Below are 72,089 nucleotides of genomic sequence, written 5' to 3' on the forward strand. Positions count from 1 at the left end.
CACTTTTGGGCGAGCTATCTTATATCTTGTGGGCAGGCGATCTAAAAAAGTGTTACTTTCCACAAAGTGAGTGGTCTGGTAAGTCAGAGACAGAATGAACATATAAGCCTTGGTCCACCTAAAACAGGACGACCTCTCCTGGAGGAGGCTGCTCCCATGACGGGTAAGGCCCAAGCCTTGTCATTCTAGAAGGCTCAGACCCCGTTTGTGCCCCATGTTTGCATTGATGACTGGTGGTTGCGGACTTGGGCCCTCAAAGCAGGACCTGAGTGCTAGCCCCCAAGTCGTCACTTCTGGGGGACGCAATCTGCCTTGCCCGCAGGTCTCTAACATTCAGTCCTCTGACCTCACTACCACAGTTTCTATCCCCTACCATAAAATTAAAAATTTCATTTGGCAAATTAAAAACAATTGACCCCGATTTACAAAGTTCCCCACCTTACGAGCTGCAGCAAATCATCCCTTTCCTCCATTTTATTTAGACTAGAGAGGGGGAGATGTCAGGGAACACCTGTCAGGGACCACCAGTGGGAACTCGTTAACTTCAGGGACCACCTGTGGGAACTCACCAACTTGCCCCAAATTGCCCGTTCCCTTACCTGTGGTAAACATTGGCAGCAGCAAAGATGTGCTCATAGAACCGCAGCTTACCACAAGATCTTTCCAGGCCCCAGGCCAAGAAGAATCTGTAACTTTCTACCCACCCTACTTCCTCATTCTGTACTTCCTCATCTTGAACCCTTTTTAAAAGCTGATTTTGCTCAGTAAAGTTAGTCCTTGACAAGCACCTGTTTGCTTGGACTCGTTCTTTCTCTCGCCCATCTTTTCGCAGGATCAGATCCTCCTCGGCCCCCTGAATAACTTAGCCCTGCGGGCTAGGGCACATTATACAGAGTGAAAGTATGCTGTCATTAAAGGGAATTTTCTTTATTAATCTTTTAATTGTGGGTGTAATGATTTCTTTTTGGAAAGACATATTAATTCTAGAGCTGCATCTTCAGCCTCATAGAAAAATGTTTCTGAGACAAACTATGCTGTCTCAGGTCACCTTGATCCCAGTTTGTCTTTCCTCAAGGCATTGAACATGTTTCTTCTTCATGAAACTTCCTAAATTCTTTAGTTAAAGGGCTGTACCACAACACAGTTTTAAAATTACTCATATGGATCATTTAATGAAGTCTCCATTTCATAACAGGAAAAGGATTTCCATGTGGAGCATCTATGTTCAGACCAGAATAGGAGGAACAGTTATTATGTACACTTCAAGGGGAAACAGGACAGGCAATAGCTAGATCACAGACTAAAGTGTTTTGTTGTTGGTGTTGTTTTATGGTTTTTTGTTGTATTTGTTTTTGACACTGGGTCTCTCTATGTAGTCCTGGCTATCCTGTACTCACGTTGTAGACCAGGGTGGCTTGGACCTCATGGAGTCCACCTACTTCTGCCTCCAAATTGCTGGGACTAAAGTATACACCCCCACTCCCTCCTTGATCAGACTAAAGTTTAAGGCAGTCAGCTGGAAGGGGTAGCATTATGAAGAAGGACCGAATTGAGGAAGGGGAATGTTTTTTTTTTATTTGTAATTTCCTAATACTTATTTATTAATTCATTAATGTGAATGAAAACAGATCACATTGGTGGATGTACAATTTGGGTCAGGTAGCTTAATCCAGTGAATATTGAATTTCAAATTAAGGGACTGTCTTATGCCCATATGTACAATCCTCATTGACACTGTTATGTTATGTCAGTTCAAATTTGAGACAAAGGATATTAACTAAAACTGTGTCTGTCAAGTTGTAGGTCTAAGCAGCTAACATTGTACATAGGGACAAGGTCTAATACTATCTTATTAATGGATTTGCCTCTACCACAGAATGGCCTATTCTCTTTCAAAGTAAGTATGTTTATGTGTTTTTTCAACTCTGAGTTTAAGAACACTGGCTGCTTTTCCAGAGGTCATGAGTTCAATTCCCAGAAACCACATGGTGGGGCACAACCATCTATAATGAGATCTGGTGCCCTCTTTTGGCATGCAGGTGTACATGCACACAGAACTTTGAATATATAATAAAGAAAAATTTTTTTTAAAAGTCAGTTGTTGGTATTGTTAAATTTTATTGTGTTGATGCATCACTGCTCTAGTATCTTATTAGTTAATATTTTCTGATAATACCCAGTCATTAAGAATTTCATTCATTCTTCTCTAGTGCTTTGATATTTGTTTTTGTGTAAAGCAAAACAAAACAATATTTGTTGTCTCCTGTAGATCAACCTTTCACATGTTATGTAACTGAGACTTTCTTTGCAGACTAAATGCTGCCCTTACTGCCCAGTGCCTAGAACATAGTCCTGCAGATCTTTTTATGTGGAGCCTGACTGGTGAATGTGAAGTAAAAGAGACCAGTGAATGAATGTCCACTGAGCACTCTGATACTTTTTGGAGGTGGGCAATTACAAATAAAGAGTGACCTGTGTAAGAATTGAGTTCACTGACCTACATTGAAGCTGATGTAGTCACAACACAGAAAGGGAGGGGGAGGAGGGAAGATGGCAATGAGTCAGGTAATCAATTTTAGATGGTCAATAAAAGTGAAAAATGTACATTTGGGAGGAGTTATACACAAAGGGAGTCAAGAATATGGATTAGTTGCTGAACTTGTTTCTGGAAAGCAAATATCTATAGTTGCACGAGTTCAAACAACACAGAAGTTCTGGATAAACTGCTGTGGTAGTGACTAACAGGAACGTTTCTCCTTCCCCCATTTGAAAATGTACAACCTGAGAGAAAAGTTGTAATACTTGGTGTGCTCTAATACATATTATAAGTCCCTGAATAATATTCGACTGTAAAACCATTTTCAACTTTTAAAAATAATTTTTGAGATTATAGTGAAATTGTTTTAACCTTTTCATTCCTCTCTACTCTTACATCTCAAATGCTGGGATGAATGGTTAAGGTGGCTACTTAACAATCAAAGAAGATAGGGTTGTCAGGTTCTCCCAGAATTTCTCAGTCCTTACCTGTTACAAGTTATGGGTGTCATACCCAGATTTCTAGCCCAGGAGTTGAACTGCCCTCCTCAAAGCTGTCTTTTCTTATGTATTCCAACCATTTTGGTTACCTGGTATTTTTCATTTATCATTTACCCTCCTGGCCTTTTGTTCTGGCCCTCCATTTTTCTCTTTCCTCTCTTCTCACATGGCTCAAGGTCATGTCATATCTAGACTGTCCCAGATGTTCCTGTATCTGACTCTGTTCTCCCTTCTATCTGTAATAAACTTTCAATTCCAACATATCAAGGAACAGCCACATCCTTTTTGTTTTATTTATCATTTTCATTGAGCCCCTATTAACTATTCCTTGCTTTCAAAGTCATGGCCATTTGTTTCTTTAATGGTTGTTACTGTTTGGCTTTGACTGAAGTTTGGCTGAAGGACTTCCCAACTATGAGGTAGAGATGACTGCACTGGACACTGATTCTGTAATTCAATGTGCAGCATAAATGACCTGTATCTTGGAAGATGAGCTGGTGCCATGGGAAAGTGGAAGACTGTATTTTAAAACATTTCTAAGATGAGGGTGTTGCAGGATATTTGATCCCAGTGTGATCCCTTAGATTGTGAACGGTAAAAACCTGAGCTTTGTTTAGTGTGGTTGAGCCCTAACACAAACCTTAATTCCAAGAACTTTCTGTTTATTGTAAACAGGTGATTCTGGTGGTGTTCCGTCAGCCCTAGAACATACCTTTAATTCAAAAGCTCCCTGTGCACAGGATTTAATAATGTTAACCCTAGGTCAGGAAGCAAAGCAAGAAACCTGCTGACAGGGATTAAAGAGTAAGAGGAACTTTCAGCTGAAATGTATTTAAGACAGAGTGTAAAAGTGAAAGGAGGTTTAGTTTGGTAGCTTTTGGGCTTTTGGAGCTTTGAGGTAGAAAGCCTTTGGCCTTGGCTTCCTTTGGCCTATCCACCCTGAGCTGTCATCTGAACTGGTGAGATTTTGGGGCTCTTTCCTCTTGGAGGTGAGGTGAGTACCAGGGTCAAATGGCGCTTTCTCTGTCTCCCTGCGCTAGCAGGTTTTAAAATCGAATAATTGGGGTTTTCATTCTTTTATAACAACACTAAGCTATTAGCTAGTGTTTCCCTAACTGTGCCCAGAGGGGTTAGGGCAAAGTTAGAATGCCTCTGCTATCTGCATCATTTGATCTTTGATCCACTGGTAGAGGAGCTACTACTCTCCTGAGATTCAGCTGTATTGTTCAAGCTAATTGGAAACCCTGGGTAGGCCTAGCAGTCAGGAGCAACAATGGGAGGTAGTTTATGAGTTTTTTTCTGGGATTTTCCTTTGATGTAGCTCTAAAGAGCTGTGAGTGTGACCAGAGGCCATGTCATGCTGAGTATGGGGTCATTGTCCCCAGGCCAGGAAGAGCAGGCTGCAGAGCTATTACAGCCTGATCTGCTTCGAACGATATGGACTGTGGTTCAGATTGTGTTTCAGGCTGTGGTTCTGTTGGTCTCCATGTGGTGATCTCAGCAGAGATACTTGGCCTCCAACCTGTCATGAGTGTTGATTGTACAGAGAAATGAGGACTTTGCAGCCTGGGCAGTAGAAAGTTGTGGTGCTTATAATATCACTATCTAGTGTGCATACTCAGGCATTGGTTTTGCAGTGGACAGATTGGAAAACTGAAGGTCTCATTTCTAGAAATAATGAATGTTGTATTCCACACATGGTTTTGTGTAACAAATTTTACAAGTAGTTTTGAAACTGGAAGAAAAAAGTTGGTGATGATCATCCTTCAGCAATAATTATTTGTTTTTGATTTTTTTTTTACCTTGCATCTACCACCAGGCACAATGGCATGCTTTAGAGAAATTCAATTCCAGGGTACAAAATGAATTTCTGAGATGCAGAATTTTGTCAGGTGTGCCTGGTTGTAGGTAAGTGGATAGGGCAGATTCTACAACTTGTGGCATAATCCATGCATCAGGAAAAATATTAAAATATTCTCCAACATTGTTTTGTGTGTGAGTGTTGGCAAGAGCTGGGCTATGCCTGAACCCACAAGGGAACATGAGGGACTGCAAGCCATAGCCCAGGTTTATGATCACCTCCATTTTCCAAGAGACTTCCAGAGCAAAAGGACTCTCTGTAAAGGAGGTTAGTAGTAGCTGGAGGGTCAGAAATATAACAGCTTAGGTATCCCTTTGTGTTTGTCTTGTAGCAGTTGTGAAATCCGTGTTTATTTAATTTGTATTAATTAGAAATCAAAGGAATCTCTGGTCTAGTGCACATTTTTTATGCTAGATTTTCTTTCTCTATTCATGTAAACTTGACTATATTTTAGGCTTATGTTTTTGGCTTTTTCTCCCACCCCCTCATTCTTTCACAAACATTGCACACATTCTTGATTAGTGAAATTTGTGGTAAGTACAGAAGTCACATCATGCCAGAAGATTATGAGATTCATGACAATAGAATCATCCCTTATTTTTCTACTTTTCTCTGTTTCTTACCAGGTAGCTTTTCTGACATGAAATAGAGATTTTTGGATTGTTCTTTAGCAATCACATAAAGACATTTTGCACTTATGTCTGTAGAAGACAGAAGAGATAACCTGAAGGTGAGTGATACCAGTTGGACAGTTTACTCCTTCTCTTTCGACATTTTCTTTTGGTGATCTGTTATTTTCTTCATAAGTTTCGTGTGTCCAGTGGGCTACATATTATTAGTTGGATGATTTTATTCTCCTGAAATGATTAAATCAAAACCCAGCCCCATCCCTAAATCAGGGATGAGGGTTGTACTGTTTTAGGCATGTTATATCTTTTATAGGGCAAAATGTTTTTTTGGAAATAGAAAAAGTATAGTATCTCAATTAAAGTTAAAAAATCTTTGAAAGTTTACAAATATACCTTAAAGTGTATTTATTTCTAGATAATAAAGGGCATTCACTTTCATTTTCAGCCTGCCTTTTACAATCAGCTTTTAAATAAAATCACTGTAAATCCTATGTGCCTGTTTCTGCCTCCCAGGCAGTATGTAAAAGGCATGTGCCTCCCAAATGCTGGGATTAAGGCTATGAACCACCAACACCCTGTCACTGTAACTCCTGAATTTAGAAAACAACAAATTAATAGAGAACGCTTGTCTCTGCTGGGATTAAATGCATGGTCTATCACCACACTGCTCAAATATGTTATATTCACTCCAAATTATTCCAACTCAAACAAGTTTATACCTTTGAATTTACTTAAAACATTTTAAACCTCTTAACTCTTTTTAATATGAAACAACAAAATTATCCTTTTTTATTTAAGAAGAAAACTTTAGTCTTTATTAAGTTAGTTTGGACTGAATGACCACACTGTCTGATGAACAGTTACCTCTGCTTCTTCAGGAGATTTCTACTATTCAAATCTAATCATTATCAATTTTGATAAAATCCACCTTTGTTTTCCTGTGGTAACATTCGGTTTTACCAGTGAAGACATAGTTCAGTAATTTCTCACTGTCTACTCCTTTTAGATTTGTTTACTTCTTTTTTTTTCTAGAGTATTTAGGTGTGCTGTTAAGTTGCTACTAAGAGATCTTTCTGATTATTTTTTCTGAATGTACTTAGTGGTATGAACTGTCTTCTGGTCAACAATTCCGTTGTGTACTAAGACCTTTGATATCTTGTGTATTCATTTCATCGACTTTTAGAAAGTCTTTAATTTCTTTATTTCAGTTTTGATCCATTTTTTATTCAATAGAGTGTTGTTCAATTTTTATGAGTTTGTAAGCTTTCTATTGATTTTGTTATTGGTGATGTGATGCTTTAAACCTTAGTGGTCCGATAGGATGCAGGAGGTTATTGAAAGTTTCTTATATCTTTTGAGACTTCCACAGTTCAAGTATACCATCAATTTTGGAGAACAATATATGTGTTGCTGAGAAGAGAGAACAATCTTTTTGCTTGGGTGGATGTTCTGTAAACATCATTTGGGTAGTGTTTTGATGTTAGTTATCTGGACCATTTCTCTGTTCAGTTTGGTCAGGAGGACCTGTCCATTGGTGAGAGTGATTATATTGAAGTCTTCCCCTATCGGTTTATGAGGGCCAGGATGTGATGCAAGCTGCAGAAGTGTTTCTTTTATAACTTGGGTGCTCTTAGGTTGGGGGCATAGATGTTAAGTATTGAAATGTTATATTGCTGGATATTTTTTTTTTAATATGTCATGTCTTTTGCCATCTTTTGATTAGTTGTTTTTGAAGTCTGTTTTGTTAGATATTAAAATTGCTTTACAAGCTTGATACTCTAATTCATTTATTTGGAATATCTTTTCCAACCCTTTACCTTGAGATTATGTCTATCTTGATGTGAAGTTATGTTTGATGTATTTAGAAGAAGGGTGGATTTTGTTTTATCATCCATTTTTGTGAGCCCGTGTCTTTTTATTGGTGAATTTGGGTCAATGGTATTAAGAGATATCAACAAACAGTGATTGTAAATCCTGGTATTTTGGTGGTGGTGGTGGTGGTGGTGGTTTTAGCACCCTGTGTTGGGCTATATTTATAGATACATATTGTTTAAATTTGACCTTATCATGAAACATCTTATTTTTATTCATTTGCTGATTGAAACTTTCTGGGCATGGTTAGTAATTTGTCTTGGCTTCTGTAGTTTTTTAGAGTCAGAAGCACTCTGTCTAAGCCTTTCAACTTCTAGCATTTTTACTGAGAATACAGGATTAATTCCAATATATCTGCCTTTTTTGTTTTTTTGGTTGGTTTTTGTGTTTTTGTTTTTTGTTTTTGTTTTTTCTTTTTTGGTTTGTCTGGTTGGTTAGTTTGGTTTTTTGTTTGTTTGTTTGTTTGTTTGTTTTCAGTTGCAGCTTTTCATATTCTTTCTTTGTTCTGCATGTTTTGTATTTTGATTATTCTGTGTTAAGAGGACTTTGTTTTCTGGTCCAGTCTCTTTGGTGTTTTGTATGCTTCTTGTGCCTTCATAGACATCTTCTTCTTTAGGTTAAGAAATTTTTCTTGTATGATTTTGTTGAAAATATCTTCTGGAACTTTGATCTCATCCTCTTCTTCTAATCTGATTATCAGCATGTTGTGTGTTATCATAATGTCCCAGAGTTCCTGGATGTTTCCTGAAAGTTTGTATGTAGACCAGGCTGGTTTTGAACTTAACAGCTCTAACTCCAGTCAAGTGTTGGGCTTAAATCTAGGCCAACATACCTGGCATCAACATCACCATCATTGGCTGCTGAGCATGGAATATAGAGTTTTAGGTATTTATTTTCTTTTGTTTTGTATATGTAAGCATAGGTTATTGTGTTGATATTCATCAACATCTTGCATTTGAAATTTGGCAGGGAGTATATTTAATTTCTTAGGATGCCATTTATTCATGACACTAACACTATCTGAGCTTTCTAAGTCATTGAAATGTAGGTGTGTGAAGCTCTTCTTACCAGTTGTATTTGTTTTTTTTTAATTTTGTTTGTTTTATTCACATTTAATTTATTTTTAATTTAAATTTATTTTATTTATTCTCTGACATGAACTTGAGTCTTTGATCACCTCCTCCTGGGTGGTGCAACCTTGCAAGGCCACAGAGGAAGATGATGCAGCCATCCTTGATGAGACCTGATAAGCTAGAAGGGAAGGAATCCCTCCCCAATTAGGAGACTAGAGAAAGGGCATAGGGGCAGGAGAAGGAGGGTGGGTGGGACTGGGAGGAGATGAGGGAGGGGGCTATGGTAAGGATACAAAGTGAACACATTGTAATAAATAAATAAATTAAATTAAAAATAATTTACCCACTTAACATCCCAATTGTAATCATCTCCCTTGTCACTTCCAAGTCTCACCCTCCATTCTTCTTTCGCCCTTATCCCATTTCCTATATCTCAGATACAGGGAGCCCTCCTCTCCTACCATCTGAACCCAGCCTATCAAGTCTCATTAGGACTGCCTGCATCCTCTTCCTCTGTGGCATATAAATGCCCCTCCACCAAGGGGAAGTGATCAAATAGCAGACAACAGAGTCCATGTCAGAGCCAGCACCTTCTCCCCTTACTATGGATCCCACATGGAGACTGAGCTGTCTATCAGCTACATTTGAGCAGCAGTCTGGGTCCTCTTCATGAATGGTCTTTGGTGGGTACATCAGTCTCTCCAAGTCCCATGGGCCCAGATTTTTTGTTCTTGTTGGTGTTCTTATGGAGGTCCTGCCAGCTCTGGGTCTTTCTACATTCTATCTCCCCACTCTTTCCTATGATTTCCTGTGCTCTACCCAAAGTTTGACTGTGAGTCTTAGCATCTGCTTTGAACCCCTGCTGGGTAGAGTCTTTCAGAGAATATATATATATGTTAGGCTCTCATGCTATTCCCTCTCCTCTATCACTTCTGGTGTCAATTCTATTTGCCCTTTTGAATAAGAATTGACCATCCTCCATAGGGTCCTCCTTTTTATTTAACTCCTTTAGGTCTGTAGATTGTAGTATGTTTATCCTATATTATGGCCATTATCCATTTATAAATGAGTATATACCGTGCATGTCTTTCTGGTTTTGGAATAACTCACTTAGGATGATCATTTCTAGTTCCATCACTTGCCTGAAAATTTCATGGTTTCCTTTTTTCTTTTTTAAATACCCGAGTAGCATTGCACTGTGTAAATGTACCACAATTTCTGTAAAACAATGGTTCATTTGAGAGACATGTAGTTTGTTTCCCTATTCTGGCTATTATGAATATAGATGCTATGAACATAGTTGAGCAAATATCTTTGTTGAATGGTGGAGCATCTTTTTGATATATGCCCAGGAATGGTAGAGCTGGGTCTTGAAGTAACACTATTTCCAATTGTCTGAGAAAGCATCAGATGGATTCCTAAAGTGGTTGTATAAATTTGCACTCCCACCAGCAATTGAGGAGTATTCCTCTTTCTCCACATTCTCACTAGCTTGCTGTCACTTCAGGTTTTGATCTTAGCCATGATGGGTTTAAGATGGAATGCCATTTGCATTTCCATGATGACTACAGATATTGAGCATTTAATGTCCACCATTTGATATTCCTCTGTGGAGAATTCTCTGTTTAGTTCTGTACCCCAGTTTTAAAGTAGATTATTTGGATTGCTGGAGTTTAATTTCTTGAACTCTTTCTATATCTTGTTTATTAGCCCTCTCTGTTGTATGAAGGGTTGTTGAAGATCTTTTGTCAGGCTGTAGGCTGTCATTTTGTTCTATTGACAGAGTTCTTTGCTTCATAGAAGCTTTTTGTTTCATGAGATCCTGTTTATTAATTCTTGATCTTAGAGCAAGTGTTCTTGGTGTTCTGTTGAGGAAGTTACCTTCTATGCCAATGAGATCGAGGATCTTTCCCACTTTTTTTTCTAACAGATTTAGTGTATCTGGTTTTATGTTGAGGTCTTTGAACAACTTGGACTGCAGTTTAGTGCAGGGTGATAAATATGGATCTATTTTCATTTTTCCACATGTAAACTTCAGGTTAGACAAGCACCATTTGTTGAAGATGCTGTCCTTTTTCCATTGCATGGTTTTGGCTTCTTTGTCAAAAATCAAGTGGCCATAGGTGTGTGGGTTTATTTATGGGTCTTCTCTTCAATTCCATTGATCTACTGATAGTTTTTATTACAGTACCATGCAGTTTTTATTACTATTTATTTATAATAGAGCTTGAGATGAAGAATGGTGATACCTACTGAAGATCTGCTATTGTACAGGATTGTTTTAGTTATTCTGGCTTTTTTTTATTTTTCCATATGAAGCTGAGAATTGTTTTTTTCAAGTTCCTTAAGGAATTGTGTTGATATTTTGATGGGAATATCATTGAATCTGTAGATTGTTTTTGGTACGATGGCAATTTTTCCTATGTTGATCCTACTGATCCATGAGCATGAGAGATATTTCTATCTTCTGGTATCTTTTTCAATTTATTTCTTCAGAGACTTGATTTTTTTTTCTTTTCATATAGGTTTTTCACTGGCTTGTTGAGGATAACATCAAGATATATATTATTTTTTTCCTGGCTATTGTGAAGGGTGTTATTTTCCTAATTCTTTCTCAGTCTATTTGTCTTTTGCATACAGGAGTGCTACTGATTTTTTTAAGTTAACTTTATATCCAGCCATTTTGCTGAAGTGTTTTTCAACTGTAGGAGTTCCCTACAGTAATATTTTTGGGATCATTTTTGTATAATGTCATATCTTCTGTGAATAGTGATATTTGACTACTTCCTTATCAAGTTGTGTCCCCTTGATTTCCTTTAGTTGTCTTATTGCCCTAGATAAAACTTTGAGTACTGTATTGAAGAGATTGGTAGAGAGTGTGTAGCCTTGTCTTGTCCCCAAGTTCCATGGAATTGATTTAACTTTCTTTTCATTTAGTTTGATGTTAGCTATGAAGTTTCTTTACATTGTCTTTACTATTTTTAGATATGTGACTTTGTTCCCAGTCTCTCCAAGACTTTAAACAAGAATAACTGTTGCATATTGTCAAATGCTTTTTCAGCATCTAAAAAAAATGATCCTATGTTTTTTTTTTCGATTTGTTTATATGGTGGATTACATTGATGGATTCCATATACTTAACCACCCCTGCATGCCTGGGATGAAGCCTACTTGGTCATGGTGGATGATATCTTTGATATGTTCTTGGATTTAGTTTGTGAGTATTTATTGAGTATTTCTGCATCATTGTTCATAAGAGAATGGTCTGAAGTTCTCTTTCTCTTGGAGGATCTTTGAGGATTTATCAAGGTGACTGTGGTCTTATGAAAGGAGTTTGGTCATGTTGCAGCCATTTCTCTTTTGTATTATAATTTGAAGAATATCAGTATTCGCTCTTCTTTGAAGGTCTTGTAGAATTCTGCTCTGAAATCATCTGGCCCTTGGCTTTTTTTGGTTGGGAGTATTTTGATGGCTCCTTCTATTCCCTTAGGCAGTTTAAGACTATTTAATAGCTTTACCTGATGTTGATTCAACTTTGCTGAGTGGAATCTAAAGATAATTGTATATTTCATTTAGATTTTCATATTTTGTGGCATATAGGCTTTTGACATAAGAGTTAGTGGTTCTTTGGATTTTCTAAGTATCTGTTATATTTCCTTCTTTCAGATTTTGTTGATTTGGGTAGTGTCTTTCTGCCATTTACTTAGTTTGGCTAAGAGTTTGTCTATTTTTTTTTATTTTCTCAAAGAACTAGTTCTTGGTTTCATCAATTCTTTGAATTATTCTCTTTGTTTCTAATTTATTGATTTCAGCCCTGAGTTTGGTTATTCCTAGTGGTCTATTCCTGCTGGGTGTGTCTGATTATTTTTTCCTGGGGCTTTCAGGTGTGCCAATAAGTTGCTTGTATGGGATGTATCCAATAGCGTATGAAGGCCTTTAGTGCTATTAAAACTCCTCTTAGGACTGCTTTCATTGCATCCCATATGAAGTTCAGAATTTTTCTTTAAAGGTTTGTAGTTGTTTCAAGGTTTGAAGTTGTTTTTTTTTAAATATATATATATATATATATATATATATATATATATGTTTTTCACTGGCTTGTTGAGGATAACATCAGGATACATTATGTTTTTTTCTGTTGTATTTTAATGGAAATTGCATTGAATCTGTAGATTGCTTTTGGTAAGATGTACATTTTTATTATGTTAATCCTGCTAAGCCATGAGCATGGGAGATAGTTCCATCTTCTCATATCTTCTTCTAATTCTTTCTTTAGAGACTTGAAATTTTTTTCATACAAGTCTTTGACTTGCTTGGTTATGGTCACAGCAAGGTACTTTGTGTCTTTTTTGTTATTGTGAAGGGTGTTGTTTCCCTAATTTCTTTCTCAGTCCTTTTATCTTTTGTATACAGAAGGACTACTGATTTTTTTGAGTTAATTTTGTATCCAGCCACTTTGATGAAGGTGTTTATCAGCTGTATAAGTTTCATGGTAGAAATTTTGGAGTTACTCAGGTATACTTTCATATCATTTGCAAATAGTGATACTTTGACTTCCTCCTTTCCAATTTGTATCCTTTTGATCTCCTTTAATTGTCTTATTGCTCTAGCAAGGACTTCAAGAACTATGTTGAAGAGATATGGAGAGAGTGGCCAGCCTTGCCTTGTCCCTGAATTCAGTGGGATTGCTTTAAGTTTCTCTCCGTTTAGCTTGATGTTGGCTATAGGCTTGCTGTGTATTGCCTTTACTATGTTTAGGTATGTGCCTTGTATCCCTGATCTCTCCAATACTTTAAACATGAATGGATGCTGGATTTTTTTCAAATGCTTTTTCAGCATCTATTATCATGTGTTCTTTTTCTTTCAATTTGTTAATATGGTGGATTATAGCGATGGATTTTTATATATTGAACCACCCCTGCATACCTAGCATGAAGCCTACTTGGTCATAGTGGATGATATATTTGATATGTTCTTGTATTGGGTTTGCAAAGTATTTTGTTGAGTATTTTTGCATCAATGTTCATAAGGGAGATTGGCCTGAAATTACCTTTCTTTGTTGGGTCTTTCTTGGTTTAGGTTACAAGGTAACTGTGGCTTCAATGATTGAGTTTCGTAGTGTTATTTCTGTTTCTATTTTGTGGAATAGATTGAAGAGAGCTGGAGTTACTTCTTCTTTGAAGGTCTAGTAAAATTCTGCACTGAAACCATCTGGCCCTGAGCTTTTGGTGGATTAGAGACTTTTGATGAATGCTTCTATTTCCTTAGTGGATACAGGACTATTTTATTGATTTACCTGGTCTTGATTAAGCTTTGGTAAGTGGAATAGATCAAGAAAATTGTCCATTTTATTTAGACTTTTCAATTTTTTTGGCATATAGACTGTTGAAGTAAGTCCTAAGATTGTTTGAAGTTCTTCAGTGTCTATTGTTTTCTCCTCCTTTTCATTTCTGATTTTGTTAATTTGGATAGTGTGTCTGCCTTTTAGTTATTTTGGCTAATGGTTTGTCTATCTTGATTTTCTCAGAGAACTAGCTCTTGGTTTCATTAATTCTTTGAATTGTTTTATTTGTTTCTAATTTATTGATTTTAGCCCTGAGTTTGATTATTCTACTCCTTTTTGGTGTGTCTGCTTCTTTTTTCTAGCGATTTTAGGTGAGCAATTAAGTTGATTTTATGAGATGTAATAAATTTCTTCTTGAAGGCACTTAGTGCTATGAACTTTCGTTTGGCACTGCTTTCATTGTGTCCCATAAGTTTGATTATGTTGTGTCTTCATTTCCATTGAATTCCAGGAAGACTTTAATTTCTTTCTTTATTTCTTCCCTGAATCAGCTGTCATTTAGTAGTAAGTTGTTCAGTTTCCATGTGTGTGTAGGATTTTTGCTATTTCTGTTGTTGTTGAGGTCCAGCTTTAGTCCATGGTGATTAGATAGGATACAATGGATTATTTCACTCTTCTTATATCTGTTGAGACTCACTTTGTGACCAACAATATGGTCTATTTTGGAGAAGGTTCAATGAGGTGCTGAGAAGAAGGTAAATTCTTTTGTGTTTGAATGTAAGATTCCGTAGATATGTTAGGTCCATTTGATTCATGACCTTAGATATATTGTTTCTTTTTTTTAAATTTCTGTTTTGTTACCTGTCCTTTGTTGAGAGTGGGGTGTTGAAGTTTCCCAGTCATAATGTATGGGGATTTGTGTGCGGTTTAGGTTTTATTAATGTTTCTTTTACAAACGTGGGTACCTTTGTATTTGGGGCATAGATGTTCAGAATTTTTATTTCTTCTTGGCAGAATTTTCCTTTGATGAGTATGAAATGACCTCCCTCATGTCTTTTGATTAATTTTGGTTGAAAACCTACTTTATTAGATATTAAAATGGCTACTATTACATGTTTCTTGGGTCCATTTGCTTAGAACCTTCCAGCTTTTTACTCTCAGGTAATGTCTATCTTTGTGACTTAGATGTGTTTCTTGTATGCAACAGATTGTTGGATCTTGTTTACATATCCATTCTGTTAGTCTGTGTCTTTATTGGAGGGTTAAGTCCATTGATGTTGAGGGAAACTAATGACCAATGGCTGTTAGTTCCTTTTATTTTGATGTTGCTTGTGGTAGTGTGTTTGTGTGCTTGGTTACTTTTAGTTTTGCTGTAATGACATTATTTCTTTCCTGTGTTTTCCTGAATGTAGTTAGCTTTCCTGGGTTGTAAGTTTCTTTCTAGGAGCTTCTGTACCTTTGGATTTGTGGGTAGGTATTGTTTAAATTTGTTTTTGTCATTAAATATCTTGTTTGCTCCATCTATGATGACTGAGACTTTTGCTGGGTATAGTAGCCTGGGTGGTCATCTGTGTTTTCTTAGGGTCTGCATGATATCTGTTCAGGCCCTTCTGGCTTTCATAGTCTCTGATGGAAAGTCAGGTGTGATTCTGTTTGGTTTGCCATTATATGTTACTTGGCCTTTTTCCTTTGCAGCTTTTAGTATTTTTTTCTTTGTTCTGTATACTTACTGTTTATTATGTGGCGGTAGGATTTTCTATTCTGTTCTAATTTATTGGGTGTTCTGTAGGCCTCTTATATTCTTATAGACCTCTCTTTTAAGTTGGGGAAATTTTCTTCTATGATTTTGTTGAAAATATTTTCTGGGCCTTGGAGGAGGGAATCTTCTTTTTCCTCTATTCCTATTATTTTTAGGTTTTGCTTTTCATGTTGTCTTGGATTTCTGGATGGTCTGTGTCAGGAATTTTTTAGATTTAACATTTTCTTTGATAGCTACATCTATTTCTTCTATTGTGTCTTCCACACCTAAGATTCTTTCTTCCATCTCTCGTAGTCTATTGCTTATGCTTACCTCTGTAGTTCCTCTTTTCCTCCCTAAGTTCTTTCTCTCAACAGTTTCCTCCACTTGTGTTTTCTTTAATTTTTTTTTCAATTCTCTTTTCAGATCTTGAGCCATTTTATTGATTTCCTTCACTTCTCTGACTGTATTTCCCTTCAATTCCTTCAGCTGTTTGTTCAAACAATCCTCTGTTTCTTTAATATCTTTCAGTGATTTAAGTATTTCCTCTCTAAAGGCCACAAATTGTTTGGTTGCAACTTCCTGTATGTCTTTAACAATGGCAATAATCTGTTTGACTTTATCTTCCTCCATTTCTTTGCAAATGGCAATGATCTGTTTGACTTTATCTTCATCTAGGTCTTTACGCAGTTTATTTTTTCCTCTATTATCCTGTTCATAAGCACAGATGTAAGGTCATCTTCTTGAATTTCATTTACCCTGGTGTGTCCAGGGCTGCTTGCCCCTGAATAACTGGGTTCTGGAGATGCCATATTGCTCTGTCTTTTGTTGGTTGAGCTTTTACACCTGCCTCTACCCATTTGGCTATCTTAGGTGTTGGGTGTTAGTTTCTGGTGCTTCCTGGAATCCTGTGGTGGGGAGAATCCCGTTGGCAGGAAGATGATTTTCCCGGAGGAGGCCTCCCTAGCTTTTGGTGTATGGTCACTGAATAGCAGGTATTTTTCAGGAATTTTCAAAACTCACCTCAGGCATACAGACCTGAGAGGTTATTGTGGTCTTTGTTAGTCAAGGGGGCTATCCTCTCACCCAGAGAAGTCCTGGAGACAGGTGTCCTGCTTCTGGGCTTCTTGCTGTAAATTTAGTGAGCTGCAGCTCCAACCTGGGTACCCCATGGTTTGGTCAGTTTAGTTAGGGATAACTGGTTGTCCTTTGGAGCAGTATCTGGGGGTTCATCTTGGGGATCCCAGGCTTCTGTAGGTCTGAGGTTGGAGCTCTGTGCCCCAGTAGCCAAGCGGTAATCCATGGCAGGTAAGCACCGCTCTCACATATGCAGCAGGAGGCTAGAGTCTGGAGCCTGTGAATAAGCAGAAACTTTTCCAAAGCTAGGTGTCCTGAGGTAGGGCCAGATGTTTTCCCCACCTTTGGGTTTTCTCCCAACAGGAAGACCCAGTCTGTGGTGTTTGAGGTGATGTGTAGAGTGTGTAGGCACTTGCCAATGATGGCTCCAAGCTGGGGACTGAGAAAGAAGCTGGGAACTTTTCCAAGAATGTTTCTGTGTGTGGTGGTGGTAGTGTGTGTGTGGGGAGTTGGCTGAGTGCTCTAAGATGGGACCTTCTATTTCTCTGCCTGTGGAGTTTTCTCCAGACACGGAAACCCAGCCTCTGTGTCCTGGGGCACACAGTTCTGTCTGTGATGGAGAGCAGGGAATGCAGGACTAGCGGCTGGAGGCCCACTTAGGCTTGGTGGCTGTGCATCCACCAGTCTGTAGGACCTTTCCAGTGATAGACTGGGTGACTTGAGGTCAGTCCTGCTTTCTTCGTCCTTGTGTTTTTTTTTTTTTGTTTGGTTGTTTGTTTGTTTGACTGGGGATCCCAGTCTCTGGTGCCCTGGAGCACACAGTTTGGCCTGGGAAGGTGATCAGGACACACAGGTGTATCCTGTACCTGGGATATTTTCCGGGTTCTCACTGAGTGACCTGAGAGTGGAATTGAGTGATCCCCATACCACAGAGTTTCCTCTCACCTTGGAAACACGATTGCTGTTGTTTTAGGGCCAGAGTTCAGTCTTTAGTTGCTGTACCAACATTGCTGTCCTGTTCCTGTCCTGGTCCTCCTGGCAATGCCATCTTGGATTCCCCCTTCCTCATCCCTTTCAATTAATTTTGGTTGAAAGTCTGTTTTATTAGATATTAGAATAGCTACTCTTGCTTGCTTCTTGGGTCCATTTGCTTGAAAACCTTATTCCTGCTGCAACATCCAAGGAATTTTCACAGAGATTAGCTGGGTGCTCTGAGGTTGGACCCAATTGTTTCCCTCATCATTGGTTTTCTTCTTACCTTGGAAACACAGTCAGTGGTGTTTGGGGCCCACACATCCAACTATTGGTCACTGTGCAGTCTCTGCTACCCTGCTGATCAAACACAGTGTGCAATCAGCCCAGCCATCTGGGATCTATTTTTAGTTTTTACTGAATATAAGTATTTTGATTGTATGCATGAATATGCACCTCTTGTGTGCCTAATCCTCACAGTAGTCTGAAGATGTCTTCAGAACTCATGAACGTATAGCAATTAAAAGTAGCAGGTCCCAGGTAAATACTAACAATTGAGCCCAATTATTTGCAAGAGCAGTAAGAGCTCCTCACTGCTGAGCCATCTCTCCTATCTTATATTGCTCATTTATGATCAGCATTTACACTGCTAATATTTTGTCTTCTATTTTTACCTTAAACATGCATTCTCTTTTAGTAAAATATCATTGAAGTTACAGTTTAAGCTGGGGCAGTACAGATTTCTGGAAAATAAATATACAACAGGAGTGAATGTATAATTCCTTGTAGAGGCTTCAGTAAAGACCTCTGAGTTCTTTCAATATTTTGTGTTTGTTTGATTGACTTTTAGGGGAGGCTCTGTCTTACTATATAGGTCTGGCTGTCCTAGAACTCTTTGAATAGATCATGCTGACATCCAGATCAATAAGATATACCTGCGTCTGCCTCCTGAGTGATGGAATTGAAGGCATGACAGAATACACCCAGCTTGTCCACCATTTTTTGTAGTTAGTAACTGTTAATAAATTTCTGTTATCTGTACTTAGTATTGTTCATGTGTTAATTTCTCTCTGTGTGTCTCTGTCTCTATGTCTCTGTCTCTCTATTTCACACTCTTCTCTCTGTTTGTCTTTGTCCATATTAATTGCCATGTCTATTCCAAAGCTATATCCTCTTCAAAAAGTTCAGATAAGATACAGTTAAAACTTGTTATTCTGTTTTCTTCGAAAATGACTTAGTGATAACATTAACACTTCATTTTTAATAGAAAAGTTTTAATCTTTATTTTTAATCTATATACAACATTATTTAATAAGGAGGATATACAAAACAATGATTAAAGAATAATCATGTGCTCTATTCCTTTTCTTTTGTCTGGTCACTCAGAAATATGATGTTATCGGCTATGATTGTTGTTGCTTGCCACTCACATTATTTTTATCCATGTATTCACTGTAGTCCACTTTCCCTTCCACAAATATATGATCCCCATCTTCACATACTGATATGCCACATCCCTGAGCCCTCGTCAAAACATAATCAGTACCATGTTGTCTTTTGATTGATGTTACCCATCTATTCAGTGTCCCCTGATCAACACATCTCATTTGTTGCTATATAAAATATCATGACTGTGTTTTCTCCTTCCACCTGTCTCATGACAGGGTCCTGACCTACTCACCCAAGCAACTGAAGATGATTCATAGATTGCTCAAGAACCCAACTAATGGCTACTTTATATTCCTGTCTTACAAACTGATGAAACATAGGTTTTTGAAGCATGCCTTTGGTTTTTTTTTTCAATCTAACTTTTAGGCTTTTTCATTTCCCCTACTTCACATCACACACAGCACCCAACTGTATAACATTCACACTTCTGTGTCAGAAAATAAATTGAAGAAGCAGTAGAATTATATGATTATATTGACAATGAAGTATAAATTTATATTGTTGCCACTGTTTCTGTTGTACAAATGCATGGCATATTTTAGAATTCAGTGACCTTCGATGATGTATATGTGAAATACAGTCAAGAAGAGTGGGCCTTGCTGGAAACTTCCAAGAAGCAACTCTACAAAGATGTGATGCTAGAAACCTGAGAAAACCTCACTGCTATAGGTAAGACTGCAATTTTTCTTTCACTTTTAAAATAAAGAGACAACTCTTACTTTGTTATTGATCCTCTTCTGTAATTCCAATTGAGAATGAGGAGGAATGAGGTAAATAAATCAGGCATGGTTCTAAGGTTCACAGAAGATAGTGATTTAAGTTTTGCCTTAATAATAACATGATATTTCCAATAATATATATTTTCTCATACTATATTTTAGGCTACAATTGGGATGACCACAATATTGAAGAATATTTTCAAAGTTCTACAAGTAATAAAAGGTAACTTTATGTGGATGTTGATACAGATATAAATCTTAAATTTTAATGTGTCCTGGAAGTTTGGTATTTTTTGTTTGTTTGTTTGTTTGATTGTTTATTGGCTGCTTTTTATTTTCTCTTTTTGAAATAGATTTTGTTTTCTGGGTATCTGTGACTTTCTTAGACTTGCTTGTTAGACCAGCCTGACCTCAAAATCACACAGATCTGCCTGCTTCTACCTCCACAAGTGCTGGAATTGAAGGCATGTAACAGCACACATGGCTGTGTCCTGGAAGTTTTAAAGAAAAGCAACAGTGTATAAACAGCACTGCTTTACATGTACTGATGATCATTAAAATCTCATAATTCCATGTACTTCAATGTCAGATATCTGAGTTGTGTTTACAAGGCACTCCCCTAAGATAGAAGAAAATAAAATAATATTGTAACAAAAATACCATTTGAATCATATGGACATTACAGCTACTGACTTGAACTGCCAATCTTTTTAGTTTCATTCTATCTACTCAGATATTGTAAGAGGTATACACACTGAATTGGTGATCAGTATGTGTCCAAAACCTTCTAATAAGCAAAAATTTCATAGTAGAACCAGTGTTGCTAATTTTTGTGCAGTAACATTGTAAAGTTTAGTGAAAGGAGCAGTTTATGAGAATCAAGAATATTGTTGTGGAGAAACCTTAATCCCAATATGACATGTCTATGATGAACAAAAAACAAACTGTGTTAATTCAATGTGGAAATCTTCATTATTTTTGTAAATTAAACTGGTATATCATATGTCAAAATGATTCTAAGACACATGAGCATAGGGTTATTGAAAGAAGCAGTGTCCCTGTCTTTCTCCAAGAACAATTGATTTGGTAGTAGTCCCCACTGTGAGTAAATTTTCTGAATGTGATAAATGGTTACTGTTAATTGGTTTTGCAACTTCACTGAGAATTCATCAGCAAAATCATACTGCTGAAAATACCTATGAATACTAGGAATTTGGAACTTTTGCTTCTCTTGGCTCACTTTGTAAATGAAGTATCATTCATAGAATATAAAAATTTGTGAATGGGATTGCTGTGGTAAAACTCTGAATTCTTATAATACTCTTCATATACACGAGAAAACCTCTTATAGAAAAATGATGCTATAAAAGTGATCAACCTAACAAATGCTCTTACCACCACAGGGACCTTCAAAAATACCCATAATGAAGGGGAATACCATGAATGTAAATAAAGTGATAAAACTTTAAAATTTGATTCTTCTTTACCATTAGACCAAATTATGAAATTAATTCATATAGATAAATATATTTATTAGTGTAATGAAATGACTGTGGTAAATCTTTCACATATGCCAATTTTCTTTGCAGGCATGAAAGCAGTCATACTGGAGAGAAACCCTTTAAATGCACTCTATGTGGTAAAGCCTTCCCCTATATCACTGTTCTCCTATGGCATAAAAGAACACACACTGGAGAGAAGCCTTACAAATGTAATCAATGTGGTAAAGCCTTTGCAAAAAGCAGTCATCTCACGCCACATAAAAGAACACATACTGGAGAGAAACCTTATGAATGTAACCAGTGTGGTAAAGCCTTTGCACAAAACAGTCATCTCATAAGCCATAAAAGAACACACACTGGAGAGAATCCTTATGAATGTAATGAGTGTGGCAAAGCCTTTGCAGAAAACAGTCATCTCATAAGCCATAAAAGAACACACACTGCAGAGAAACCTTATGAATGTAACCAGTGTGGTAAAGCCTTTGCACAAAACAGTACTCTCTTAAGCCATAAAAGAACACACAGTGGAGAGAAACCTTATGAATGTAACCAGTGTAGTAAAGCCTTTGCAAAAAACAGTCATCTCGTAAGATAAAAGAATACATACTGGAAAGAAACCTTATGAATACACCCAACGGGATAAAGCCTTTGCACAGCAGGGTAGTCTCCGAAAACAGGAAAAGACACACAGTGGAGAGAAGCCTTGTGAGGGTAATTAATGTGATAAAGCCTTTGCATGTAACAATCATCTCCTAAGACAACAACACATTCTGGAGGGAAATCATATGACTATAACTATGTGGCAAAGCCTTTGCACATAGCATCTCCTAATAAATAAAATAACACATACTGGAAAGATGTCTGACTGTAACCAATGTGAAAAAAATTTTGGACTTCAGAATAATCTCCACATTCATGAAAGAAATCCTAATGGACAGAAAGCCTGTGAGTGCTTTTAACATCGTGAAACCATTCCACATTTGTATAATCTTCATCATCATGAAAGGATTCTTGATAGAGGAAAAACCTATGAATGTGTTAAAATGGTGAGGCCTTGCACAAATCTAGAGTCATCATCAACATAAAGGTATCCTTACTAGAGAGGAATTCTGTGAGTATAAGCAAAGTGTAAAGGTCATTGTGTACTTTGGTCCACTGAGATGCAACAGAACTGTAAAACTAGCTCAATGGAAATGACCTCCCTTTTCTGAAGGGGAAAGGAGATAGGGGCAATAGGAACGGAGGGTAGTCATGGGGCAGAGAAGGGAGGGGGATTACTATTGGAATTTAAAGTAAATAAACTTATTTTTAAAAAGAATACAATGAATGGTGAATATCAATTACATGCAACAGTATTATATAATGTGTTTAGGGAAGACTTATTGATAATCCTGATTCTCAACATTTACTATTTTCAGTTGCCTCACTTTACACAAGAAACTTTTAGTCCAGTGGATGAATATGTAGGGAATGGTGAACTAACACCAGCCAGGAAGTTCTCTGAGAGTAAAACAACAGTGGTAGCCTGTAGAAGTTTCTTTGTGTACACATACCTATTGTTCCAGGGGTACTATTGAAAAACATCACAGCCCACACTGAATTTTGAGATATAAGGGAGGAGGCTGTCTTTTCCATGTATGAACCTGCTTCTGGAGTAGATGTGTAACCATGTCAAGGGTGAGTTTTCTCTGCCTGACTTCATCTGGAGAGTGTCTTTAGACATAGACACCACCAATCAAATTTGATAGATGGCCTTTGACACAGATCACTGGTAAGTCTCCCCTCCCTTCAAATATAGGATAATTTGGATCTGTGTCCTTGTTCTTATTCATATAATAGGAATGTGCTGTTTAATGCAAATCGGGCATCCTTGAATTGCCTAGCATTAAACAATTATCTACACCTATGCTTGGAGCATCCCAGGCACTCCCCAAGGAATATAAGCCTCTGTTTTCTGTTTTCTGTAATTAAAGTTGAACCTACTTTCTAAGGTGGTTCCCAGAGTGGCTTACCACAGTTATCCTTTCGGGCTTTCCAAGCTTTATGCTAATCATCTTCTGCCCCTTATGCCTTCCTGGGCTGGTGGGAAACAACCCTCCAGGCAGCAAGAGAATCACATTCTTTGAAATGCCTGTGATAAAATGTTTCAGACATCATAGCATTTCAAAGTTCACATGTTTCTGGATGTGAGATGGTCAATCAGCAGTGTCTTGGAGTAGGACTCTTTAAAATGAGTTATACTTAGTGTTTTATTCATAGTAAGATTGCAGGCAAGCTTCATGGTATGAAATCTTCTGAGGTGAATATAGTGGCCTATGGAAAAGAAATAAGAGCAGAAATTTTATTTCTCTGTTTTTAATAGCTGAGTACTGTTCTGATAATGTATGGGTGGATGGCAGAGGAGAGGAACTCCCCTTTTGAGTGGTCTAGGGAAAGGCGATGGGGGAAGATGGAGGGAGGGTGGGACCAGTAGGAGTTGAGGGAGTGACCTTCAATCAGCATATATAATGAATAAATTGTGAAAAATAAAAACAATTAATAAAATAAAACATAGTAAGAAAAACAAAACAAAAAAGCAAAAATTTGAGTCTAGTTTGGGTAACGGTCCTCCCTCAAAGAGAAGAAGATATACAGAAAGAAACGAAAAAACATAATATTTGTCTTTGTCACCTTTCTTCCCTGTGAGCTCACTTGAAGATCATTATCCAGTGGAGACCATGCTTCTCTCTCTGAAGTTTAGGTTACCATAGAAGTAGTATTCAAACCTGGAACTAATGGCAGAGGTTCCTAGTTAACATACCAAATCAAATCTACCTGCTATTTTCTCCCAGCAATCCTTCACTCCTTCTGTGTTATCTGGTCTTCCAGGCTAGTACAGCCCATGAAATACCCTAAATTCTCCTTCCCAGGGCCTGAGCTAACCTCACTCCCCCCCCTTACCCATTTATAGGCAAACTATTTTGGCTACCTGTCCCTGTCAAGAGTCATGCAGGAGCAACAGCAAAACAGCCTTAGAACTCATGGAATGTGGCTCCCCTGTTAGCATAGTCACAATGAGTTTGTCTTGGAGAAGCATAATCCCAAGAACTGATTTTCCTGAGGACTTTGTGTTCTTATGTAGCATGTCTCTGCTCGTTGCCCTTATGATGCTCATATTCCTCATAACATGAGTTGTATGAAAACTCTAAGGAGGCTTCTAGCCCATCACTGGGCGATATCACTGGCATTTAAAATTAACAATGCTTGATCTCTTTTCACATGTTTACTGGAGCAGATTAATGAATTAACCAGTGCCCTTGAAAGGAGTCATAGATATAGATTGTTAGCAATGACCATTATACTTAGAAACAATTTGGAAAAATAGATTGTTTAACAAGGACAGGGAAGATGTTTTTGCTAATGGCTCTGATGTAAAAAAATCTTAGAGAACAATTTAAAGTTAAGAAAAGTACACTGTTAATAGAAATGCCAGGGATGTTTTAAGGTTGATGATCAGAAACAATAGCCCAAGGCAGCATTGGCTGTCTGAGCACCCTAAAGCTGGGTCTGAAATTGAGATACCATGTGATTCACCTATACTTGTTTTTTCCCATCAGCTTATTGATATAATTTAATAAAAATGATTAATGAGTAGAGGCACACCTCATTAAAATTTAAAGTACAGGTGCCAGTACCATGCCATTTTTTATTACTGTTATGCTATAGTACTATTTGAGATCTCGGATGAAGATACCTCCATAAAATCTTTTATTGTACAGGCATTTTTTTAAATCAATTCTGGGTTTTCTGTTTTTCCATATGAATCTGAGAATTGTTCTTTCAAGTTCTGTAATGAGTTGTGCTGGTATTTTGATTGGAATTGCATTGACTCTTTAGATTTCTTTTGGTAGAGTGGCCATTTTTACTATGTTAATCATACCAATCCTGGAGAATGGGAGATCTTCTTATGTCTTCCTTGAAGGTCTTTTTTTTTCATACAAGTCATTCACTTGCTTGATTAGAATCACACCAAGATACTTTATGTTATTTGTGGCTTTTGCGAAGGGGTTTTGTTTCCCTAACTTCCTTCTGAGCCCATTTGTCTTCTGTATGCAGGAGGGCTTCACTTTTTTTTAAATTTAATTTTGTATCCAGTCATTTTGATGAAGTTGTTTATCATCTGTAGGAGTTCCCTGGTTGAATTTTTAGTGTTATTCATGTGTACTATCACATCATCTACAACACAAGCTGGACTGGATGTGGAGAAAAATGAACCCTCCTCCATTGCTGGTGGGAATATAAACTTGTACAACCACTTTGGAAATCAATCTGGTGCTTTCTCAGAAAATTGTGAACAGTGCTACTAGAATATTCAGTTATATCAACCTTGGGCATATATTCAGAAGATTATCAACCATACAACAAGGACATTTGCTCAACTATACTCATAACAGCTTTATCGACAATAGCCAGAATTTGGAAACAATTTAGATGTCTCCAAACCGAGGAATAAACACAGAAATTGTGGCACATTTATACAATGCAATACTATTCAGCAATTAAAAACAAGGAAATCAGCAGGCAAATGGATGCAACTAGAAAAGATCACTCTGAGTGATCTTCTCAGAAAGACACTCTTAGTGTCTTAGTGGCTTTCTGAGAAGCAGAAAGACAATCATGCTATATTCTCACTTATATGTGGATATTAGCTATATAATATAGGGTTTAAAAATACTAAAATCTATAGTCCTAAAGGATCTAAACAACAGGAAGAACCCTAAGGAAGATGCTTAATCCTCATTAAGAAGGGCAAATGGGATAGACATTGGTAATGAGGGAAGATAGGAAACAGGGCCGGAAACAACCACAGAGGACCACTGAAAGAATCTACATAGCAGGGTATTGAAGCAGATGATTAGACTCATAGCCAAATTTTGTGCAGAAAGTATGGATTAATATGGAAGATTCAGAAGCTAAAAAGACCTGGATGGGAGAGGCACTCCACAAGTAGGCTAATTGAGCCAAAAAATATGGGCCCAGGGGGTCCTGTTCCAACCAAGGACCATGCATGAAGAACACCTAGAATCCCTGCTCAGTTGTAGCTCATAAGTATCTCAGTTTCCATGTGAGTTCCCTATTAAGGGTAACAGGGGCTGTCTTTGACATGAATTCAGTGGAAGGCTCCTTGATCACCTACTCCTGGAAGGTGCAGCCTTGCCAGGCTGAGGAGGAAGAAGGTGCAGTCATTATTTGTCAGACTTGATAAGATAGGCTAGCATAAGATAGTAGGGAAGTAAGACTTCCCCTATTAGTGGACTAGGAGAGACGGCATAGGTGTAGAAGAGGGAGGTAGGTTGTAACTGGTTGAAGATGTGGGAGGGGCTTACAGCCAGAAAACAAAGTGAATAAATTGTAATAATCAATAAAAAAATGAGTTTTTTTTTTCCTGAAATGGTTGGACTCAGGCAACTGTCTCTTAAAAACAACTAGAAAGAATTGTACTTCATCGCTTCACATTTTCCTTTTTCTTGTAATACTATATATAATAAATACCCTTGATAAAACTCAGTGGTTTATTATATATTCCTAGTAGTATAATATTATAAAGTATTTTAAAAATCAAATTTTGATATGTTAAGTGTGTAAAAATAGTTTATGAAAAAGTGCCTTGAATTTTCAAAGGAGCAAAGAGTGATTACTCAAAACTCAGGAGAGTGAAAATGGAAGGAAAATTGATGGAAGAATAAATAATATATAAATAAATTAATATCTCTTACACAGTAATTATAACATTTTGGTTATTGAGATTTCAAAAATATACACAGAATATTTCTCAAGTAAACAATGTAAGCTATTATTAATAGCTCTTATGCACACACCCCAAAGTATTTCTTTTTTTTTTTTTCGTTACATTTGTTTATTTAGTGATTTTGGTTTTATAAGTTTGCACAGAATCTTTCTTGAGGCAGAACAGAAGTTGCTTATTTTCTGATCGTAAATCAATAGTAAGATGAAATATTCAAAATGGGACACATGGAGATATTTTCTTTTTTTAATTTAATTTTTTTTTTCAATGCAGTTTATTCAGGAACATTGAACAATCCTCGGACCCCGGGGAAAGCCAGCCCACAGCTTAAAATAGCCTCTGGGTAGCCAACCCAGGCGTGCCACGGGGGCAATGCAGATAGGTCCACATACATGGAAGCAAGCCAGATCCTCGGCCTTAGCCAAATGTGGAGTTGTTCGTGACAGAGAGCACTCACCATCGGGAAGGTGGGAGGCGGAAACCAGCTCCATCTTTAAGGCATAGCATTCCGCAGCTCTCTACAGTTCCCCCTTTTTGTTTTAGACGCATCAGGCAAGAGTAGAGGTCTGATCTCTGATATTAGAAATAAATTGGGACTTTGTACAGATGTTCATTTAGGTGTCATCCACCCAAAGAGCATCAGACCGTCCGATACCTTTTTCTCAGAGGCGGGACCTGGGGCATCAACTCGCATGCAATCAGACATGCTCTTCTCTGGGTCCAAAGCGGCTGACCCTGAGTGCAGTGCTTAGCCTCGCATCCTGAGCGTATCATTTTAGCTTTTTATGGTATCCAACCATGCTTGGGGAGAATGTCCTGCTTCAATGGCTGTAAAGGCCTGAATGATCATGGCTGCATCACACTGTTGTGAGACTCTAATCTTGCATATATACCACAGGCAAACCAAGGAGACCAACACCAGTAGGCCTGCTAACACTCCCATGCCCGCCCATTCCTTCAGATGATTCATGGCTGCAGCAATCCATGTTGATAATCCTCTGGCTAGTCCTGCGTCCACTCTGGTAGAATTTACTGTGACAATGGCCACTCTCAGCTGCTCCATCGTAGTATCGAATTCTCCAGTCCAATTACCTAAAATATAGCTCGACAATTGTTTAGACAGATTTGCAGCGCAGGAAAAATTCTCATGTTGTATGCTAGTGACACAAAGTCCAGCATACTTTCATTGACAGCCAGGTTGAGCGATTTGCCATAGGGTATCAATTTGCTCCTGCAAGAGGTCAATCCTCTGATTGAACACCATCAAGCTTCCTTTTAGGTGAGCATTAATTCCTTTATGTACAATTAAGGCATGAGCTACATTGGCTAAATGATTATTCAGGGTTTGAGCAGTCTGCCCAGTATGACTCATGGCTAATGCCCTGGTGGTAGCTCCAACAGCCGTCAATGAGATGGTAGTAACAATGGTGGCTGTAGTTCCAAGATCCCTTTTCTGTCTGAAGAGAGTCATAGCGTGAGGGGCATCAATGGGCATAGGCACCCAGTGAGGCATGCGAGTAACCAGGGCATACCTAACTTTACTAGCATTCGAGCATTGGGCAAAAAAGCAAGTATCATTACCACAATTACTTGGCTCTATCTGGCTAATAATGAATAAAAATGGGGGATATAGACAAACAGGTGTGGGCTTATAGGAAATATTATGAGAAGCCTTAACCCCTCCTCTTGTCACTGAAATGTGTTCTTTGACAAGTCATGCCACTACACCGTGATGTTCAGGCTCTAATACTGACTATTCAATTCTTATTTCAGAGCACTGACTGCTTTTAGCCAAATTAGGACTGAAGTCAGACAATGTTTGATTTCTGTGTCTAACTCAGGTCATAACTTTTGATGATACATTTTGAGTTCATCCACAATTTCAAAGTAAAATGATTGCCTTTCTTGAAATGTTAAATGTTCTCTCTCCCTCTCTCATACACGCATACACACACACACACACACACACACACACACACACACACAAGCATGATACATGTAATAGCAGTTATTGGCAACCCAAGACTTGAAATTGAAAGAGACAAAAGAGAGATATATGAGAGATTTTGTAGGTAGGACAGAGAAATGGGAAATAATGTGATTATATTAAAAATCTCAAAAAACAAAAGTACATGCTTTCCATGAATAAAAAAATTGAATAATATTATATTTTGCACTCATGTGATTCAGGACAATCAAGTCCATTCTATCTTAGCACACGGTAAGCTTTGCTTCAGTAAACATGAGTGTAGATGTGTGCTGGACCAGCCCTGTCATCTCTTTCATATGGATAATGGTGGAACTCCTCATTCGGTGTGTACAGTACATACTCTCTTTTAAATTGACTCAAGAATTTCTTGTATTTGTTTGTGTGAACTGTATAAAATAAAGTTCCCCTAAACTTCTTTTTTTGGTCCAATTTCTTCTACTGTCTCCTTCCATCCTTTTACACACAGATGCTCTCCAACCTGGATGATAAAGAGTGTTCAGTAGGTGCAGCAGAAGAATGGACATTTTTTGTCTAGTCCATTCTGTTAGTTCCTGTCTTTCTACTGGAGAATTGAGCATCCAAGTTGAGAGTTTTCAATGAGCAATTTTTATTATTTCCCTTTATTTTGTAGTTATGGTATGGGGGTTTTGCCTTTTTATTTGATGCTTGGGATTATTCATTTTTTTGTGTTTTATTGGGTATGGTTAACATTTTTAGATAGGAGTTTTGATTGGCTTCTGTAGTGAAGGAGTTTTACAGACATACTGCTCATATTTGGTTTTATTGTGCAATATATTTTTATTTCAACATTCATATTGAAAGTTTACTGGATATAGTAATAAGAATCCCTTAAAGATTATATACAATCTGTCTCAGCCATTCCAGTTTTAGAATTTCTTTTGAGAGATCAGGAGTTATTCTAATGAGCCTGAATTTAGATGCAACTTAGTCTTTTCAACTTGCAACTTTTAATATACCTTCTTTGTTTAACATGTTTTTCTTTACATTTAGGGTTTGATTTTATGTGGCAAAGACAAAGATTCTGTTTTTCTTTTCTTTCTATATATCTTCTTTTATTTCTTTGAGGGAGGGTGGTTACTCAAACTGACTTAAATTTTTGCTCTCCTGTTTTGCTTTTCTTACTATTTTTTATTTTATTAATTGTTTTTATTTTTCAAAATTTATTCATTATATATGCTGATTGAAGCTTACTCCCTCAACTCCTATTGGTCCCATCCTCCCTCCATCTTCTCCCCAACCACTTTTCCTAGTCCATTCAAAAGTGGAGTTCCCCTCCTTTGTCATCCACTCATACCTTATCCACCCATTACTTTAAAAACAGGGAAATAAAATTTCTGCTCTTATTTCTTCTCCAATGGTCACTGTACTCACCTCAGAAGATTTTATACCATGACGATTGCCTTCAACCTTACTGTGAAATAAACACTAGGTATAACTCATTTTAAAGTGTTCCACCCCAAGACACTCTTTGATTTACCATCTCACATCCAGAAATGTGAAATTTAAAATGCTATGAAGTCTGAAACATTTTATCACAAGCATTTCAGAGAATGTGATTCTCTTGCTGTCTGGATGGCTGTTTCCCACCAACCCAGAAAGGCATGAGGGGTAGAAGATGAGGTATAAAGCTTGGAAGACCCACAAGCATAACAGTGATCAGAACACTCTGGGAACCACCTCAGAAAGTAAGTTCAACTTTTTTTCTAGAAAACAGAGGGTATGTATCCCTTGTGGAGTGACTGGGATGCTCTAAGGATAGGTGTAGATAATTGTTTAAAACTGGGCACTTCAAGGATGCTTGATTTGCATTAAAAAGCACATTCCTATAATATGAACAAGAACATGGAACCTAATTATCCTATATTTGAAAGGAGGGGAGAGTTATCAGGGATCTGTGTCAAAAGCCATTTATCAAATTTGGTGGGTGGCATCTATGTCTAAAGACAGTATCTAGATGATGTCAGGCAGAGAAAACACACCCTTGCCATAGTTATACAACTAGGCCAGCAGCAGGGTCATACATAGAAGAGAAAGCCTCCTCCCTCGCATCTCAAAATTCAGTCTGGGTTGTGATGGTTTTCAATAGAACCCCTCGAACAATAGGTATGTGTACACAAAGAAACTGCTACAGGCTACCACTGTTGTGATACTCTCAGAGTACTTCCTAGCTGGTGTTAGTTCACCATTCCCTACATATTCATCCACTGGACTAAAAGTTTCTTGTGTAAACTGAGGCAATTGAAAACAGTAAATGTTGAGAATCAGGATTATCAATGTCTTCCATAAACACCTTATTATATAATACTGTTGCATGTAATTGATATTCACCATTCATTGTATTCTTTTTAAAAATAACTTTATTTACTTTAAATTCCAATTGTAATCCCCCTCCCTTCTCTGCCCCATGACTACCCTCCATTCCTATTGCCCCTATTCCCTTTCCCCTTCAGAAAAAGGAGGTCATTTCCATTGAGCTAGTTTTACAGTTCTGTTGGATCTCAGTGGACCAAAGAACACAAAGGCTTCTCCACATTGCTTATAATCGCAGAATTCCTCTCCAGTAAGGATACTTTTATGATGATGATGACTCTAGATTTGTGCAAGGCCTCACCGTTTTAACACATTCATAAGTTCTCTCCAGTATGAATCCTTTCAAGATGATGAAGATTATACACATATGGAATGGTTTCACCATGTTAAAAGCACTCGTAGGCATTCTGTCCATTGGGATTTCTTTCATGAGTTTGAAGATGATTCTGAAGTGCAAAAGTTTATTCACATTGGATGCAGACAGCTTCTTTACAGTATGTGTTCTTTTATGTATTAAGAGATGTTATATGCAAAGGCTTTGCCACATAATTATAATCATATGGTTTCCCTCCAGAATGTGTTGTTGTCTTAGGAGATGACTGTTACATTCAAAGGTTTTATCACACTAATTACCCTCACCAGGCTTCTCTCCACTGTGTGTTTTTTCATGTTTTTGGAGACTACTCTGTTGTGCAAGGGCTTTATCATGTTGAGTATACGTATAAGGTTTCTTTTCAGTATGTGTTCTTTTATGGCTTAAGAGATGATTGTTTTGTGCAAAGGCTTTACCACACTGGTTACATTCATAAGGTTTCTCTCCACTGTGTGTTCTTTTATGGCTTATGAGAGCACTGTTTTGTGCAAAGGCTTTACCACACTGGTTACATTCATAAGGTTTCTCTCCACTGTGTGTTCTTTTGTGGCTTATGAGATGACTGTTTTCTGCAAAGGCTTTACCACACTGGTTACATTCATATGGTTTCTCTCCAGTGTGTGTTCTTTTATGGCTTATGAGATGACTGTTTTGTGCAAAGGCTTTACCACATAGGTTACATTTATAAGGTTTCTCTCCAGTGTGTGTTCTTTTATGCCGTATGAGATCAGTGGTATAGGGGAAGACTTTACCATATAGAGTGCATTTAGAAGGTTTCTCTTAAGTATGACTGCTTTCATGCCTGCAAAGATAATTAGCACATTTACACTAATAAAGATATTTATCTATATGAATCAATGTCATATTTTGGTCTAATGGTAAAGGAGAATCAAATTTTAAAGTTTTATCACTTTATTCACATTCATGGTTTTTCCCTTCATTATGGGTATTTTTGAAGATCCCTGTGATGGTAAAATTATTTGTTACGTGGTTCACTTTTATACCATCATTTTTCTATAAGAGGTTTTTGTTTTGTATATATGAAGAGTTTTGTAAGAATTCAGAGCTTTACCACAACAATACCATTCACAAATTTTTGTACGGTATGAATTACACTTCATTTAAAAAGTGAGCAGGACATGCAGAAGAAGTTCCAAATTCCTAGTATTCATAGGTTTTTTTCAGCAGTATTATTTTGCTGATGAATTCTCAGTGAAGTTGCAAAACCAATTAACAGTATCCATTTATCACATTCAGCAAATCTACTCAAAGTGGGGAGTACTACAAAATCAGTTTTTCTTGGAGAAAGACAGGGACACTGCTTCTTTCAGTATCCCTATGCTCATGTGTCTTACAAACATTGTAATATATGATATACCAGTTTAATTTACTATAATAATAAAAGATTCCCACACTGAATTAACACAGTTTGTTTTTTGTTCATCATAGACATGTCATATAGGGATTAAGGTTTCTCCACAACAATAATTTTGACTCTCATAAGCTGCTCCTTTCAGTAAACTTTACAATATTACTGTATGAATATGAACAACACTGGTTGTACTATAACATATATGCTTATTAAAAGGTTTTGGACACATACTGATCACCTATTCAATGTATATGCCTTTTACAATATCTGAGTAGATTGAGACTAAACAGATTGCCAGTTCAACTCAGTAGCTGTAATGTCTATATGATTCAAATGGTATTTTCTGTTACAATATTATTTTGTTTTCTTCTATCTTAGGGGAGTACCTTGCAAACACAAATCAGATTCCTGACATTGAAGTACAAGAAATTGTGAGATTTTAATGATCATCAGTATACTTAAAGCAGTGCTGTTTATACACTGTTGCTTTTCTTTAAAACTTCCAGGACACAGCCAGGTATGCTGGTACATGCCTTTAATCCCAGCACTTGTGGAGGCAGAAGCAGGCATATCTCTGTGATTTTGAGGTCAGGCTGGTCTAACAAGCAAGTCTAAGTCAAGCCACAGCTACACAGAAAAATAAACTATTTCAAAAACAGAAAATTAAAAACAACTAACAAACAGACAAACAGACGTCCAGGACACATTAAAATTTCTTAAGATTCATATTTGTATCAGTGTGCACATAAAGTTACCTTTTATTACTTGTAGAACTTTGAAAATGTTCTTCAATATTATGGTCATCCCAATTGTAGCCTAAAATATGGTACCAGAAAATATATATTATTTGAAATATCACATTATTATTAAGGCAAAACTTAAATCACTATCTTCTGTGACCCTTAGAACCATGCCTGATCTATTCACCTCATTCTCAATTGGAATTATAGAAGATGATCAAAAACAAAGTAAGAGTTGTCTCCTTATTTTAAAAGTGAAAGAAAATTTGGAGTATTACCTATAGCAGTGAGGTTTTTACAGGTCTCTAGCATCACATCTTTGTAGAGTTGCTTCTGGGAAGGTTCCAGCAAAGCCCACTCTTCTTGGCTGAATTTCACATGCACATCATCGAAGGTCACTGAATTCTAAAATATGCCATTCATTTGTACAACAGAAAGAGTAGCAACAGTATAAATTTATACTTCATATGTAATATAATCATATATTTCTTGTGTTTCTTTGATTTATTTTCTGACACAGTAGTGCTAGTGTTAGACAGTTGGGTTCTGTGCATCAGGTGAAGGAGGGAAGAAGAAAAAGCCTAAAGGTTAGATTGTAAGGAAAACCAAAGGTGTGCTTTAAAAACCTGTGTTAAAGGAGTTTTATTAGTTTGTAAGACATGAGTATGAAATAGCCATTAGTTGGATTCTTGAGTGATCTATGAATCACATTCAGTTACTACTCAGTGGGTGAGTAGGTCAAGACCCTGTCATAAGACAGGTGGAAGAAAAAAAAACACAATCATGACATTTTATCTAGCAACAAATGAGATGGGGCTACCAGGGGACAGTGAACAAGTGGGTGACATCAGTCAAAAGACAACATGGCACTGAATATCATGTTTTGACCAGGGATCAGAGATGTGGAATATAAGTATATGAAAAGGGGAGCTCATATATTTGTGGAAGGGAAAGTGGACTGCAGTGAATACATGGATAAAAATAATGTGAGTGGCCAGCAACAATAATCATAGCTGATAACATCAAATTTTGAGTGACCAGAGAAAAGAAAAGGCATAGAACACATGATTAGTATTTGATCATTGTTTTGTATATTGTCCTTTCTAAGTCACGTATAGTCTATATTTAAAAATAAAGATTAAACCTTTTCTATTAAAAAACTAGTGTTAAGTTATCACTAAGTCATTTTAGAAGAAAACTGAATAACGAAGTTTAACTGTGTCATATTTGAACTTTTTGAATAGGATATAGCTTGGGAATAATCATGGTAATTAATGGGGACAAAGACAAACAGAGAGAAAAGAGCAAAATAGAAAGAGAGAGACAGAGACACACACAGAGAAATTAAGAGTTGAACAGTATTAAGTACACATCAGAGAAATTTATGAACAGTTACTAACGACGAAAAATGATGGACAAGATGGGTGTATTCTGTCATGCCATTAATTCCATCACTCAGGAGGCAGAGGCAGAGGCAGGTGTATCTTATTGAATTGGATGCAGCATGTTCTATGCAAAGAGTTCCAGGACATCCAGACCTATATAGTAAGACAGAGCCTCCCCTAAAAGTCAATCAAACACAAAATATTGTAATAACTGAGAGGTCTTTACTGAAGCTTCTACACGGAATTATACATTCACTCCAGTTGTGTATTCATTTCCCAGAAATCTGCACTGCCCTAGCTTAAACTGTAACTTTAATAAGATTTTACTAAAAGGGTATGCATGTTTAAACAGCTAAAAATAGAAAGATGAAAACAGCAATAAAAATGATGATCTTAAATAAGCAACATAAGGCAGGAGAGACGGCTCAGCAGTGAGGAGCTCTTGCAGCTCTTGCAAATAATTGGTCTCAAATGTCAGTGTTTAACTGGGACCCACTATTATCAATTGCTATAAGTTCATGAGTTCTGAACACATCTTTGGACTACTGTCATGATCAAGCACACAAGAGGTTCATATTCATGACTACAATCAAAATACTCATATTCAGTAAAAATTAAAAACAGATTCCAGATGGCAGGGCTGATTGCATACTGATCAGTGGGGTAAAAGAGACTGCACAGTGACAAATAGTTGGAACAGTTGGTCCCTAAACAACATTGACTGTGTTTACCAGGTGATAAGAAACCAAATGATAAGAAAAACAATTGGGTTCAACCTCAGAGCACCCAGCTAATCCCTGGAAAATTTCCTGGGCTGTTTTGGCAGGAATAAGGTTTTCAAGGAAATAGACCCAAGAAGTGTGTCCTGATCACCTTCCCAGGCTGAACTGTGTGCCACAGACCACCAGAGATTGGGAGTCCCACTCTCAAGAAAAACCCACAGGGAAGGAAGCAAGTGGGACTGACTAAATGTCACCCAGTCTATACCTGGAAAAGGTCCTGGAGACTTTCAGGTGCACAGAAGCCAGCCCTGAGTGGGATTCCAGACGCCAGACCCACGTTAACTGACTCTCCATCACAGACAGAACTGTGTGCCCCAGGGCACTAAAAGATGGGTTTCCCTGTAGAAAGAAAACCCCACAGGGAGGAAAACAGCAGGTCTCAGCTTAGAGCACTCAGCTGACACTCCCACCACCACTACCATGACCACTACCACCACCACATATGGGAATATTGTCAGAAAAAGTTCCCAGTTTCCTGTACAGTCAACAGCTTGGAGCCACCATTTGCAAGCAAGTGCCTATGCACTCTACACGCCCCCAACAGTACAGACTGGGTCTTTCTATTGGGAGAAAACCAAAAGGTGGGGGAAATATCTGGCCCTACCTCAGGACACCTAGCTCCAGAATAGTTTCTGGTTATCTACAGGCTCCAGACTCTAGCCTCCTGCTGTACACATGAGAGTGGTGCTCACCTGACACTGATTACCACCTGGGTACTGGGGCACAGAGCTCAAAACTCAGACCTACAGAAGCCTGGATTCCCTGAGAACAACCCCCAGATAATGCTCCAAAGGACAACCAGGTTTCCCTAACTAAACTGACCAAACCATGGGGTACCCAGATTACAGCTGCAGCTCACTAAATTTACAGCAAGAAACCCAGCAGCAGGGCAGCTGTCTTTAGAACATCTCTGGGTGAGAGGATAGCCCCCTTTACTAACAAAGGCAACAATTACTACTCAGGTCTGTACACCTGAGATGAGCTGTGGCAATTCCTGAAAAACACCTGCCATTCAGTGACCATACCTAAAAAACGGAGGAGAGCTCTTTGGGAAAAAATCATTTTCCTACCAAGGGGATTTGACCCACCACAGGATTCCAGGAAGTACCAGAAACTAACACCCAACACCTGAGATATCCCAGTGGGTAGAGGCTAGTGTAAAATCTCAACCAACAAAAGACAAAGGAATATGGCATCTCCAGAACCCAGTTATTCAGGAGCAAGCAGCCCTTGATACCCCAGTATAAAGACAATTTCAGGCCAATCTCTCTTATGAACATTGATGCAAAAATACTCAACAAAATAGTTTGCAAACCCAATACAAAAACACATCAAAGATATCATCCACTACAACCAAGTAGGCTTCAGGCCAGGTATGCAGGGGTGGTTCAATATACAAAAATCTATCGATATGATCCACCACATTAACAAATTGAAAGAAAAATAAACACATGATAATCTCCTTAGTTGCTGAAAAATCATTTGAAAAAATCCAGCATCCATTCATGTTTAAAGTATTGGAGAGATCAGGGATACAGGGCATATACCTAAACATAGTAAAGGCAATATACAGCAATCCTATAGCCAACATCAAGCTAAACGGAGAGAAACTTAAGCAATCCCACTGAAATCAGGGACAAGACAAGGCTGCCCAGTCTCTCCATATCTCTTCAACATAGTTCTCGAAGTCCTTGCTAGAGTAATAAGACAATTAAAGAAGATCAAGGGAATACAAATGGGAAAGGAAGAAGTCAAAGTATCACTATTTACAGATGATATGATAGTATACCTGAGTGGCCCCAAAAATTCTACCAGGGAATGCCTAAAGCTGACAAACACTTTCAGCAATGTGGCTGGATACAAAATCAACTCAAAAAATAAGTAGCCCTCCTGTATACAAAAGACAAAACTGCTGAAAAAGAAATTAGGTAAACAACAACTTTCACAATAGTAAAAAAGGACATAAAGTATATTGGTGTGACCCTAACCAAGCAAGTCAAAGACTTGAATGAAAAAATTTCAAGTCTCTAAAGAAAGAAATAGAAGAAGATATCAGAAGATGGAAACATCTCTCATGCTCATGGCTTGGCAGAATTAACATAGTAAAAATGGTCCTCTTAACAAACGCAATTTACAGATTTAATGTAATTACCATTAAATTACCAACACAATTCTATACAGACCTTGAAAGAAAAATTCCCAACTTCATATGGAATAACAAGAAACCCAGAATTGCTAAAACAATCTTCCATAAAGAAGATCTTCTGGGGGTATCTCCATCCCTGAACTCAAGCTGTACTATTGGAGCAACAGTAATGAGAACTACATGGTACTTCCATAGACACCAACTAGTGGATCAACAGAATCGGATAGAAGTCTCAGAAATACACCCACACACTATAGACTCCTGATTTTTGACAAAGATGCCAAAACCATACAATGGATAAAAGATAGCATCTTCAACAAAAGGTGCTGGTCTAAATGGATGTCTACATGTAGGAAAATGCAAATAGATCTATATTTATCACTCCGCACAAAACTAAAGTTCAGGTGGATCAAAGACCTCAGTATAAAACCAGACATACTAACCCTGTTAGAAGAAAAAGTGAGGAAGAGCCTTGAACTCATTGGAACAGGAAACAACTTCCTGAACAGAACTTCAACAGTACAGGTTCTAAGAGCAACAATAAATAAATGGGACCTCATGATACTGAAAAACTTCTATAAGTCAAAGGAAACTGTTGTCAAAACAAAATTACTGCCTGCAGATTGGGAAAGGATCTTCACCAACACTATATCTGACAGAAGGTTAATATCCAGTATTTATAAAGATTTCAAGAAGTTAAACACCAACAAATCAAGTAACCCAAATTAAAAAATGGGGTACAGTGCTAAACAGAGAATTCTCAATAGAGGAATATAGAATGGCAGAGAAACACTTAAAGAAATATTCAACATTCTTCGTCATCAGAAAAATGCAAATCAAAACCACCCTGAGATTTCACCTTACACCCATCAAAATGACTGAGACAAATAACTCAAGTGACAACTCATGCTGGATAGGATTTGGAAAAAGGGGAACCCTCCTTCATTGCTGGTGGGAATGTAAACTTATACAACTACTTTACAAATCAACCTGACACTTTCTCAGACAATTAGGAATAGCACCTCCTCAAGATCCAGCTATACCACTCCTAAGCATATACCCAAAAGGCACTCAAGTATACAACAAGGACATCTGCTCAACTATGTTTGTAATAGCTTTATTTGTAATAGCCAGAAGCTGGAAACAGCACAGATGGACCTCAGTTGAGGAATGGATACAGAAATTGTGGTATATCTATATGATGGAATATTACTCAGCAATGAAAAACAAGGAAAAAATGAAATTTGCAGGTAAATGATGGGAAATGGAAAAGATCATCCTGAGTGAAGTATCCCAGAAGCAGAAAGACTCACAGGGTATATACTCACTCATAAGTATATATAGGATATAAAATATAGGATAAAAATACTAAAATCTGTACACCTAAGGAAGTTAATCAGGAAGGAGTATGCTGGCTAAGATGCTCAAATCCCATGCAGAAAGGCAAAGAGGATGGACATCAGATGAGGGAGAATACAGGGACAGGACAGGAGCCTACCACAGAGGGCCTTTGAAAGGCTCTACCCTGCAGGGTGTCAAGGCAGATGCTGAGACTCATAGCCAAACTTTGGGCAGAGTGCAGGGAATTTTATGGAAGAACTGGGAGATAGTAAACCTGGAGAGGACAGCAAGGACACAAGGACAGTAACAGTTCCAAAAATTCTGGGCACAGGGGTCTTTTTTGAAACTGATATGCCAGCCAAAGACCACTCATGGAGATGGCCTGAAACCCCTAAACAAAAGGTAGCCTATGGAAGTTCAGTATCTATGTGGGCTTCATAGTAATGGGGACAGGGACTATCTCTGACAGGAACTCATTGGCCTGCTCTTTGATCACCTCACATTGAGGGGGAATCAGCCTTGCCACAGAAGAAGAAAATGCAGCCACTCCTAATGAGACCTGATAGACTAGGATCAGAGTGAAGGGGAGGAGGACCTCCCTTATCAGTGAACTGGAAAAGGGTCAGGGGTGGGAAAGATGGAGGGTGGTATTGTAAGGGGTGGAAGGAGGGAGGTACAGAGGGGATACAAAGTGAATAAACTGTTATTAATAAAACTTTAAAAGGGACACAATAAAATGTTGATTTTTTAAAAACTATGCTGTTTCACATACTTTTAAACTTTAAAAATATTGCCTGATATTAGTTTTTGCTCCTAAATAAAAATAAATAAATAAATAGATAGATAAATAGATAAATAAATAAATAAAAATGAGGAAGGATACTTCATACTCACCAAAGGAAAATTCCACCAAGATGGCATCTGTATTCTGAGCAACAATGCCCAAATACAAGGACACCCACATTTGTAAAAGAAACATAATAAAACTTAAAGAACATATCAATCACCGTACATTAATAGTGGGAGAGGTCAACATGTCACTATCATCAAGGGACAGAGCAATGGAAAAGGACTTAAACTGAGAAATAATGACACAAATTGATGTCATGAATCAAATGAACCTAACAGATATCTAGAAATTTGTTTAACCCAAACAGAAAAGACTCTATCTTCTTTTAGCACCTCATGGACCCTTCTCCAAAACTGAACATACAGTAGGTCACAAACCAGATAAAACAAGATTGAAATAATATCTTGTATCCTATCAGACCATGATAGACTAAAGATGAACCTCAACAATAACAGAAATAATAAAAAAGGAACTTCCTACAGTTGAATGAAAATGAATGCACATCATACCCAAACTCATGGGATGCAATGAAAGCAGTCCTAAGAGGACTTTTAATAGCACTAAAGGCCTTCATAAGCTATTGGAGACATCCCATACAAGCAAATTAATAGCACACTTGAAAGCCCTAGAAAAAAAGAAGCAGACACACCCAACAGGAGTAGACCACTAGGAATAACCAAAGTCAGGGCTGAAATCAATAAATTAGAAACAAAGAGAATAATTCAAAGAATCAATGAAACCAAGAGCTAGTTCTTTGAGAAAATCGAATATATAGACAAACTCTTAGCCAAACTAAGTAAATGGCAGAAAGACACTATCCAAATCAACAAAGTCTGAAAGGAAGAGAGAGATAACAGACACTGAGAAAATCCAAAGAACCATTAGATCTTATGTCAAAAACCTATATGCCACATAATTTAAAAATCTAAATGAAATATACAATTCTCTTGTTAGATTCCACTTACCAAAGTTGAATCAAAATCAGGTAAAGATATTAAATAGTCTTTTACTGCCTAAGGGAATAGAAGCAGCCATCTAAATACTTGCAACCAAAAAAAGCCAAGAGCGAGATGATTTCAGAGCAGAATTCTACAAGACCGTCAATGAAGAGTCAATATTGATATTCTTCAAATTATTCCACAAAATAGAAATGGACGCAACATGACCAAACTCCTTTTGTAAGACCACAGTCACCTTGATAAATCCTCAAAGACCCCCAAAAAGAAAGAGAACTTCAGACCAATCTCTTTTATGAACAATGATGCAAAAATACTGAATAAAATAATCGCAAAACAAATCCAAGAACATATCAAAGATATCATCCACCATTACCAAGTAGGCTTAATCCCAGGCATGCAGGGATAGTTCAATATAGGGAATCTTAATCCATCATATAAACAAATTTAAAAAAAGGATCATTTCCTTAGATGCTGAAAAAACATTTGACAATATCCAACAGTTATTCTTGTTTAAAGTCTTGGAGAGACTGGGAACAGAGGCACAGATCTAAAAATAGTAAAGACAATATACAGCAATCCTATAGCTAACATCAAACTAAATGAAAAGAAAGTTAAATCAATTCCACTGAACTCAGGGACAAGACAAGGCCACACACTCTCTCCAAATCTCTTCAGTACAGTACTCAAAGTCCTATCTAGGGCAATAAGACAACTAAAGGAGATCAAGGGGATACAAATTGATAAGAAAGAAGTCAAAGTATTGCTATTCACATATATGACAGTATATAAAAGTGATCCCAGATATTCTACTGTAGGGAACTCTTACAGTTGAAAAACACTTTATCAAAGTGGTTGGATATAAAGTTAACTCAAAAAAAAATCAGTAGCACTCCTGGATGCAAAAGATAAATGGACTGAGAAAGAATTAGGAGAAAAACACCCTTCACAATAGGCAGGGAAAGAAACCATAATGTATCTTGGAGTTATCCTCAACAAGCAAGTGAAAAACCTGCATGAAAAAAAAAAACAAAACAAAACTTTAAGCCTCTGAAGAAAGAAATTGAAAAAGATACCAGAAAATAGAAATATCTCTCATGCTCATGGATCAGTAAGATCAACATAGTAAAAATTGCCATTGTACTAAAAACAATCTACAGATTCAATGATATTCCCATCAAAATATCAAAACAATTCAATAAGGAACTTGAAAAAACAATTCTCAGCTTCATATGAAAAAATAAAAAAGCCAGAATAGCTAAAACAATCCTGTACAATAGAAGATCTTCAGTAGGTATCACCATTCTTCATCTCAAGCTCTATTATAAATCTATAGTAATAAAAAATGCATGGTACTCTAATAAAAACAATCAGTGGATCAATGGAATTGAAGTGAAGACCCATAAATAAACCCACACACCTATGGCCACTTGATTTTTGACAAAGAAGCCAAAACCATGCAAGGAAAAAGGACAGCATCTTCAACAAATGGTGCTGGTCTAACCTGAAGTTTACATGTGGAAAATGAAAAATAGATCCATATTTATCACCCTGCACTAAACTGAAGTCCAAGTCATTCAAAGACCTCAACATGAAACCAGATACACTAAATCTGTTAGAAAAAAAAAAGTGGTAAAGATCCTCGATCTCATTGGCATAGAAGGTAACTTCCTCAACAGAACACCAAGAACACTTGCTCTAAGATCAAGAATTAATAAATAGGATCTCATGAAACAAAAAGCTTCTATGAAGCAAAGAACTCTGTCAATAGAACAAAATGACAGCCTACAGCCTGACAAAAGATCTTCAACAACCTTTCATACAACAGAGAGGGCTAATAAACAAGATATAGAAAGAGTTCAAGAAATTAAACTCCAGCAATCCAAATAATCCACTTGAAAACTGGGCTACAGAACTAAACAGAGAATTCTCCACAGAGGAATATCAAATGGTGGACATTAAATGCTCAATATCTGTAGTCATCATGGAAATGCAAATGGCATTCCATCTTAAACCCATCATGGCTAAGATCAAAACCTGAAGTGACAGCAAGCTAGTGAGAATGTGGAGAAAGAGGAATACTCCTCCATTGCTGGTGGGAGTGCAAATTTATACAACCACTTTAGGAATCCATCTGATGCTTTCTCAGACAATTGGAAATAGTGTTACTTCAAGACCCAGCTCTACCATTCCTGGGCATATATCAAAAAGATGCTCTACCATTCAACAAAGATATTTGCTCAACTATGTTCATAGCATCTATATTCATAATAGCCAGAATAGGGAAATAAACTACATGTATCTCAAACGAACCATTGTTTTACAGAAATTGTGGTACATTTACACAGTGCAATGCTACTCGGGTATTTAAAAAAGAAAAAAGGAAACCATGAAAATTTCAGGCAAGTGATGGAACTAGAAATGATCATCCTAAGTGAGTTATTCCAAAACCAGAAAGACATGCACAGTATATACTCATTTGTAAGTGGATAATGGCCATAATATAGGATAAACATACTACAATCTTCAGACCTAAAGGAGCTAAATAAAAAGGAGGACCCCATGGAGGATGGTTAATTCTTATTCAAAAGGGCAAATAGAATCAACACCAGAAGTGACTGAGGAGAGGGAATAGAATGAGAGCCTAACATACATATTGTCTGAAATACTTTACCTAGTAGAGGTTCGAAGCAGATGCTAAGACTCACAGTTATCCTTTGGGTAGAGCACAGGGAATCATAGGAAAGAGTGGGGGGATAGAAAGTAGAAAGATGCAGAGCTGGAAGGACTTACATAAGACCAACAAGGACAACAAATCTGGGCCCATGGGGACTTGCAGAGATTGATGCACCCACCAAAGACCATTCATGAAAAGGAACCATTACCCTGCTCAGATGCAGCTGATAGAAAGCTCAGTCTCATGGGGGATTCATAGTAAGAAGAGTAGGAGCTGGCTCTGACATGGACTTGTTGCCTGCTCTTTGATCACTTTCCCCTGGTAGAGGAGGCATTGCTATACCACAAAGGAAGAGGATGTAAACAGTCCCAGTGAGCCTTGATAGGCTGGAGTCTGATGGTAGGAGATGAGGTCTCCCCTTATCTGAGAAATTAGAAATGGGATAAGGGTGAAAGAGGAACAGAGGGGTGAAACCAGGAAGAGACAAGGGAGGGGGATAAAATTGGGATGTTAAGTGGATAAATTATTTTTAAATTTTATTTATTTATTTATCACAATTTATTCACTTTGTATACCCACTGTAGCCCTCTCCATCGTCTCCTCCTAGTCCCACCCACTCTCCTTCTTCTCCCCCTATGCCCTTTCCATAGTCTCCTGATAGTTGTCCCCTTCTGTCTGACCCTAGCTTTTCAGGTCTCATCAAGGATGGCTGCACCATATTCCTCTGTGGCCTCACAAGGCTACACCCCCCAGGAGGACGTGTTCAAAGAGCCGAGTTCATGTCGGAGAATAAATTATAGAAAAACAAATTTATATTAAAACAAATTAAGTGTGAATAAAATAAATAAATAAAGTCTAAAAATCAAATACAGCAGGTAGAAAGAATGTTACACACCTGCAATTCAATAACTCAGAAAGCTCAGACCTGTTAGTGTCATGAATACATGCCATCCTAAGAAATTAAATATACTCTCTGCCAAATTTCAAATGCTGGATAGGGATGAAGATCAGCACAAGAACCTATGCTTACATGTACAAAACAAAACAAAACAAAATTAAAAAACAAAACCCAAAATGCTACATTCCAGACTCAGCAGATAATGTTGATATGTATGTTGATGCCAGGCATTTTGGACTATATTTAAGCCCAACACTAGACTGGAGTTAGATCTGTAAGTTCAAAACCTTTTTGGTCTACATACCAACTTTCAGGACAGCCAAGGCTACAAAGAAACTTTTTCTTCAGTGTCAAAGATAGAAACATGTTCTTCGCTGGGAGCTTTTTGATTCAATCAAATATGTTCTGACCAAATTCACTATAGGATTATTGTCATACAATGATGAAAATGCAGTCTAACTTCAATGATCCTAAAATTCTGCAATAGCTCATACACTGTTCAAATTTTCACAGTCTCTTCTGACACACAAGAGAATTTTTTGGGTGCCACATCTTGTAACATCAGAAGCAAGTTACATCATTCCAACATAGATGCACAGAATACCCCTTTCCCATTCTTGTAGAGAGGAATGTGTACATATTTAGGGAAGAGTAGACCAAGGAAAGAAGATCAGCAAGGAAAACAACAAAGCCTGATGCTGTTTGAAAAGGCTTAGATGGTCCTATCCCTGAAACATCTCATACATTCCCAAGATTGCTTACTTCCACTCCCTATAGGTAGCACTTTATGGTAGGTATCTCATAACTTAGGCACCTCACCATCTTGTACTGTCAAGACACAACTCAGGCTTCACCCTCACTGCTTCATGCAATGAACAGTTACAGTATCTTTCCTGGGGAGCTGACTCTGCCAAACACAGATGGCTGTCACAGTGTTGAACTGAAAACACAAAGTAAGAATCTATTATCTTAAATTTTGCATTTTTCTTGTTTCCAGAATGTGCATAACATGAGTGAGACTGTCAAGTTGGGTTTTAAGTTGGGATGGACAAAATGGGATGGATCGTGCCACCCTTGGAACACATTTGGAGCAGGTTTTATATAAAGTTCTTTCCTGGTATTAGGAATCACTTAGCCTACTTCTTTGATTAATGGAAGAATTATCAGGAGGGAGTGTTAATTTAAGGACACCATCTTAGGCTTCAAATCCAGACCTAGGACCTTCTCTTTGATGATGATCTCCTTAAAAATTCCTGTCTCTGTTTCAGCATGTGACTGCCATCTGAAACTACCTAGTGATGCTTTTCTCTACAAACCAAAGACTACATTTATTTCTGCTCCACTTGACTCTTTCACTGTGGTCCTGAACATCTCATTAATAATAACCATGCAACAGATTCAATGTTCTTTCTAAGAAATCCAGCCCATGCTGGGGGTGCATGTGTGCTGGTAGGTTGTATGCCACCTGATACCATCAGCCTTCCATCATGGCCTCTGAAATTCATCATTTATCCCCATCTGGGCTTGCTCACTGGCCCATGGGCCTAGGCCTCACTGGGTCTGTGTCTCACTAGGCCTCTGTCTTGGTTGCAAGCCAACAAGGCATGGACTTTTACTTGAACCTGTGAGGTGAAAGTCCTTAGAGCAAGGCACAGCAGCTTATCCAAGAATGGTAACACTTTGGTATTGCCATAGGCTCTGGAATACCAAAATTTCCACTACCACTGGGGATTTCATTCTAAAAGAGCTATCTACCTGTAACAGTCAATAGAAAATTCTTTCCACACCCCCATGTAGTGAACATGGGTGTTGCTCTAAACTGTTCTAGCTGCCCCTGAGAGAAATGGAACCACTGTTCTCCATCTGGAAGCTGAGCTCCAGGCCTCTGCTGAATGGAGAATGACAGAATGAAACACATTCTGGAAATATGGAAATATGATCAATAAAGAAAGCAAAAACAAGCTGGCCATGGTGGTGCACACCTGTGATCCCAGCACTTTGGTAGGTAGAGGCAGAGAGATCTCTGTGACTTGGAGGCAAGCATGGTCTACAAAGCAAGGCAAGGACAGCATATGCTACACAGAGAATTCTAGACTCAAAAAAAATTTTTAAATGCAGAAATTTAAGGAATCCTGGAAATGAAAAATTTAAAGACTACAGCAAAGAAATACAGAGGCAAGTTTCACACAGAAAACAGAGATCAATGAGATAAATTTATGCACTGAATACAAAATAGAAGAAATGGAAGACAGGTGTGTTTATACACTCCTTTAACACCAGAAGTCAGGGATGCAGAAACAGCTGGATTGTTGTGAGTTTGAGGCCATCAAAGTGATTCTAGGGCAGCAAAGGCTACAAAAAGCAATCCAGTCTGAAAATAAACAACAACAACAACAACAACAAACAGAAAAAAAGATGAAATAGATACATGTGTGAAAGAAAATGTTAAATCCAAAAGTTCCCTATCAAAAAACATCCAGGAACTCTGAGACAATATGAAAAGACAAAACATGATTATAATCAGATTAGCAAAAGGAGGATGAGATCAAGGTTCTGGAAGATATTTTTAACAAAATCATACAAGAAAAATATCTTAACCTAAAGAATAAGATGTCCATCAAGGCAAGAAAAGCATACAAATATACCAAAGACACTGGAACAGAAAAGAATGTCCTCTTACTGGAGAATAATCAAAACACTAAATATACAGAACAAAGAAAGAATATTAAAAGCTGTAACAGAAAAAAAAATTAAACAGACCACACTAACCAATAAAACAGACAAACCAAATAAATAAATAAATAAATAAATAAATAACATAAAATAAAATCCAACCAAAAAATAAATTAAGGCAGATCTATTGGAATTAATCCTGTATTATCAGTAAAGATACTAGAAATTGAAGGATATAGCCAGTGTTCTTGTGGCTCTAAAAAAACTAGAGAAGCCAAGAAAAATTACTAACTATGCCCAGAACCTTTTAATCAGAAAGTGGAGAAAATAAGATGTTGCATGTTAAGGTGAAATTTAAACAATATGTATCTATAAATACAGCCCCACACAAGTGCTAAAACCACCACCACCTCCACCACCAAAATACCAAGATGAACAATCACTGTTCATTGATATCACTTAATACTATTGACCCAAATTCACCAATAAAAAGACACAGGCTCACAAAATGGATGATAAAACAGAATCCACCCTTCTTCTAAACACATCAAACACAGCTTCATATCAAGATAGACATTATCTCAAGGTAAATGTTTGGAAAAGATATTCCAAATAAATGTACTAGAGAATCAAGGTTGTATAGCAATTTTAATATCTAATGAAACAGATTTCAAAAAACTAATCAAAAGATAGCAAAGGACATGATGTATTCAAAAAATCCAGCAATATAACATTTCAATACTTAACATCTATGCCCCCAACCTAAGAACACCCAAGTTATAAAAGAAACCCTTCTGCAGCTTGCATCACATCCTAGCCCTCATAAACTGATAGGAGAAAACTTCAATATATCACTTTCACCAATGGACAGGTCCTCCTGACCAAACTGAACAGATAAATGCTCCAGCTAACTAGCATCAAAAAACTAAATATGCCCAAATGATGTTTACAGAACATCCACCCAAACACAAAAGACTGATCCCTCTTCTCAGCAACTCATATATTCTTCTCCAAAATTGATGATATACTTGAACAGTGGAAGTCTCAAAAGATATAAGAAACTTGCAATAACCTCCTGCATCCTATTAGACCACTAAGGTTTAAAGCAGCACATCACCAGTAACAAAAACAATAGAAAGCTTACAAACTCATAGAAATTGAACAATTCTCTACTGAATAAAAAATGGATCAAAACTGAAATAAAGAAAGAAATTAAAGACTTTCTAGAAGTCAGTGAAATGAATATACAAAATATCAAAATTCATAGTACACAATGTAAGTGTTGACAAGAAGACATAGCACTAATTACATTCAGAAAAAAATAATTAGAAATATCTCTTAGTAGCAACTTAACAGCACATCAAAGTACTCTAGAACAAAATGAAGTAAACATAACTGAAAGGAGTAGACAGTGAGAAACTACTGAACTGTGTCTTCACTGGTAAAACTGAATGTTTCCACAGGAAAAGAAAGGTGGATCCTATCAAAATTGATCATGATTAGATTTGAATAGTAGAGATCTTCTGAATAAGCAGAGGTAACTGTTCATCAGGCAACGTGGTCATTCAGTCCAAACTAACTTAATAAAAACTAGTTTTTTTTCTTAAATAAAAAAGGATACTTTTGTTGTTTCATATCAAATACAGTTAAGAGGTTTAAAATGTTTTAAATAAGTTCAAAGGTATAAACTTGTTTGAGTTGGTCTAATTTGGAGTGAATAAAAAATTTTAGCAGCCTGGTGATAGACCATACATTTAAGCCCAGCAGAGACAAGCATTTCTGTATTAATTAGTTGTTCTCTAAATTTAGGAGTTACAAGGACAGGGTGTTGGTGGTTCACAGCCTTACTCCCAGCCTTTGGGAGTTACGTGCCTTTTACATACCACCTGGGAGACAGAGGCAGGCACATAGGACTTACAGTGATTTTATTTAAAATCTGCTTATAAAAGGCAGGCTGAAAAATCAAAGTAAATGCCCTTTATTATCTACAAATAAATACACTTTAAGGTATATTTGTAAACTTTCAAAGATTTTTAATTTTAATTGAGATATTATATTTTTTATTTCCAAAAAACACATTTTGCCCTATAAAAGATATAACATGCCTAAAAAGGTATGAACCTCACCCCTGAATTAGGGTTGGGACAGGGTTTTGATTTAATCTTTTCAGGAGAATAAAATCATCCAACTAAAGAATATGGAGACCACTGGATACATGAAACTTCTGAAGAAAATAACAGATCACCAAAAGAAAATGTCAAAAGAGAAGGAGTAAACTGGCCAACTGGTATCACTCACCTTCATGTTTTCTCTTCTGTCTTCTACAGACAAAAGTGCAAATTGTCTTTAAGTGATTGCTAAAGAACAATCCAAAATCTCTACCTCATATCAGAAAAGCCACCTGGTAAGAAACAGAGGAAAACAGAAAATTAAGGGATGATTCTATTGTCATGAATTTCATAACCTTCTGGCATGATGTGACTTCTATACTTACCACAAACTTCAATAATTAAGAATGTGTACAGTGTTTGTGAAAGAATGAGGGGGTGAGAGAAAAAGCCAAAAAATAAGCCTAAAATATACACAAGTTTACATGAAAAGAGGTAAGTAATCTCTAGCATGAAAAATTTGCACTGGCCCAGAGATACCTTTTATTTTCTAATTAATACAAATTAAATAAACACAGATTTCAGAACTGCTACAAGACAAACACAAAGTGACACCTAAACTTTTATATTTTTGACCCTTCAGCTACTACTAACCTCCTTTACAGAGAGTCCTTTTGCTCTGGATCTCTCTTAGAAAATGGAGGTGATCATAAAGCTGGGCTATGGCTTGCAGTCCCTCATGTCCCCTTGTGGGTTCAGGCACAGCCCAGCCTTTGCCAACACTCACACACAAAAAAAATTTGGAGAATATTTTAGTTTCTGTTTCCTGCTGCATGAATTATGTCACAATATGTGGAATCTTTCCTATCCACTTATTTAAAATGAGGCACACCTGACAAAATTTTGCATCTCAGAAGTTACTTTTGTACCCTGGAATTGAATTTCCCTAAATCACGCCATTGTGACTGGTGGTAGTTGAAAGGTTAAAAAAAACATAAGTATTGATGAGAGATCACCACCACCACTTCTTTTCTTCCAGTTTCAAAACGAGTTGTAAAATTTCTTATGCAAAGCTCTATGTGGGATACAACATTCATCATTTCTAGAAATGAGACCTTCAGTTTTCCAATCTGTCCTCTGCAAAACCAATGCCTGGGTGTGCACACTAGATAGTGATATTATAAGCACCACAACTTTCTACTGCCCAGGCGGCAAAGTCCTCACTTCTCTGGACAATCAACACTCAGGAAGGGTCAGAGGCCAAGGGTCTCTGTCAAGATCACCACATGGAGACCAACAGAACCACAGCCTGAACCACAGTCCATCTCATTCAAAGCAGATCAGGCTGTGATAGCTCAGGAGCCTGCTATTCCTGGCCTGGGGACAATGGCCCCACACTCAGCATGACGTGGCCTCTGGTCTCACTCACAGCTCTTTAGAGCTACATCAGAGGAAAATCCCAAAACAAACCCATAAATTACCTCCCACTATTGCTCCTGACTGCTAGGCCTACCCAGAATCCCTCATTAGCTTGAACAATACAGCTGAGTCTTAGGACAGTAGTAGCTCCTCTACCAGTGGATCAAAGATCAAATGATGCTGATAGCAGAGGCATTCTAGCTTTGCCCTAACCCCTATGGGCACACAGAATGCTAATGTTGTTATAAAAGAATGAAAATCCCAATTATTCTATTTTAAAACCTTCCAGTGCAGAGAGGCAGAGAAAGCACCCATCTGACCATCCTACTCACCTCAACTCCAAGAGTAAAAAGCCCCAAAAGCTCACCAGTTCAGATGACAGATCAGGGTGGATAGGCCAAAGGAACCCAAGGCCAAAGGCTTTCTAGCTCAAAGCTCAAAAAGCCCAAAATCTACTATGCTAAAACTCCTTCCACTTTTACACTCTTTCTTAAATACATTTCAGCTGAAAGTTCCACTTACTCTTTAATCCCTGTCAGCTGGCTTCTTGCTTTGCCTCTTGATCTAGGGTTAACATTATTAAATCCTGTGCACAGAGAGATTTTGAATTAAAGGTATGTTCCAGGGCTGACGGAACCATACCATAATCACCTGTTTAGAATAAACAGAAAGTTCTTGGAATTAAGTTTTGTGTTAGGGCTCAACCATACCAAACAAAGCACAGGTTTTTACAGTTCACAATCTATGGGATCACACTGGGATCAAATATCCTGCAATATCCTCATCTTGGAAATGTTTTAAAATACAATCTTCTACTTTCCCAGGGCACCTGATCATCTTCCAAGATACTGGTCATTTATGTTGCACATTCCATTACATGATCAGTGTCCAACACAGTCATCTCTACCTCATGTTTGGGAAGTCCTTCAGCCAAATTTTAGTCAAAGCCAAATAGTAACAACCATTAAAGAAACAAATGGCCATGAATTTGAAAGAAAGGAGTAGGTAATGGGAGCTCAATGAAAATGAGAAATAAAACAAAAAAGATATGGCTGTACCTAGGAATGTTGGAATAGAAAGTTTATTATAGATATATGAGAGAACATAGTCAGACACAGGAACATCTGGGACAGTCTAGGATTGACATGAACTTGAGCCATGTGAGAGGAGAAGAGAGATGGAAGTCGAGAGCCAGATGAAAAGGGTGGGAAGGTAAATGATAAATGAAAAAGACCAGGTAACCAAAATGGTTGGAATACATAAGGAATGGGAGCTGGGAGGAGGAAGCTCAACTTCTGGGGTAGAGATCTGTGTATGACACCCATACCTTGTAACAGGAAAAGATTGAGGGATGCTGGGAGAACCTGACAGCCAGGTCTGCTTTGATTGTTAAGTAGCCTCCTTAACGATTCATCCCAGCATTTGAGATGTAAGAGCAGAGAGGAATGAAAAGGTTGAAATGATTTCATTATAACGTTAAAATTATTTTTAAAAGTTAAAAATGGCCTTATGGTCCAATATTCTTCAGAGACTTTGAATATGTATTAGAGAACACCAAGTATTACTCACAACTTTTTTTCTCAGGTTGTGCACTTTCAAATGTGGGGAGGGGAAACATACCTATTAGTCACTACCACAGCAGTTTATCCAGAACTTCTGTTTTGTTTGAACTCATGCAACTATAGAAATTTGCTTCCCAGAAACAAGCTCAGCAACTAATCCATATTCTTGATTCCCTTTGTGTATGACTCCCCCCAAATGTACAGTTTTCACTTTTATTGACCATCTAAAATTGATTACATGATTCATTACCATCTTCCCTTCTCCCCCTCCCTTTCTGTGTTGTGACTACACCAGCTTTAAAGTAGGTTAGTGAACTCAATTCTTACACAGGTCCCTCTTTTTTTGTAATTGCCAACCTCTAAAAATTTAGGGTCTTCAGGGGACATTAATTCACTCTTCTATTTTACTTCACACTCACTAGTCAGGGCCCACCTAAAAAGAGCTGCAGGACTATGTTCTAGGCACTAGACAGTAGGGGCAGCATTCAGTGTTCCAATAAAGTGTAAACTACATAGCATGTGAAAGGCTGATCTACAGGAGACATTGCTTTAACAAAAACAAATATCAAAGCACTAGGGGAAAAGGAATGAAATTCTTAATGACTGGATTATCAAAGAATATTAACTAATAAGAGACTAGAGCAGTAATGCATTAACAAAATAAAATTTAATAATACCAACAACTGACTTTTTATTTATTTATTCATATATTTATTTATTGTGGATACAGTGTTCTGCATGCATCTACACTTGCATGCCAGAAAAGAGCACCAGATCTCATTATAGATGTTGTAAGCCACCATGTGGTTGGTGGGAATTAAACTCATGACCTCTGGAAGAGCAGCCAGTGCTCTTAAACTCAGAGTTGAAAAAAAAAACACATATCATACTGACTTTGAAAAACACAGGCTATTCTCTTGTAGAGGGAAAGCCATTAATAAGATACTGTTTGATGTTATCCTTGTGTACAATATTAGCTGCTGAGACCTGTAACCTGACAGACACAGCTTAAGCCCATAGCCTGTGTCTCAAATTTGAACTGACAGAACTGTGTCAATGAGGATTGTACATATGGGCATAGGACAGTCCCTTAATTTGAAATTCAATATTTACTGGAGCAAGATACCTGACCCAAATTGTACACCCACCAATCTGGTCAGCTTTCATTTGCATTCATGAATTAATAAATACACATTGGGAATTTACAAATTAAAAAGACATAACCCTGACACATTTCTACACAATCCTGGTGAGCAAACGTGTATCCCGGGATCCTAATCTCTAACAGGTCTGGTTAGCATACTGCTTATCTGTGGAATGTTTTACAGGCAGTCTTCCCTCAGCTAAATTCTAACTGGTACCACTAGTTTCTCAGCGATAGTAAATCCTTTACATCATCAGTTCTACTCTTCTATATCACAGCTTAATATTTGAGTGCTCTCTGACACAGGACATATAATTTATAACCCCCACAAAATCCAAATGGATCTTTTAGAATGGAGAGACATCTTCAAAGGTCACCAGGAACTAGGCCTAAAAAAGGGCACTTAAATTTCACCAGAATAGTGACTCTATTATAAAGCCACCAGGAATTGGACCATGGGTCACCAATTCCAAATAGAAGGTCGTAAGATTCCTTACTCAAGGAACAGCCTGAGGATAACCACAAGAATGGGAAGGTATCTTATCTCAAAGTGGGGCATTTGTGCTGAGCAGTCTACCAACTTTGAAGTAGAACCTTCAGTGACAAAGAAAATACCCAACATTCCTGAGGCCTAGAGATAGCTCCCTCAATGTTAGTTATGTTAGCTAGCCAATCACTTTGTAAAAAGCTTGCCCTTGCTAAATGTCACCCAATCATGTAACTATTAAACCGGAACTTCCTGGTCCTTCCTAAAACCCCAATCAAAACCCTGCCATGCACCTGCTCAGGGCTCTCTCTGATCCACTGTGTTTGTGAAAATGGAGAGACCCAGCATAAGCCCAAATAAAACTCTTTGCTCTTGCATATGTGGTCTGGCTTCTGATGATCTTTGGTCACCCTAAGATCTGGCCATAACATATGGGTTCTTATATTGGATCCCCAAGTCTCCCAAGCACCCCAGGCACATGGAGCTGAACAACAGCCAGTAAATGAGCACTCTGTCTGTATCTGTCTGTGTCTTTCTCTGTGTTTCTCTAGTTTGATTTTTGGGACTCAAGGCAAAATGTGTAATATGTGTCATCAGAAAGGTTAGAGCTGATGCTCTGGACAGCTGTGGGCCACAGGGGGTCTAGAAGACCCCCCCAAAAGGGCACATCTGTAAAGGGAGTTGAGCACCGAGTTTTCTTTGATCTCTGGATCTTTGGACGAGGATAATGCAGGTAGCTCCTGCAGCAGAGATTCACTGATATCCTACTTTCCTTTTTCCACTGCAGGAGTGGTGGGATCTGCTGTCTGGCTCTGTGTATTTTTCTGCTGCACAAGCAATGGGATCTAGTCTGTGTCTTGTTTAACTGTTTTGACTCTCGCTGTCATTTTTTGTCTCTGGGACTGACTGAGGACATGGGACAAAATCCTTCTATCCCCCTAGACTTGATTTTTTTTCCCATTTCAGGAGGCTTGAGCCATGCTTCACAGGCTCCAGTGAGAGTGGCAAGAATGTGGCAATGGATTGATATAGTATGTGGAGCCCCAGGATTGGCACCTCTGCCAATGTTCTCTGGTCTCTGGTCTGGCAGATCTTATCCACTACTCTGGCCTCGGGTCTGGCAAAGTGTGTCCCCTGCTCTGGCCTCTGATCTGGCAGAAATTTGCTGCTGCTGTGGTCTCTGGTCTGGCAGAGTTTAGCTGGTGCTTTGGGCTCTGGTCTGGTAGACAGAGATCAACAAATATGTTGCTGCTCCATTCTCTGGTCTGGCTGAATGCAGGTCATCATTCCAAACTCGGGTGTAGTTGGATGGAGCCTGATTTGGGGGTAGGTCACCACTAATGGAATAGGATAGAGGGCCCATAGAGAGACAGGCCACTGTTCTGAGTTTTGGTATTTTTTCTTCCATTCTCTTTGAGCGCATTATACCCAGTACATTTTTTTTCCTTTGTTGTACTTTTGTGATTTTGTTTGCTTGTGATGGTCTCAGTGGGCTGGTGATCAAACAGCTGTGCTCCATTGTGACTTTGCCTTCCCCATGCTCCCAACACTACAAGCTGGGGCACCTCTGGTCATCAGTGGGAACACATATTTCCACATATTTGGCGAGGAAGGCTCTGTTGGAGAGGGGTCTGTGTGCAGATAATCTTTCTGGGCTTGACCTTGTTGCCTCCTTGCTATCTCTATGAGGAAGGTCAGTGACCTGAGGTTAGCTCTAGCTTGGAACAATGACCACCAAATAATGCTCTTAGTTGAAAGGTATTGTAGTTATTACTATTATTATTATTTGGTTAGGGTCCCCTGTAGCCCAGCCCGGCCTTAAACTAAACAGCTATAAGATGACCTTGAATTTCTGATCCTTCTGCTCCACCTCGTATCAAGTGAGCTACACTCCCAATCCCACAAACTTCTTTTTTTTTAGCCATAGGTGGCTTCAACAAGGAAGTGAACCAAACTCAAATAGGGAAGGCTTGGCTCCACTGAGTTCCTGGGTCTGAGCCTGTGTACTGGCACTGTTCACAGAATACCCCCCTGAGCATCTTGATATGTCACTTATTAGCGTGGCTGTACTTATGAGATTGTCACCTGAGAATGAAAACAATTCTTTTTTAGTTAAGGTCTCATACTGGCAACTAAAAGAATTTTATTAGAAAATCTTAGAAAGCACATGTATGATAGTGGTTTGAATGGGTTGGGAACCTCTGTCAATGTGCTCCCCAAAGTGCTAAAGGACGTAAGCATGGGGAAAGAGGAGGGGTAGATGAGGAATTCACCATGTCTGGGTATCTACCCCTACCCCCCAGAAAATGAGTTGCTTTACTTAATCACCAATGCAAGAAAAAAATAGCTAGAATGCATTTGAGGTTCAAGGTTTAGAAGTGAGGTTGCAGGGGTCCTTTTGGCAATGCTTTTGAAGAACTGCATCCATTCAAGTGCAATGTTTGTAAATTCACACTGAGCAAGGAAGGCAGGGAAGGGAAGGGGAGGGAGGAGAATAAAAAGGAGGACAGGGGAGAAACAGGTTCAAACTTTTCCTGTCAAGAAAACAAAAAGGAAAAAAAATCTTAATGAAGTCCACTTTTTGTATGTGTGCCCAAGAATTTTTTTATCATTATTTATTTAATTTTTTGTGTTAAATATTTTTTTTAATTTTTTAAACTTTTATTAATTATACTTTATTCACTTTGTATCCCCCCATAAACCCCTCCTTCCTCCCCTCCTAATCCCACCTACTTTTCCCTTTCTTCATGAATGATCCTCCCCAAGTCCACTGATAGGGGAGGTCTCCCTTTCCTTCCTTCTGATCTTAGTCTCTTAGGTCTCATAAGGAGTGGCTGCATTGTCTTCCTCTATGGCCTGAGATCAAAGAGCAGGCCAATCAGTTTATGTTAGAGGCAGTCCCTCTTCCCATTACTATGTAACCCACTTGGACACTAACTGTCATGGGCTACATCTGTGCAGGGGTTCTAGGTTATCTCCATGCATGGTACTTGGTTGGAGTATGAGTATCTGGAAAGACCCTGGTGTTCAAATTTTCTCATTCTGTTGCTCTCCTTGTGGAGTTTCTGTCCTCTCCAGATCTTACTATTTCCCACTTCTTTCATAAGATTCCATGTACTCTGCCCAACACTTGGCCATAAGTCTCAGCATCTGCTTTGATAGTCTGCAGGGCAGAGCCTTTTAGAGGGCCTCTGTGGCAGGTTCTGAACTTGTTTCCTGTTTTCTTCTTCTTCTGATGTCCATCCTCTTTGCCTTACAGGATAGGGATTGAGCGTTTTAGTCAGGATCCTCCCTCTTGATTAGTTTCTTTGGATGTACAGATTTTAGTAGGTTTATCCTATATTATATGTCTATATGAGTGAGTATATACCGTGTGCCAAGAATTTTTAAGTTGTGTTTATGTGTACATTCCTTTCATCATATTTACATATATACTCTAAACGTTTGCTGAATAATGGTGTATCAATGTCGTTCCCACATTTCAACTGAATTATTTTTGGGCACTAAATCTAAACCTAATTCTTATCAATATTTGGAGGTTTTACTTGTTTTGAATGTGTGGTTTTATTTTCTTAGTTAACAGTGTGTACACAGTCCCTTACACCAGGGTCATCATATTTGTGTCTCTAACAAAGTAATGAAAAACATTAAATAGTACTAATAATGTTAATGACTAAAATGAAAATAACTGAGTGCATTGTACAATGATCTCAGATGCTCTTTTCAGACAGGACATTTTATGATGAAATTTTTTTCATGAGGCACAAAATGCCTGCTAAGCTTAAGGCTTGTTTACAACATTCTCTTGAAAACAAGGTTCAAGATGAATCCTGAAGTCATAACATCAAATGATGTACAGAGAGGACATAATCACCTTTGCAGATATGGTCTCCTAGGGATAAGTATGGTAGGATTCAAAGCTCAGGACACTTTCTGAGAATATGACTTCTCATAAAACCTAATGAAAAAATTGATTCATCCCAGAAAATGAACATATACATAAAACCAAATACATATAAAGCAGGTAAATGTCAGGAGAAGGACCAGGTTAAAAACTAACACCAAATAAGTATCACTGTTGCTGTATCTGCAATTTCTACCTTATTTGGAATGCAGAGACAAGAAGACTGTTAACTCCTGTATTGAAGGAAGTGCACCTGCATAAAGAAAAGCAATGTTTCGATTCTCCTGTTCTTTTTTTTCTCCTCCCCTTCCTCCTCCTTCCTTACCTCCTATATATGAAGCAAATGTTCTACCTCTGAGTTGTATTCCTGCCTTCTGTACAAAACAGGCAGAAACAGATAATCTTTAGATATAATGAAGCCAGATGCTAAATCTCACTAAAGCTTAAAGGAAGTAACTTGTTATGGGATAAATTAAAGAGAACACAGAGAAGGCAACAGGCATAGAGTAGGCTGTCCTAGTAACAGCAGTAACAGAACAAGATAAAAAGACTCCAGGAAAAGTTTTTTACAGATGGCATAATGGCTGTCATTAACAAATAAAATGCTACATGCTCCCATCCTTTAGGTGAGAATTCTGTTTTACTATCAGATTATGAAGACTTTGTTAAAGGAATTTACTTTTTAAAAGGTTATTTGTCCTTCCACAGATAGTTATTGTGAATTAGGTACCCAATATTCTGCTAAGTCCTGAACACACAAAAATGATTGATGTAAACACCACTTTCTCTATAAGCTTACAATCTTGTGGGGTAATCCACCATAAACAAACCCATAGACCATGCATAGTTATTGTGAATTAGGTACCCAATACTCTGCTAAGTCCTGAACACACAAAAATGATTGATGTAAACACCACTTTCTCTATAAGCTTACAGTCTTGTGGGGTAATCCACCATAAACAAACCCATAGACCATGCATAGAAATGTATACATCACTATAAATTCCACTATGAAACCTAAAGGAAAGCAAGAGGTACCTAACACCCCAGAAAAGATAAAGAACATACATATTCAAAGGCTGAGAGATGAGAACATTTTAGTTCAGTAGGTGAAATGAAAGAAGGTGAATTTGTTTTCAGTATACTAGGGAAGAAGAATGGAATGATGATGATGATGATGATGATGATGATGATAATAATAATAATAATAATAAAAAGATTAAAGAAGGATGGTAGCCATCCCTCTCTGCTGCTGCTGTTTTTTTCATCCTTGCACCCTCTCATGTGACTCTATGCCCTCTAGTGGTGACGGGAGGCAACTTCTCCATCATTTCTCTCTGGAACTGTTGATGGTTTGTTTAATCAGCAGAGCCTGCAGGGCTGGTGGCCTCCAGGGAGAACCCATGAACTGGAGGCTCTGGCAGGGTGACTCCAGGAAGTGACCATGCTTCCTCAGCCCGGTTCTGGATGGAACTCGGAACCCTGGTTGCCAGGTAACGGGAGGCCAGCAGCAGCAACAGCAGCCTGGACAGACCAGCCGGTCCAGAGGAGCTGGAGAGATGAGTCTCTTCTGCTTCCAGACCTCCACGGGCTCAGGTCTCAGAGAAGACAGCGGTGGTCGCCTGTGCCGCTGCTGGAGACATGTGGTGCGCTCCCTGACACATTTCTGGCCTGTTCCCCACTGGGAGACCAAGGTAACCAGGGCCGTCCTGCAGCAGGGAAGCTTTCTGGTCCACCCCACCCCCCATCCACCGCGATCGCAGCCTGGAAGAGTGTTCCTGTTGGGACACTGAGGAACGCTTTTCATGCCTGCTTCCCGCTTAGGTGTAGGGAAAGTGGTCATTGGTGCCCCTCGGGGTTTGCACACTTAAAGCCTCCCTCCTGCCCTGGTCCTTCCTCATAGCGAAAGGTAGTGAGCCTTCCTTCATGGCATCCTCATGCTCAGCAATGATCACATGGACTATGTGAAGCAGATGATTCCCTATTTGCCCACCTTCTGGCCCTTTATCCAAAGATTGCCACCATCTGGTTGGTTCTGGACCTGATGCTGAAAAGGCAGGAGAGTGGTTCCACCGGGGATCTAGCCAGCTCTCAGATCTTCTCCTGCTGTTTCCCAGGGCCAGTGCCCTGTGCCCTCACAGAACCGGACGAGTGAGTCCCAGCAGCCTGAGTCCCAGGCCAGACCCCTTAAAGTGACATGGCCAAACATGGGTGATTGTGGCAGGGTGGGGCTCTCACAGGTGCCATTCACCTTCCCCAGGGAATCTCACACACCACCATTTCTCATGCCCTGAGCGACCTTTCCCCGTTTGTGTAAAGGATTCTGGACCCCATTTGCACTGTTTGTTATGGATGGAGCCCCTAGCACCCCCACACCCATCCCTGGGAAGATTCTAATAGTTCCTTCTAGATGTCTGGGTGGCTTGGGGACACGGGGCAGTAGGGGTATCACCCCCATGAACTGTCACAGGTATAGATCCTTCAGGCGGAAAAGCAGACAAAGACATGAGTAGGCTTGGGGTGGAGGGGGAGGTGAGCAGGAAGGGGCGTTTAAGGCCAGGGTGGAGGGCCAATTTTGGCCAGGAGCCTCACCTTTGGGGTTCTCTACCTAGGGACTGTACTCACGACCTAACCTGCTGGTAGAGGATAGAGGTTTCCCACTGGGCTCCTAGGTTTTGAGCAGCAGAGGGAGAGACAAAAAAGGAAAGGCCCTGGGGGATACCAATGCCCCCCCCCGCAGTTCCAAAGAGAGGCCAGACTCCCGACACAGTGTCCCTTTGCCCTGCTCTCACCCACAGTGCCATCTTCTCGTTCTTGTCCCAGTGGCTGCAGAAATTCCCCCAGGATTTCTCTGGGCCCCCGGACCTGGCCATCGTGAGACGGCTGCTGGACTATGCAAGGATCCATGTACCCACTGCAGAGCCGGACTGCCAATCTGGGGAGATCCTCTGGGCAATGGATAAGGCCTAGATAAGCTTAAGCCTGAGAAGGAGGAGGAGAATTAGGAGGAGGATGAGGACCCGAGGGAGGCGCCTAGTGAGGTAGCAGCTGATTCCAACCCCGTGTCCCACAGGGGAAGTGTCCTGAAGCTCTGGCCAAGGAAGCAGAGGAGGAAGACTGTCAAATCGACTGTCCTGCGGGTAGGAGAGGGGACTGTGCCTTCCCTGGCATGGAGAGGCCATCTTGGGTTAGCTCACCCCATTCTGCGTGCCTTCAGGCTGCTCCCTTATCCCAGATGACGGCTCACCCCTTTCTTTGCCCAGATCCGGGGCTACTTGGGGCCTCAACTGCAGAGCTGTCCATGCAAGACACCTTGGTGGCACAGGAGAAACGGAGCCTGGTTTTGGAGGCAGATGCTAAGCCCAAAGAGGATGCTGAGATCCTGGATCCCATGGCTGCAGGATCCCCAGTCTTGCCAGAAGCTGGACCAGTGCAACCTCTGGCTTTAGCATCAGAGGACACACAGGCCCTTGTGGACTTGGCGGATGAGCTACTGTTTCTCTCCACTGTAGTGCACTTGGGGGCACCCATTCCCCTGTCCCCGCTGCCCGAGGTAGACATATAGTTCGTACAATTGCCGGCTGAGCTGCATCCAGCGCCTTCTCCCCTTAGAGAAAAGATTCCCTTAATTTTGTATATTTTTAAATTGCTGTTTTTCACTCTTGTGTTATTGTTGTTGGTTTCATATTATTATTATTTAAAACGTGTTGCTTACTCAACTTAAGTGATGTATTCAGAGATGGGGCCTCCCCATCGGCCCACAGTGGGTGGCTTAGCCAAGGGGTATGGAGCCTGTTTTTGTTGAGAGTTTCCTGCGAGTTGGGCATGTGCATCCATCTATAGAAGATGCTGCCAGGTGTGTAGTTGGTGTGCAGGGGGTCTACTGGGATAGATTGAGCCCCAGAAAAAAAAGCCCAACAGGGCCAGTGCTTGACAGCAGAATTTTGGGGCCACAGCTGGGCCAAGAGCTAGGCTCTGAGGACCAGGACCAGGACCAGGACCAGGAACAGTACCAGGACCCAGCTCTGTGGACACTATCCCTGAGGGGAAAAAAAAAACCTATAATTTGAGATACAGAGTACATTTTGGGGGATCATTTAAATACATGATATTTCTACATAGCCATGCCTGTTTTAGAACTCAGTTTTGGAGCTGGGCATGGTGGCACACACCTGTAATCCCAGCACTCAGGGAAGAAGAGACTTGAATTTGAGGCCAGCCAGGTCTACAAAGTAGATCTAGGACAGCCAAGACTACACAAGGAAATTTTGTCTAAAAAACAAACAAATAAATGAACGAACAAACACAAAAGAGAGCTAATTGTGTGGACCAAGCTGACCATAATCTCAGAAAGATTAGGTTTCCATGGACTCCCAGGTCTACGATGACAGGGATGCATCTCTGAGCAAAGCTAAGATATTTTGAATGACTTATTCTTGAATCAAGGAATGAATGGATAAAATAAGATGTACACAGGTAACATTTTTTTTCTTTTAATGAACAGTAATAAGTCTTCAAATTCTACATTTATTTACAATTGCAAAATCATTTCTGATGTTGTCAGTAAGTGGGTTTTCTCCTTTGCTTTAATTTCATCCATTGAAAAATGTTTGAGTATGTATGTGCCATGAGAGGACAACTTATTGCTGTTTACTATCTGTTTACATCCCATATATGAGTTTTCAACATGAAACCCAAAGAGTCTTTTGACCAGTGAAAGAACTGGCCCTTATTTAGGTTTAAAAATGATTTATGTATGTGCTGGTGTGTGAATTTGTACATACAAAGGCCCAAGTATAGAAATATTAGAAAAATTCTATAGGAGTAATATTGGCTACCCAGAAATTGAGCTCAAATCATCAGGCTTAGAAACAACCAACTATTCCCACTGAGACAACTCTCTGACATTCACTTGTAGATCTGAGACAGTTTTATGAATAAGTCTTTACTCCTAAGAATGAACTAACACATTCCAAAAAAAATGACAGCATTATATCATTTTAATTTGTACATAGCATTTATTATTATTATTATTATTATTATTATTATTATTATTTCATGTTCTTCCATCCTTATAGGACAATAGGTTTATAATATGGATAGAAGACAATATTTTACTGATGTAATATTTCAATTAAGTTTATTTGAGTATCAATGAACTCAGTGGGGAATGTCTGTGGTAAGCAAAACTGGCAACATGACTTTGAACATATAACAATGACTAAAATAAACCCCACAAAGCTGTCACCAAGTCTTCATACATTTGTCATGGCCTAAGAACCCATAGTCAGATTACACATACACACACAACATGCTGTTTTGAAATAAATATCATTGCTGTTACATTATTCAGCACCTCTAGATAATTCTCTCAGAAGGCAGTACTTCAACATTATGTGTCATGTAGTAACTAATGGGAACATAAGAAGAATGGAACTTCAAATAACATATATATGTGTGCATATATATATTCATATATATTTATGCATATATATATATACATACATATACACTATTAAGCATTTTAACATTAATGTTGGTAAAAATAGAACACATTGGGGGAACATCTTCCACCCTTGGACGTGTACTCAGAAAGCTGACATGAGAATCAAGACTTCAAATGCAGCTTTGCCTAATTACTGAAATCCAAATCAGGCTTGAAAACAAACATCTTAAAGGAATTTGTGAAAATGAAAAACAAAAGCACCATGCTTTCTCAGAGGCCCTTCATTGAAAAGCATGATCACATACCACATGGTATAAATAAGCAATGGATCACATAGATGATGGGAATTCCATTCTATACTTTTCAGCAGAAAAATACCTATCAGCAAGTGGAAATTCATTAGATCAACAGCAGCCACAGAAAGAATAACAGATTTACCTAATAAACTTCTGTGATTGGATTTGATACACATACATCAAACTTCAATACCTACTCCAATGTTTCAAAATATAGAACACAACCACAATTGGTGACTTCCTCCATTACGTTATAAGTGAACATGGTAAATAATTTACTTCCTCCAAGGCTATGATGAAAAACAGATTAAAAAAATTTTTTTAGTAGATTCTTAGGGAGTACAGATTTTAGTATGTTTATCCTGTATTATATGTCTAATACCCACTTATGAGTGAGTATATACCCTGTGTGTCTTTCTGCTTTTGGGATACCTCACTCAGGATGATCTTTTCTAGATCCCACCATTTGCCTGCCAGTTTCATGATTTCCTTATTTTTAAATGCTTAGTAGTATTCCCATGTGTAAAAGTACCACAATTCCTATATCCATTCCTCAATGGAGTGGGACCTGGGTTGTTTCCATCTTCTGGCTATTACAATAAAGCAGCTACAAACATGGTCCAGCAAATGTCCTTGTTGTACACTTGATCAAATTTTGGATATATACCTAGGAGTGGTATAGCTGGATCTGGAGGTAGCACTATTCCTAATTTTCTGAGAAATTACCACATTGATTTCCAAAGTGGTTGTACAAGTTTACATCACGACCAGACATGGAGGAGTGTTCCCCTTTTCACACATCCTCTCCAGCATGTGTTGTCACTTGAGTTTTCGATCTTTTCTGTTCGGATAGGTGTAATGTGATATCCTGGGTTCATTTTGATTTGTATTTCCCTGATGACTAAGGAAGACTTTTGAGGGGGCAGGAGTTCCACAAGGAGAGCATTGGGACTGATACTCCAACCAAAGACCATGCATGGAGATAACCTTGAACCTCTTCAACTCCTGCCCAGATATATTCCATGGCAGCTCAGTCTCCAAGTGAGTTTCCTAGTAATGGGAACAGGAACTGTCTTTGATATGAACTCAGTGTCTGGCTCTTTGGTCACCTCCCCTTGATGGGGGAGCAGGCCACAGTAGAGGACAATGCAGCCAGTTCTGATGAGATCTCATAGGCTAGGGTCAGATGAAAGTGGAGGAGGACCTCCCATATCAGTGGACTTTAGGACAGAAATAGGAGGAAGTTAGGAGGTTGAATAAAGGAGGGGATGAAGGATGGAGCCACAGCATGGATACAATGTGAATAAACTGTAATTTACAAAAACATAAATTTTTAAAAAGTTAAAAAAAAGAAACAACCTTCAGATACTAGAAGGTTTTTTTGTTTACATCCCAGGATATTGTTTATTGAGAAAGAGATTTTCTGTATAGCCTTGACTGACCTGTCATACTTTCTAGACCAGGCAGGCCTTAAACTAACACAGATCCATTTCCTTCTGCCAGTCATAGTGCTAGTATTAGAGGCATTTGCCAACAATCCAGGCTTTGATTTTTTTAATTTAATTTAATGTTTTATTCTTGCGACATGGTATCTCAGTGCATCATTGCCAATCCAGGATTCTCTTTGTAAACCAGGCTGACCTTGAACTCACAGAGACCTACCTTCATCTGCCTCTCAAGTGCTGGGACTATGGATGTGTGTCACCATGCCTCGTAAGACTTTCTTATAGCCTTGTCACACTATGTGATTTCAGATATATCTAGCCACACATCTAGCCTGTTTTTTTAGACAATGTTTCTCTCTAGCCGTGCATGTCCTGGACTTGCTTTGTAGACCAGGGTGACACTGAACTTACACAGCAGCATGCTTGTGTCTCCTAGAGAGACAGGATTAGAGATATGTGCCACAAAGCCTGGCTCAGATTTTTTATTTCAATAATATATCTATATGATTAAAACATAAATTGAAACATATACATATGATTAAAACAAATGTATATATTAATATATAACATATTTATTAAATATATTGGTTTATATTACTATATTTAGTGAGAATATATTAATTATACATATGAATATTTTGGTATTTTGAGAGAGGGTTTCTCCTTTTAGCCTTGGCTATCTTGGACTAGATCTGTAGACCAGCCTGACCTTGAACTCACAGAGACTGGCCTGCTTCTGCCTGGCAGAGTACTGGGATTAAAGGCCTATGCCAACTCTGAGTATTTAGGCACCTGTTTCTGGCTTTCCTAGCAACCTGTGATGTCATTACGTGTTGACTGCCAGGGAGGGCAGGTGTGGTTACTTTGCTCCTTAAAAGGATCTGCCTGCCCACTTTGTCTCTCTCTTGGCCTCTCGCCCTCTTGTTATTGCCTTCTTGCGCTCTCCCCCTTCTCTGTTGGGGTGCCCCCTTCTCTCTCTTCCGCTATCATGTCCTGCTGTCTCCTTCTCTCTCTCTCTTCATCTCCATCTGAGAGACCACCTGAGAATGCAAACAACTGTAAAATAAAAAACAGCTGTGACTATTCCCATCTTTGAATTAAAGCCAGAGCCACGTAGCTCTCAAAAGGCAGGATGAACTGCTCCGAGATAGGTTTTAAAAAATAACGGCAGGGTGAATTGTTTTGAGAAAACTCACAAATGGCCAAAAACTGCAAACAACTAGCTGTAAACTATCTTCATGCTATTCTTGCTGACCAATCAATGTATAGAGCAAAAGTGGCCAGATTTTTAAGTATAAAAATCCTGTGCTTTGCATGCTTGGGGTCGTCTCCTGTCTTTGGAGGGGTGACCGTATCACGATTGGAAAAACAAAAAACAAACAAACAAACAAACAAAAAACTCTTGCTTTTGCATGGAGTCGTGGTCTGTGGGGATTTCTGGGAAGGGCGCAATCTTGAACTCCTGAGCTGTGAGACCCCAGGCCTTACATTTTTGGTGCGTTTGACCGGGAAAGGGCGTGCCCCTTCCCCAACCCTCATCAGACTGAGTTCGGATGTTGAGCTCAAAACAGGTTAGTCTAATTTCTGTTTTGCTTTACTTGTTTCTGTCTTACCAATCTGTTTCTGTTTAGGCGCCTATCTAGACCTTTTTTTAGTCATCTGATCATTCATTGTGATAGACAGACGTATCAGACTATCACTTGACTGGGAACTGGAGGACGCTCCGGTTTGAGAGGCTAGGATTGGGACGCTCCTCCTCCCATCTATTTCCTGTTAGAGATGGCTGCCGCCAGGCAGCCTTTCAATCAGAGTTCTGTGGTACCACCCGCAAGGGCGTCCTTGTCTAAATGTCTGTCTTGTTCTCTTTGTCTCTATCTGTGTTTCCTCTTTGACTTTCTTGACAGACGACTTTATTATGGGACAAACTGTGACTACACCCTTATCCCTCAGCCTTGATCATTTCTCAGAGGTGAGATATAGGGCACATAACATTTCAGTTGAAGTTAAAAGGGAAAAATGGCAAACTTTCTGTTCCTCAGAGTGGCCTACTTTTCAGGTTGAATGGCCACACGAGGGCACCCTTCACCTTGACAAGATCCTTGCTGTCAAGATTAAGACCCTCCAGACTCCAGGAGGCCCTCTGTCTAAGGATCAGTGTGCATATTGCAAGGAGAAAGGACATTGGATCAAGGATTGTCCTAAAAGGACGAAAAAGCCAGAAAAACCGAATGCCCAAGCCCTGGAGACCCAGGTCCTAACCCTGGATGATGACAGTGATTAGGGGGGGACAGAGTTTGACCCCTCACCCAGAGCCCAGGGTAACCCTTAAGATGGACGGGAAGCCAGTCGACTTCTTGGTGGACACTGGCTTCCAGCATTCTGTTCTGTTACAAGATTTTGAAGCTAAAAAAGAAGAAATCATCGGTCCAAGGAGCCACTGGATGTAAACAATACTCATGGACTACCCGAAGAATGGTGGACCTTGGAGTGGACCGGGTATACCACTCATTCTTAGTTCTCCCTGAATGCCCATACCCGCTGTTAGGGCGAGATATTCTAACTAAGATAGGAGCCCATATCCATTTTAGACCAGATGGCCCACATTTGACAGACAATAAAGGAGATCCCATTCATGTACTGACAATTCAACTGGAAGATGAATGCCGCCTTTCTGAAAAGGTGGTAAGTCCAGAAAAAGACATTGACTGGTGGCTACAGAGATTCCCCGGGCATGGGCTGAAACAGATGGCCTAGGAAAAGCAGAGAAACAGCTCCAGTTCTGATAGAGCTGAAGCCTCAGGCTACCCCAATCACGGTGTAACAATATCCAATGTCTAAGATAACCCGTGAGGATCCACCCTCACAAACAGAGGTTCCTTGATCTAGGGGTTCTCAGAAGGTGCTATTCTGCCTGGAATACTCTATTGCTGCCAATTCAGAAGCCTGGATGCAATGACTATTGACCCCTACAGGACTTGAGGGAAGTTAACAAACAGGTCATGAACTTACACCCTACCGCACCCAACACATATAACCTGTTGAGTTCCCCTCCCCCTGACAGGGTTTGGTATATGGTCCTGGACCTTAAGGACACATTTTATTTTTTTGTCTCCAACTCAGCCCTACAAGGCAAGACATTTTTGCTTTTGAATGGAAAGACCCAGACTCAGGGGACTCAGGTGAGCTTACATGAACTCAACTTCCTCAAGGTTTAAAAATTCTTCTATTATATTTGATGAAGCCCTACACTGGGACCTGGCATACTTCCGGGCCACCAATCCCCAGGTAACTTTTCCCCAATATGTGGATGACATTCTATTAGCTGCAAATTGTAAAGAAACCTGCCTTAAAGCCACCAACTAGCTGTTACAAGAGCTGGGTGACCTTGGATATAGAGCATCAGCAATAAAGGCCCAGCTCTGCAGGAAACAGGTCAGTTATCAGGGATATATATTAAGAGAGGAAAAGAAATGGCTATCAGAGGCTAGAAAAGAGACTGTATTTCATATTCCCCCTCCACGGACTACTAAACAACTGAGGGAAATTTTAGGTACAGCAGGGTTTTGCCAGCTGTGGATTGCATGATTTGCCAAGATGGCAGCCCATCTGTATGCCCTTACAAAGGGCAAAGACTTTCATCTGGGGAAAGGATGAACAAGCCACATTCGATAATATCAAACAAGCCTTAATGTCGGCCCTAGCATTGGGACTCCCTGATGTAACCAAACCCTTCCATCTTTATGTGGCTGAGAAACAGGGAATGGCCAAGGAGTTGCTAACACAGAAAATTGGACCCTGGAAGAGACCAGTAGCCTATCTATCCAAAACGCTTGATTCAGTAGTGGCAAGATGGCCAACCTGCCTTCGAATAATAGCAGTAGTAGTGGCACTAGTAAAACATGCAGACAAACTGACTCTATGACAGGACCTCACCATCTATGCTCCTCATGCCCCTGAGAGTGTCATAAGGCAGCCACCTGATTGCTGGCTCACGAACACTTGCATGACACCTTACCAGGCTTTGCACTTGAATAATGATAGAGTCACCTTTGAACTGGCTATGGAGCTAAACCCTGCCACCTTATTTACGGATCCAGAAATCCAGCCCCTGGAGCATGATTGTTTGCACGTTCTAGCAAAGGAACAGGGATGGTGCAAGGACTTGAAAGATCACCCTCTTCATAAAGCTGAGGTGACATACTATATGGATAAGAGCAGTTTTTTTGAGAATGGAAGAGAAAGGCAGAGGCAGTGGTGGTAGATGGACATAAGGTAATATGGGTCCAGGCATTGCCAGAGGGCACTTCTGTTCAGCAGGCTGAATTGATTGCTTTAACCCAGGATTTAACTCTGGAAAAGGGTAAAAAGATAAACATCTACACTGATAGTCAGTACGCCTCATAAACAGCCCATGTGCATGGGGCCATCTATCATCAGAGAGGCCTGCTAACATCAGCTGGTAAAGAGATAAAAAATAAAAAGAGATAAAAAATAAAAACAAGATTCTGACTTTGCTCAATGCACTGTTGCTGCCCAACAAGGTAAGCATTATTCAATTCCTAGGACAGCAGAAGGTCGAGACTTCCAGGGCACCAAAGGGGAATAACATGGCCGATCAGGAGGCTAAAGTAGCTGCTAGAGGAAACTCTGCCCCAGTGGTATTAACAGCTGAACTGCCCAGAGAAGAATGACTAAACTGCTCAGAAACTGACTTAAAGTTAATATGGCAAAAATGGGATATTTAACACCAATGTGGGGGCATGGATTGACTCTAAAGGTAAGATCATTCTACCCCAGGAAGATGCTGAGAGATTGATAACTCAGATGCATAAGTGGACTTACTTGGGGGCAAAGAAATTGGCTGAAGTTGCCCTCCAATACCCGTACCGAATACTAAACCTCACCATCCTAACTGAGAGAGTGACTAGGACATGTGAACCTTGCCAGAGAGTAAACATAGGTAAGAATTTCCAGAGCCCAGGAAAGCGGCTAAGAGTAAGTAGACCCAGAATGCATTGGGAGGTGGATTTCACTGAAATTAAACCAGACAGGTATGACAATAAACATCTCCTGGTTTTTGTGGACACTTTTTCAGGATGGGTGGAAGATTTTCCCACAAAGAAAGAAACCACAATGGTCGTGACCAAAAGATTCTGGAAGACATTTTTCCTCAGTAAGGTATTCCAAAGCTAATTGGGTCAGACAATGGGCCAGCCTTCCTTGCTCAGGTAAACCAGGAGGTGGCCAGATTTCTGGGACTTGATTGGAAGTTACATCATGCTTATAGACCCCAAATCTCAGGACAAGTAGAGAGAATAAATAGAACTCTAAAAGAGACTCTCACAAAATTGACAATGGAGACTGGGGGTGACTGGGTGGTGCTTCTTCCCTTGGCCCTCTTTAGAGTCAGAAATACTCACTCCCTACTAGGCTTAACTCCCTTTGAATTACTATATGGGGTTCCTGCTCTCCTACCTTGACTCTTCTTGGGGACCCTCTTGACATAACTAGTGGTAACTCTGACTTGTCCAGGCTAAAAGGACTGCAGCTTATGCAGAAAGAAATATGGAGCAAGGTTGACAGTGAATATGCGCCCAGGTCCTTGGAGGTGCCCCATCAGTTCCAGGTGGGAGATCTGGTATATGAGCAGTGACATGGCAGCCAGAATCTGGAACCTCAGTTGAAGGATCCTTACTACATCCTGCTCACCACCCCAACTGCCAAAGTAGAGAGCATCACAGCTTGTGTCCATGTGTCACACGTTAAGCCTGCTCTTCATCAACCTGCAACACCTGGAAAGTCCAAGCCTACAGCAACCCACTAAAACTGAAACTCATCAGGGACAATAAACTCTCAGACCAGAACTCCCCTTTTTCAGGGAAAGTATAAGTGAAGTTCAGGTCCTGATGCTCCAGAAAGAGTATCAACCTCTCCATGAGGTTGATCCACAATTTTAGGGTTAAAATTGAGGCAAAAAGGGGGTGTGTGAGAGACCACCTGGGAATGAGAAAAACAACAGTGATTATTTGAATTGAAGTCAGGTGTAGATAACTCTTGAAGGAAAGGGTCAACTGTTCTGAGAACAACTATCTACAACCACCTGTAAACTATCTACAACCACCTGTAAACTATCTACAACCAGCTGTATACTACCTAAAACCAGGTGTAAACTATCTTCATGCTATTCTTGCTGAACAATCAATGTATAGAGCAAAAGTGGCTTCAATTTCAGGTATAAAACCCTGTCCTTTGCATATTTAGGGCTGTCTCCTGTCTTTGTAGGGGGACCCTATAGAAATTGGAATAAAACTCTTGCTTTTGCCTCAAGTTGTGGTCTATGAGTGTTCCTGGGAAGTGCACAATCCTGAGCTCCTGAGCAGTGAGACTCCAGGTCTAACAACATGAAACTAAAACGCTTTTGCCATCCATTCTTTAGGTGGTGAAGCAGCTTATAAAATGGGAAACCACTGTTCCAGCTATGCAACAGACAGGTTTATATCTAGACCATTCAAAGAAGTCATAAAATGTAAACATGAAGAAACAAACAAACAAACAATCTAGAAAAGATCATCCTGAGTGAGGTATCTCAGAAGCAGAAAGACATACACGGTATATACTCGATTTTAAGTGGAGGCTAGACCTATAATATAGGATAAACATACTAAAATCTATAAGAAGATAAACAAAAAGATAAACAAGAAAGAGGACCTGGGTTAAGATGATCAATCCTCACGTAGAAAGACAAATGGGATGGACATAGGAGAAAA

The sequence above is a fragment of the Meriones unguiculatus genome (genome assembly GCF_030254825.1).
Source record: "Meriones unguiculatus strain TT.TT164.6M chromosome 13 unlocalized genomic scaffold, Bangor_MerUng_6.1 Chr13_unordered_Scaffold_34, whole genome shotgun sequence".
NCBI lineage: Eukaryota > Metazoa > Chordata > Mammalia > Rodentia > Muridae > Meriones > Meriones unguiculatus.